The 70962-nt window shown below is 46.0% G+C and overlaps 2 protein-coding genes and 1 pseudogene across 12 annotated transcripts; 2 read left to right on the forward strand and 1 right to left on the reverse strand.

The window, feature by feature from the left end:
- Positions 1-14448: 14448 nt before the first annotated feature.
- INCENP (inner centromere protein) lies at positions 14449-37818 on the reverse strand. Of its 11 annotated transcripts, none has more exons than XM_038564301.1 (20): positions 37578-37817; positions 36386-36550; positions 34225-34371; positions 33734-33847; positions 31990-32789; positions 28114-28165; positions 27286-27340; positions 27085-27202; positions 26228-26279; positions 25669-25786; positions 25447-25581; positions 24847-24858; positions 20371-20480; positions 20174-20294; positions 19812-19946; positions 18790-18968; positions 18484-18574; positions 18179-18286; positions 16446-16596; positions 14449-14967 (listed from the first exon to the last, which is right to left on the reverse strand). In XM_038564301.1, exons 3-20 carry the CDS (start codon positions 34362-34364, stop codon positions 14753-14755), a joined length of 2706 nt encoding a protein of 901 aa, XP_038420229.1. In that variant the 5' UTR covers positions 34365-34371; positions 36386-36550; positions 37578-37817; the 3' UTR covers positions 14449-14752. The 11 variants fall into 11 exon arrangements, with proteins under 11 accessions (XP_038420229.1, XP_038420226.1, XP_038420227.1 ...); XM_038564298.1 differs by having other exon boundaries at positions 36386-36588; XM_038564299.1 differs by lacking the exon at positions 37578-37817 and adding an exon at positions 37176-37425 and having other exon boundaries at positions 36386-36588.
- A 121-nt stretch (positions 37819-37939) lies between these two features.
- On the forward strand, positions 37940-52609 carry LOC119864283. The gene is made up of 3 exons (XM_038564309.1): positions 37940-38195; positions 47835-48000; positions 52494-52609. Exons 1-3 carry the CDS (start codon positions 38041-38043, stop codon positions 52497-52499), a joined length of 327 nt encoding a protein of 108 aa, XP_038420237.1. The 5' UTR covers positions 37940-38040; the 3' UTR covers positions 52500-52609.
- Positions 52610-65162: 12553 nt separating this feature from the next.
- LOC119864343 lies at positions 65163-65257 on the forward strand (annotated as a pseudogene).
- Positions 65258-70962: the final 5705 nt, after the last annotated feature.

A 70962-nucleotide genomic window follows, 5' to 3' on the forward strand; every position in this document is an offset into this window, starting at 1 on the left:
ACTATTTAGCTGAGGCTCCTAATTTCTTATATTTTAATCTTAAATTCAGTCTCAGTTTTTTATATGATAAGAGGTAGAAGTCATGTTTTCTTTCCTCTAGATGGTTATTAGCAGTGTCTGCTCAAAAGATAGCTTAACTGGTTAATACAGTTGTTTATTTTCTATAACTAGTTCTCTATACACGTGAGCCTATGTTTTGTACATTGATCAAACTATAATTTCAGTATGTTGACATTCTGTCTACATTTCTGCTTGTACTTGACAAAATATACAAAGTTCACTAAGAAAAATAAACAAATGAAAAATACCATGACATTTTCCAAAAAGGAGAATGAATGAGGTAAAAGTAGCCTTATCTAGTATAAAAACTACTAATGAAGCTGCACTCATTGGAGCAGCTTAAAAATAGAGAAGTAACAGTTTGTAAGAGAATGTCCCCCAATTCTCCAGGTCAGAGATAATGGTGACATTCAAATCACAGGGCAAAGAGAGCTTCTTAACTAAGTGATATTGGGAATATGTGGATCCATTTTTGAGGTCTCTATTATATTCTACATTATGGTTGTCTATTTCTGAGCCAACACTAATCTGGATCAATGTGAATTCTTCTTCAGTAAGTTGCAGTATCTGTTACAGCAAATCACCACTCAGTGTTCTTCCTAATCTTCTTGGCCATTTTCAGATGCATATTCTTCCATTTGAATTTCAAAATGATTTTATCTAGTTTCTGCCAAAGCTCCAATGGGATCCAGATTTAAATTATAATACTTTTATACATCAATTTTGGAAAGATTAGCATTTTTATAACCTTGCCTAAAGACATGGTATACATTTTACTTATTAGATTTGTTCTTAGGGGGACCCCTGGGTGGCTCAGAGGTTGAGCGTCTGCCTTCCGCTCAGGTCGTGAACCTTGGGTCCTGGGATCATGTCTCACATCAGGCTCCCCACAGGCTGCTTCTCCCTCTGCCTACGTCTCTGCCTCTCTCTGTGTCTCTCATGAATAAATAAATAAAATCTTTAAGAAGAAAAGAAAAGAAAATCAGGGAAACAAAAATGTCTGATGTATTCATTATTAGTCAACATTGGTTTGTAAGTCCTAAATATCACATTAAAATAAAAAGATGAAATGATAATAAATATTTTCAAAGATGAGATAAAACACTTTCATTTTCAGACATTGCAATTCTCTTATCAGGAGACATGAAACATATTCACCAAGTACCGCTGGAAGTATTAAAATAATAAGATGAGATACTTTGTAAGTGGCCGGATTCTTGCTCAATGTATAAAAATACAACAGCTTATATGCTGTATGAGAGAGCCAATGAATATTGTATATGAAAAAGATACCTCATTTGCAAAGATAATAAAATCGTAAAATACCTAAAACCAAATCTTAGGTGCCCCGTTTCCCTGATTTTCATGGAAGTGTTTTCAGCACTCATTATTTTGGAATCTTGTCCCCTGTTCACTTTGAAAATGGATTTTTTTTATTCTAAGTAATTTTTTTCTATTCTTTCTTTACTTAGAATTTTTACTAAAAGCTATCACCAAATTTTATCAAATAACTTTATTCATATATAACTATGAGGTTTTCTCTATTCTATTTGCTGAGGTAATAATAATAATAATAATAATAATAATAATAATAATGCTAAATAACATTTCTGGTGTTCTTTCTGGAATTCCCCTACATGTGTTTAACCTTTGAAGTTAAGAGTCCTCTCTGGCTTTCATCTTTTGGGTATGCAGAGGAGAAATTTTGTTATATATACACATACATTTACATAATACAGAGGTTCCAGGGACTGTTGAGGGGACCCCCAAGACTCTCCTAGGAGTACTGGGAGGAAAAACTATTTTAATAATAATATTAAGATTTCTTTTCCCAGATTACTCTCATTCTGTCACAAAAGTACAAAAACTTTTTCAGAAGCTACATGACATGTGAAGCTGCAACATTTAAGACTGAAACAAATATGGAAAGCCAGCTGTCTTCCATTGAGCCAGAAGCTGAGACTTGGAAAACTAAATAATTTCTACTCTTCTCTCTGGGAAAGAGATATTTGAGTAGATACCACAAAAGTAAGAGAAACTGAAGAGAGGGGAAAACTGGATTTAAGAATTGCTATACATTGCATGTTCTTTGTGTTAAAAATGCAATTAAAAGTAATTATTTGAAAACGTGATTCAGTTGTTGAACTGTGTAGTTTTGGAAAATACACTGCTCAGAGATAGGGCCAAGTGGCAACCTATTCCATTTGGTTCTAGAAGTCATTTCTGATTCTCTGATCTTCCTTTATCTCCAAAATACATATATATCTTCAATTTTCTTTTTCATATATATCTTTATTTTTCATCATCTCAGTGGATTAAAATATAATGGCTTATTATTAGTATATCTCAGTGCAGTGCAGTTGGCCAGGATGGGGGAGATGCTCCTTGATGTGCTGGAGGTAGAGAGTGGTATGGGGGAATATTCCCATGGGCAATGAATGGGTGCCTGTATGTGGAGAATTTAAAAATGACCATAAATGGAATAAAAGTCAACTGCTTTGAACAATGATCATGAGCTAGTTTTCCTAGACAACATCATGGATAACATGCCCCTCCTTGCTGGACATTTTAAGTAATTGTGACACTGACCCAGAGTGGAGTGCTCCCAGTGGCCTGTCCATGACACATCCTGACCATATCCAGTCATTCAAGGAGCCCAGGTTACTTCTATTGAGAGGCTCTGGCGTCTCAAATGGACTCAGGGCTGTACTGGATCTCTGCATTCAGTGGCAGACATTCTGGGAAAAGTCAAAACAATGGGGACATATAAAGAGCAGTGGTTAGGGCACCTGAATGGCTCAGTCGCAGAGTGTGCTTGTCCCTCTCCCTCTGCTCCTCCACCTGCTCTCTCTCAAATAATAAATAAATAAAACCTTTAAAAAAAATAGCAGTGGTTGTCAGGGGTTGGAGAGAAGAAGCGAATGAATAGACAGAGCTCAGATGATTTTAATACAATGAAACTCTCCAGTACCCTTATAGTAGAGGATGCACATCACATAGATTTCGTTAAGAGGTGTAGACTGTAAAACACCAAGAATGAATCCTAATGTAAACTACAGACTTTGGGTGATAAGGATGGATCTGTCTGTAGATGTTCACCAGGTGTAACCAATGTACCATCTAGTGGAGAATGTTCATAGTGGGGGAGGCTGGGCATAAGTGTGAGTAGGGGATATGTAGGAAGTCTCTGCACTTTTGCTAATTTTTGCTGTGAACCTAAAACTACTCTAAAAATAAACTCTGTCAGAGACAGAAGAGGAGGGAAACATCCATATAAGAAAAAGGAATCAATGAATAGATCCCTATTTATCGATAGTTGATCAACTGTCAGGAAAATCTAAGAAAAGCTCCTGAACAAAACTGGTAGAATTGGTAAGAATTCGTGATGTTAACTGAATATATGGTCAGCTATAAAAAAAAATCTACTCCTTTCCTACAACCCAGATATTACCATTCCATGACATTATGGGAAAAAAATGATGCCATAGGCAACAGGAATAATAGCAGCAATATAATATGGACATGTACCTATTGGAAATACGCAAGCTCTTTTAAGGATAAAATCAGACTTAATTCACAGGTATAAAACGTAATCTTAAAAAGCAGAAGCACATGGTATCCAAAAGGAAATATTTTAAAATGTAAAGATGTCAGGGTAACTGGTGGTTCAGTCCGTTATGTGTCTGCCTTTGGCTCAGGTCATGATCCCAGGGTCCTAAGATTGAGCCCCACATCCCCTGCTCCATGCAGAGCCTGCTTCTCCCTCTCCCTCTGCCTGCTGCTCCCCTGTGCTTATGCTCCCTCTGTCAAATAAATAAATAAATAAATAAATAAATAAATAAATAAATAAAATCTTTTTTTTTAATTTAAAGATGTCAAAAAAATTTAAAGATGTCAACTATTTTCAAATCATTTAAAAAATTCAATGCAGTCTCAGCCAAGATCATATAGATGCTCTGTTTATGCTCTGTTTTGAATCTAAACTACTATTTGGATCTTTTAAAATCAGAATGTCTTAATTTATTGAGTCATGGGGAGGAGCTCAACTTTCAGCTCAGTTTACCTGGGTTCAAGCTCAGCTCTGGCATTTTCTACTTGTGGGAACATTAGCAAGGTGATCTGTGTTAGGATAAACAAATCAAAACAGGAAAAATGCTCAGCAGTGTCTGGCAGTAAATGTCAGCTATGCTTGTGTAAAGAAAGGGGAAAATATAAGTAGAATATCAAACAAAATAAATCACTTCATTCCCCAAATCAAATATGAAACTGAATCTAACTGATTCTGCCCACAAGAAATGTTTATCTATTCTAAATGGTAATAGACTGTGCTTCAGAATAAGACTCCAGTTCAACCAGAGTGTCTCTCATTTAGGATCATTACTTTTCAATTACTTAATTCATTGTTTTATGGTCGTGTCTATGTGACTGATATTTTGATTTTAAAATCCTAAATGGTGACTATTGGAACTAAGGGTACTGGAGGTTGGTGGTTGGGGTTAGATATTAGTTATTCCCAAACCCCACAAAGTCCCTGGTCTCCTGTCCTCAGCAGGATGCACTGGTCACACATGTCCCTTCTGACCCAGGTTAAAATCTCAGGGATTCTCTCAGACTTTGGTCTTCAACTGGCAAACACATACCAGGGGGATGAGACTTGTAAGGGGTCACTTCTAGATCATAACATCCATATATACTATTACCATACACATACATATGGTCACCCAGATCATCCTTCCCACATCCACTTACACAATCCCTCCTGTTCCAGTTACCAAAGACAGAAGACATATCTTCATCCATCAGAATGTTCATACAAAAGCCTGGACTGTGCATGTACAAATTGGCAGACTTTAAAAAACCCTAACAACTTATTTTGTGGACACAAAAATTTTTATATATGCAGCAGTTTCTAATTTCCTGTTTTTATAAAATTAAACCTAATTTAGCTGGGACTGAAAAATTATTAAAAATAATTTAAGTCATACATTGTAAGGCATGTTTAATTCAAAACATTCATAGGAATTCAAAGGATAGAGTGCCATCCTACCACAAACTCATCCTTTTCATATCTGTGAAGTGATGAGTATTTTCAGAATTTACATTTATAAACATGAAAAACATGAATAAAATTGCCTCATTTTTACAATAAATGATATTATCTATAGATATATAATACCAAAGTAGGGTTTTTTCTGCTCATTAAGAGAAGAATTTAGCAATAATATTTTACACCATATATTTAAAAGAGGAATAAAAAATTTATGTTGGGTCTTTATCCAAAGATGTAAACATCTCATGGGCAGCCCAAGGGGCTCAGCGGTTTAGCGCTGCCTTCAGTCCAGGTTGTGATCCTGGAGACCCAGGATCAAGTCCCACGTCAGGCTCCCTGTGTGGAACCTGCTTCTCCCTCTGCCTGTCTCTGCCTTTCTCTCTCTCTCTCTGTGTGTGTGTGTGTCTTGTGAATAAATAAATAAAATCTTTAAAAAAATATGTAAACATCTCTACTGGCACACAATGTACTCTGTTTATAAACTCCTTAAAGCCACGTTGTTAGTTCTCTCACCATTGTGGACAGTGGAGCCTGTAAGATTCATAGGTTCATCAAGGAAATGTGTGATTTGATGTACCACTACTTACTACTTACTGCAGACCATGTACCTGTAATACATGCTTAGATTTCCTGCTACAAGCTGTGACCTGCAAAGGGAGGCCCATGCCATGGGAAAGGCCATCGACCTCACCTCTTGCAGTGGTTGTAGAAGCAGTCTCCCATAGTATCTACAACAGCCCGGCAACAGCAGTGTCTGCAGTGGTGGCTGTCATGTATGGACTCCTGGGTTCTTATTTAGGCAGCTTGGTACCAACAAAAACAGCCTACACTTCACCTGCAGTCATGGGGTCTGGGTAACACCATTTTTTTTTTCTTTCAATTCTAAGGGTTTAAGTGTCTTGCTGCAACTATCAATCAATAGATACTCTTTGTATTCCCTACTCTCTTTTCTAAAATGTTTAAATTAAATTTTTAATTTTAATCCAAGTGTAGTTAATATACAGTACATATTAGTTTTCAAGTGTACGATATAGTGATTTAGCAATTCTATACATTACTCAGGGCTCATTGTGATAAGTGTAATCTTAATCTCCTTCACCTATTTCACCCCTCCTCCCAGCCACCTCCCCTCTGACAACCAACAGTTTGTTTTCAGTAGTTAAGAGTCTGTTTTTCATTTCTCTCTCTCACTCTTCCTTTGCTTATTTATTTCTTAAATTCCACACATGAAAATGAGTGAAATCATATAGGGTTTGTCTTTCTTTGACTGACTTATTTTGCTTAGTATTATACTCTCTAGTTTCAGCCATGTTGTTGCAAATGGCAAGATTTCATTCTTTTTTTGGCTGAGTATTATCGTATACCTATACCATATTTTCTTTGGACATTCATCTATCGATGGACACTTGAACTGCTTGCATAATTTGGCTATTGTAAATAATGCTGCAATAAGCATAAGGGTGCATTTCTCCCTATGATTTAGTGTTTTGTTGTTTTTTTGGGTGATGACCCTGCTTACTAGCCCCTCAAACACCTTTATTACCAATTCCTGCATGAAATTCTCCCTATCCAATATACCTGGAATGCTTTCTACTTCCTTTATTGGACATTGGTAAACACTAGAAAAGTCTATTTATAGCTAAGTGATTATATGTGTGAAAATGTGTACTTACAAGATTACAAAAGGAAGAGAGAAGCCCCACCATGGACAGGATTACGGGTCATACTGAGAACAAATTAAAGTGTCAATAAACTCTAAAGCCCCAGTGTTCTACATTCTTTTCACAAATACTCTCAACATCTTCAAAAGCATGTGATTAATACCATTACCAGAGGCCAGAAATTCTGCTAATTCATGGCTCATTGGATATTGATCCTATATAATATTTTGTGATGTTATATCACTTCAGCCTCCTCAGTTGCCCTTGTAATTAATGTACCTCAAGAAAATTTTTACCTAAAGAAAGCCGTATAACTTTTTACTTCTGTCATCTATGGTGAAACACCACATGCTGGGCAAAGACAGAAAGAATAGGGTTGAGATCATTGACCCATCCTGGTTATATGTTTTTATTCTCATCCTTTTTTACTGTCAACTTTAATAATTATTCAAATCCTACTCTGTCTCAATTCCTCTCTTGTACAAAAAAGTACCTCACTCTACAGGAGTTTTCTCCATCATGTGCTTGGACTTCATTTTCCACTAAATTCATTTCTCTGTAGATTTCATCCTATCTGCTCTATTGACCAGGAAATCTTAAACACTTGTAATCAAATGTTGTCACTTCCCTTACCTACGCTGTTGAGTTTACTGCTTTGTTCTTTTGTTGTTGTTGTTTTAATATCATTTTTGTTATTTAGGGGGATTTTAAAGGATAGGCAATGTTTAAATTCATGCTTAGTGTGTGTGCTTGATCCAATCTCAGGTGATATATTTGATATCCATTGTGGATGGGGCTTTGGCCGACAGATGGATTTGGATGATCATAGGCTGTGGTGACAGAGTTGCTTTTTTTTTTTAAGCCAGTATAACACCTTGACATCTGACATTTGTTTCTGTATTGAGAAATCCTAATTTCCTATATCTGATTGTAATGACAAAGATAATCCCAGGAAAGAGAGTTGTAGTAGGGAAATAGTTTGGTATCATTAAAGGGAGAAAACTGGTTCATCATTCCAGTTTTGAATCTGTCTACCTGTGGCACATCCCAAGCTGGGTGTCCTGATGTCTTCCCAATACCAACAGGGGAGAGGCATGGAGACTGGTGAGTAGCAAGGATTTGAAGCATGGATCTACTTCTCCAGCTCTGGGGTTTACGGACTATGTCATCTTGGGACAGTCGTTTAATCTTTCTAAATTTCAGTATGTGGAGACCACTCTTCCTTTAAAAGAAAACTATGAAATTAAATAGCATGCATGTAAAGCATGAAGTATAGTGCTCTATACCAATCACCCCTTTAACAGCAACCATAAATCCCAGATAGTGTTATTCCTCTCCAAAACAGGCACTTTGAGTCATCTTCACCTGCTCCCTAGCTTTATCCCCTAAATCTCCCACTCTTTTCCTAACACACACCACCAACATGATTATTTATCTATTATCTCTACCTTCAATAGTCAACTCTCAACTTAGGATCTACTCTATTTGGAGCTCATAATTTCATCAGCTTATGTTGCCCTCAATTTCTCATGTCCTGTTCTGTGGGTGTGAAATGTGAAGAAACAGTCACTAAATACACCTGACATGACTGTGTGGAGCCCTCTTTTATAAAAGAAGAAAGAAGAAAGAAGAAAAAAGAAAGAAGAAAGAAGAAAGGAGGAGGAGGAGGAGGAGGAGGAGGAGTTGTTGGTCAGTTGTCATGAACTAGCACAAATCTCAGTGAAACTCATTTTTTAGTCACTTGGACCACTGCATCCAGGAATCACACATAACAGCTCCTCCTGGTGGCCAACAATATTCTGCAAATGTTCAGGAGATGCTAGATTGGACATGAAATGGCACCACATGGAGTTTCAAACCTTAGAGTTGTGTTCGGTTTAAAAATATCTCACTGAACATTTCCTATTATATGGGAGTCCCATGGGTTGACTTGATTGCGCCACTCCTTGCTCTGTGATCAATTAAAAGGTTAAACATATGAATGTTTACAACCCACAAGGGAAATGAGTGAAAATAATGAGATAATATTTGAAGTGATAATCTGTGAGAAACTTCCAAAATTATAAAAAGAAGAAAAGTCCAACAAACTTTCACTCCTGCCTATAATGGCATAGCTTTTAGAGACCAACACTTCTTCCAAAAACAGTAGGAAATACAGATAAAATACAGAAATCAGATATTTGAAGGAGTTGGTAAACAACCAAAGGAGTATGACCAAGGGTCAAGATTCTAGAAAAAGGGGGGAGCTAGAGAGAAATAGCCTAGCATTCTGCACCAGCTTTCTCCTTCAAGCTCTTGACAGTTTCCAAAAAGACGTGGTATAGGATGATAAAAAGCCAAGCAACACCACCATGCAAGGAAAACCACTTTGAAGGCAAAGGTGCATTGGCAATTCTCACTGAGCAGATTTACAGACTCAGACTTGTGTGGTGAATTAAAAAATTTAGAGAGATGGGGATCCCTGGGTGGCTCAGCGGTTTGGCACCTGCCTTTGGCCCAGGGCGCGATCCTGGAGTCCCGGGATCGAGTCCTACATTGGGCTCCCGGCATGGAGCCTGCTTCTCCCTCTGCCTGTATCTCTGCCTCTCTCTCTCTTTATGTCTATCATAAATAAATAAATAAAATCTTTTTTTAAAAATGTCAAATACACCTCAATAAAAAAATGAAATACTTTCCGTGACATGGATGAGCCTGGAAAACATGCTATGTGAAAGAAAATGGACATAAAAGACCACATAGTGTACGATTCTGCTTATATGATATACCCAGAATAGAATTCATAGAGACAGGAAGTAAATTCGTGGTTGCCAGAGCTTGAGACTGATCCGAGTATGGGGCTCCTTTTTAGGGCAATGAAAATGTTCTGAAACCAGAGATAGGTGATGGTGGCATGGCATTTTGAGTGTACTAAAAGCCTCTGAATTGTACAACTTAAATGGCTGAATTGTGGGGACACCTGGCTGGCTCAGTAAGCAGAGCATGGGGCCCTTGATCTCAGAATCATGAGTTCTAGCCCCACATTGGGCATAGAGCTTGCTTTTTAAAAAAATGAGTGAATTGTGTGGTGTGGGATTTGTATTCCCCAAAAGGTGTTTAGAAAGAAAGAGGGAAATCATAAAACAGGAGATTTACTATGCGCCAGAACAAGGGAGGCTGGGCAGAGCCAGAATCTAGCCATGGGGTGGTCTTGGGGTGTGCCCCTGGTGATGGCATCATCAAAAGCTCATGGCCACCTCCATTCATGGGCACTGGATTTTCATGCTCACCATGGCTGCCATGAATAATCATGATCATTCTGGAATGTTGTCATTCCCTCAAAATTGAAAGTCTTGAACAATAGCATGCCATTGGCAAAGCTGGGTCACCTGCCTCATATCTAATTAAGCACTCTATGCCAGAGAGCAGAAACAGGAAATATAACTGTCACCTCTCAGCTTCCACAAGGGGGTGGGGGTGGGGCTTGTTACCCACCTGTCTTCAGATTCTATCAAATAAGAAGGGTCCAGATGCTGAGCAGCCAAAAAGTAACAATTGTTGACTGCACATGGATGGCCTTTCCAAGAATCTGGAAGTCCCCCCAACCCAGAAAGCAGGAACCCCCCCTCCCACTCCTCAGATTCCAGATCCATAAACACTGAATGAGCAAATTCCTCAGCAAATGCTCAGCTCTGTATGAAGCATGGTGATGGTATTTCACTTAATTCTCGCCGTGAGAGCTCTATTCTTACACCCATCATACAGATAAGGCCCACATAGGTTGCTTGAGGGGTTAGGAACCACTCCTATATCCTTCACCAAATTTGCTGTGGTCAGAACCCTCATGTGTACACATGCTGCTCCCCACCCTATTAATCACATAGTTTTCCTCCTGTATTAATATGGCAAATTACACTAGTTGAATTTCAAAAGTTAAATTTACTTTGCTTTCTTGGGATAAACCCTATTTGGTTAAAATGCATTATCCTCTTCATGTAACTTGTTGGATTTAATTTGCTATCATTTTGTTAAGACTTTTTGTATTGAGGTTTATGAGGGATAGGGGTCTAATTTTCCCTTCTTGCAGTGTCTCTGTTTGGTTTTGGGATCAGGGCAATGTTGGCCTCATTGATGAAGGGGGAAAGTATTCTTTCCTCTTTAATTTCCTGAGAGAGGTAATATAGAATTGGTATTGTCGGGCAGCCCGGGGGGGCTCAGCGGTTTAGTGCCGCCTTCAGCCCAGAGTGTGATCCTGGAGACCCAGGATCGAGTCCCATGTTGGGCTCCCTGCAAGGAGCCTGCTTCTCCCTGTGCCTGTGTCTCTGCCTCTCTCTCTCTCTCTCTCTGTCTCTCATGAGTAGATAAAATCGTTAAAAAAAAAAAAAAAAAAAAAAAAAGAATTGGTATTCTCTTTCTTGAATATGGGGTTTCATTTACCACTAAAGTGATCTAGGCCTAGAGTATTCTTGGTGAGGTTTTTTTTTTTTCTTTTTATTTTATTTTTGATAGTCACACAGAGAGAGAGAGAGAGGCAGAGACATAGGCAGAGGGAGAAGCAGGCTCCATGCACCGGGAGCCCGACGTGGGATTCGATCCCGGGTCTCCAGGATCGCGCCCTGGGCCAAAGGCAGGCACTAAACTGCTGTGCCACCCAGGGATCCCCTCTTTGTGAGCTTTTAAACTACAAATTCAATTTCTTTCATAAGTAGAGCTATTTTCCTTTTTTTGTTTTTAAGATTTATTTATTCATGAGAGACGGAAAGAGAGGCAGAAACATAGGCGAGGGCGGGGCGGGGGGGTCGGGGGGCGGTGGCAGGAAGCAGGTTTCCTGCGGGGAGCCTGATGCAGGACTCCATCCCAGGGCTCCAGGATCACGCCCTGAGCTGAAGGCAGACTCTTGACTGCTGAGCCACCCAGGTATCCCAAGTTTTTTATTTCTTCTTGACTGAACTAAAATAATTTGGATCTTCCAAGGACTTTGTGGTCATCTAAATTGTCCAATTTATTATCATAAGTTGTTCATAATATTCTTTCTGCTGTTCTAGATATCTATAGAAACTATAGTGGTTGTACCTCTTTCATTCCTGACACTGGCCATTTGTTTCTTTTTCTCCAGATCAATCTAATTAGAGGTTTATGAATTTTTTTATTTTTATTTTTCAGCTTTTCAAAGAATCAGCTTTTGGTTCAGTTAAATTTTCTCTATTATTTTTCTATCTCCAGTGCTATAGATTTCTATTTCACCTTTGTTATTTCCCTTCTTCTGCTTATACTTTTATTTGCTCTTCTTTTTCTCATTTCTTAAAGTGGAAGCTGAAGTCACTGATCCAACACTCCTATATCCTTCACCAAAATATAGGTTTATCTAACATATAGTTTAGTGCTATAAATTTCCCTCTACATACTGCTTTAGTTGCATCACAAGATACAAGGTCAAAACACAAAAATCAATTGTATTTCTGTAGACCAGCAAGGAACAACTGGGAAGCAAAATTAGAAAAACAATACCACTTACAATCGTTCCAAGAAAATAAATACTTAGCTATAAATCCAACAAAATTTGTCTAAGATCTGTATACTTAAGACTATGAAATGCTGATGACAGAAGCCATAGATGTAAATAAATGGAGAGACAAGTCACATTAAGGGTTTAGAAGACTCACTATCATATGTGATTCTCCTCAAACTTTATAGATTTAATGGAATTCCAATCAAAATCCCAACAACACTTTTGTATATATTAGCTCGTTCTAAATCTTATATGGAGAGGCAAAATTGATAGAAAAGTTAAAATAATTTTGAAAAGGAAGAATAAAGTTAGAGGAATCACACTAATAGATTTTTAAGATGGATACAAGCTACAGTAACTTTGACGATGTGGTATTGGTAAAGGGAGAGACTCACAGATCAATGGAAGAGAATAGAAACTCCAGACATTGACCCATACAAATATGGCTGATTGATTCTTGACAAAGATATAAAAAGAAATTCAGTGGAAAACAAAGTCTTTTCAACAAATGGTCCTGGAACAATTGGACATATAATCATATGCCCCCAAAACCAAATAAACCAAAGACATAAACCTCACACTTAAAAAATTAACTCAAAGTAGATCATAAACCTAAATGTATTATTTGTAAAACTATAAAACATTTAGAATAGAAAAGCTTTGAGAACTAGGGCTAGACAGAAAATTCTTAGACATGACACTAAAAAGTACAGTCCATAAAAGAAAAAAAAATTTTGATAAATTCTAGGTAAAGACACACTTGCCAATGGACTCAACACAAATTTCTAGTTCAAGAACACATGAAGTTCGTTTGAACTCTGCACCGTTATGTGAATGAACCATCAAATGCTTGGTTTTAATGGATGGATTCCTCTAAACTTACCTATTGTGTATGTTCACTACTTCATTTTGAAGCACTCTTGGACTTTAGCCTTTATTTTGTCCTAAAGCAGGGGTCAGCAAACTTTCTGTAAAGGGTCACAGTATTTTCAACTTTGTGGGCCAAAGAACCTCTGTTCCAACTACTTAACTCTGCCTTCAGCAGCCGGAGGCAACAGACACCTGTTTCTGTTGGGTAGGTTCCAATAAAACTTTACAAAAACTGACTGAGGTTTGATTTGGCCCATAAGGCCATATAGTTCACCAACCCCTATTCTAGGGACTAGAGGAGATGGTAAGGAGCTGGCCGTCGCATATTAGAACACAGCAGGCAGCTATGGGGCAGGACGAGGGCCAGCTTCCACGGACACTAAGCATTTAATGAGCAGCTGCATGGTTTTGCTGGAGAAACATCTCAACTGCTTGCAAGCACTGGCTCAAGGTAGTTTCAGGAGATACCTTTCTAACCAGGACTCCTGCTTTAGCAGCATGCGTACCTTGTCAAGTAGTTTGCCCATCTATGCGGCATGAAGCCTGTGGGGCCCAGAGACTGTGTCAAGAGCCCAGTCCTGGGGATCCCTGGGTGGCGCAGCGGTTTGGCACCTGCCTTTGGCCCAGGGCGCAATCCTGGAGACCCGGGATCGAATCCCACGTCGGGCTCCCGGTGCATGGAGCCTGCTTCTCCCTCTGCCTGTGTCTCTGCCTCTCTCTCTCTCTCTGTGTGACTATCATAAAAAAAAAAAAAAAAAAGAGCCCAGTCCTCCTGACCTCAACCTCATGTCTTTCCCATTGAACAAGCCCCCCTCTACAGATAGCTCCCCAGAAAATCAGAAAGTCCCCAGAAAATCAAAAGCTTCACTTGCCGCACCATGCAAGTAACTGATTTGTCTCAGCATTGCCCGGGGACAGGATCAGAACCACCTACTGCATCAGCATCTTTTTCTTTAATTTTTTTTTTAAATTTTTATTTATTTATGATAGTCACAGAGAGAGAGAGAGAGAGAGAGAGAGAGGCAGAGACATAGGCAGAGGGAGAAGCAGGCTCCATGCACCGGGAGCCTGATGTGGGATTCTATCCCGGGTCTCCAGGATCGCGCCCTGGGCCAAAGGCAGGCGCCAAACCGCTGCGCCACCCAGGGATCCCTGCATCAGCATCTTGACGTGGAACCCAGGTGACCTGGAAGCACACTCCAGGAAAAGGAATAGGGCCTCAGTCCCCCAGCCCATCAGTGGCCCAAGACACGCACACCTGCGGGGCCAGGGGCCAGGGCACTCTGCCAAGGCGCCCCATCTCCACAATACCCACAGCAGGCTTAAAGGAACAGACTTTATTAATCTAGCTCTTGAACACTAGAAGCTAAAATTCAGCTGCATTATAACAATCTATTTACAGAGTGCTGTCTGCAGGTCAGGTGGGGCTGGGATGGTTCTCCCCCAACCACCCACCAAATGCAGCCTCCAAACAGGTCTGGGCCACGTTCTACCTGCAGCACACGGAGAACATTTCTATACACGTGGCCAAAACCCCAGACAGAACACCAGGCAGGATGGCGCCAGACCAACAGAGGGGCGGGCAGACATGCATAGGGGCTGAGACTGACAAGAGGGCCAGGGGCCTCAGTACTTCTTGAGGCTGTAGGCCAGACTGCTGGGGAGCCTGGAACCCAGCAGGGGCGGTGAGTTCCAGACGGCAGAGCTGGTGCGCTTGTGGTAGCGGGGCTTGCTCTTCTTGAAGATGTCCTCCAAGTCCAGGGGGAGAATGGTTCCAAAGAGCTCAAGTAGGTTCGGGGGGTGGTAGTACTGGTGGATGATGGCCTGGCTTAGCTGAGTGCCTGTAGGGGCCACGGAGGGTCAGGTCACTGCCTGGGGGCTCCTCATGAGCCTCCCCATCCCCTGGTCCCTGTCACCCTCTCCGCCCCAGCAGGCCCCCAGTCCTGCCACAGTGGCTTCTCTCACAGAGCCCCCTTCCCTGCAAATCCTCTTATGGCCTGTGCATCCTGCCATCCTCTGGCAGCTTAGCCTGAACACAGGTCCTCAGGCACTTACATGGGCCAGGCCATGCCTGGGGCCCTCACTGCATGACCTCATTATCCCCACAAGGCAGCTCCTTTCTTCTCCCCATATTATAATGGTGAGACTTGTCCAAAGGTACACAGCTAGTGACTAGGGGAGCTGGGGCCTAGCTCCAGAACGTAAGCATACACTGCCATCCTCAGCTGCTGTGGTCAGCGCTTCTCTCACCAGCCTGCAGGTCCCGTGGCACAAGGTGCTTGCTGAGGGGCCCCTGGGCCAAGGCTGTGGGTGACACACAGCCCTGCCAACAAGGCTTTAGGAGGCCCCACAGGGGTCAGGAGGTGGAACGTGTGCCCAGCACTTACAAACACTAACTCACTTCATCCTAACTAACCCTTCTCAGCTGGTATCACCCCTATTTCACAGATGAGAAAACTGAGCCAGTTTAAGTAAGCTGGTGAAGGTCAACTACCATGAGGGGGCTCTTCCAACCATCCAGCTCCTCAGCCACGCTGACTGCTGCCTGCGCCACCTCCCAGATGGCCTGATGCCAGAAGTTAAGGAGACTAAGTCAGATTCTGGCTCACATGGAGTTCAGATGAGGTACACCAAAGCAAGCTGTCTTCTGTAAAGAGTTGACCCTCTCTGAGGTTCTGAGCCCTGCTCTCTGGGGAGTGAGACTGCATCTTACCCTGACCCCCAGCTCAGCACACTCTATAAAGTGCCCATCATTTGCACGGGGCCCACCCCTTTCCCAGTAGGCCTTGCACCCCGGTCGTGGTGGCGGTGGCCTGGTCACCCTCACTCACACTCCTGTTTAAACACTGGGGCCTGTAAACTCTGGGGTCAAATCCTCAAGTGCCTCCACCTCAGCCTTCCCCAGCTCCAGCTCTTGATGCCCTACCTAAAACCTGCTACCACTCTTGGTGCTATTCCTACCCTAAGCTGCTTATTTGAGTCTCAGCTGGCCCATTGCGTGGGGCTCCAAAGAGGGGCACAGAGCCTGAGCTGAAACACCCAGCATCAGCAGCCAGTCATAATTTAACATGTTTGTTGAGAACAGAGGTGCCCAATACTGTAGATCTGGTCCTCAGATGAGCCCACTGGCCGTAGAGTACCCACCCTTCCCTGGGCACATCCCAAGGCCCAACGCAGGCTTGTTGGGCCAACACTTCAAGCTGCCAGCCCATGGGTACAACAGCCTCCTGACGCCCACAGCTGCCGACCCACTACATCCAGGGTCCTCGATGTCAAAGTGAGGACCCAGGTCTCCTGGGGAACTCTGGGCACTGCTTACCTCTGGCCCAGGTGGGGATGGGCTTCCGGGGATGGGCCTCGTCATCAGTGGAGTCATCACTATTCAGATCCATCCCATAGTTATCTGGGTTGATCTTGGGGGGAGCTCTGTGGCCCTGGGGAGTCATCTGATATGAGGTACAAGCTGGAGACTGGAGAAGACAAACATGGCTGTCAACTCCCTGTCCCTGTATTCAGGCATCTCTCACCACTGAGGAGTGCTGGGGCTCTGGTCACCACCCCTCATTTCATGGGGAATAAAAAGGGTTCAGAGGTTCACTTTTTAATTTAAAAAAATTACCACATACATGACTATATCTTCCTTTTTCAAGTTTTAAGTATATTGCACACATTCTTCCTGGTCAGTGTGTCTCCTTTCTGACAGCCCTGGATGCTCCACTAGAAGACCCACGACTGGAAATTTTTTAACTATCTGTTATAGATAAACATTCGGCACATTTCCAAATTTTTGTTATCAGGAACTATATGGCAATGAAAACCTTTCCACATACATTTTGCTGATAACAGCGTTAAGCTGGAAATTGCCTAAGTGTTAATCAACAAAGGCTTGTTAAAGAAATTTTGGTATAAGGAGTGGCTTGTACAAGGGTGGCTCACTGGGTTGAGCACCCCACCATTGGTTCTGGGTCAGGTCATGATCTCAGGGTCCTGAAACAGGGCCTTGCATCAGGTTCCATGCTCATCACAGAATCTGCTTAAGATGCTCTCTCTCCTCTGCCCCTCCCACTGCTCACATGCTCCCCAAATAAATAAATAAATAAATAAACAAACAAATAAATAAATAAAATCTTAGAAAAAGAAAATTCTAGCACAAGTAACTGGTATGCAGCCATCAAATATGAGATATGGAAGTACTGAAACACACAGATGTCTACAACATACTAAATGGAAGGAGAAAATATCAAGCTGCCAAATGGTGTATGTTATAGACTAAATGTTGTTTGTGCCCCTGCGCCCCCCAAATTCTTCTGTGAAATCTTAACCCCTGATATGATGGTACTGGGAAGTGGGGCCTTTGGAGGTGATGAGGTCATGAGAGTGGAGGCCTCATGAGTGAGATTAGTGCCCCAAGCACAGAGGCCCCAGAGAGCCCCCTCTCCCTTTCTGCCACATGAGGATACAGGGAGAAGATGACCATCTGTGAGCCAGGAAGAAGAACCTCAGCAGACACTGAATGGGCTGGTGCCCTGACCCGCGACTTCCAGCCTCCAGAACTGTTGTTTAAGCCACCCAGAGTGGCAGTTTGTGACAGCAGCCTGAGCCAACCGACACAGTATGTAAGGACAGTGCCCATTGAAGACTCTGTGTGTGGGAGACTGGTCTGTGTATGTATATGAGTCTGAGTGTATGAGTGTGACAGTGTGTGTGAACACGTGAGAGTGTAGGAGTGTGTGAGTGTGACCAGAGGAGTATGTGAGTGTGGGTGTGAGAGTGTGAGTGTATGTGCACAGAGGTTTATATGTGCAAATTATAGAAAGATAAATACCAGACTTAGAGTTTTCCTCTAAGAGAAACCTAGCTGCTGCTTTTTTTTCTTTACAACAAATTCTACTTCCAGAGTAAGAAAACATACTTACCAAAAATAGTAAAAACAATTGGGCCACTTGTGTCCTTCCTCTCTCTTACACTCCTAATACACAGTCTGTGCCTCCAGCTACTGGGAGGTGAAGAACTAGAGCCGGGGGGCCCTCTCCTCTGGGTGCCTGGCCTCACCTGCACATCCACAGTCACATTCAGGCCTTTGCCGGTCACCGCCACCTCCTTGGCTTTCCTCTGCTGCTCCTCAGCCAGCCGCTCCTCCCGCAGCCTCTCCTGCTCCTCCTGGGGCCCAGAGGACACCAGGTGTTAGAGACCCTGCCTGTGAGCACAACCCCTGTCTGTGCCCCCCTCCCTGCCCCATGTCAACCCCATGGGCAGGACAGGCAGGGCAGGCGAGGCAGCTCCTAACCCAGGAGCTCTCAAGGTGGCCCAGAGCTCGGCACAGACCCATGGGAGTCCTAGGCCTGCTTCCCCTTTACCTTTTTCTTCTTCTCCTCCAGTTCCCTCTGCAGCCGCTCCTTCTGTAACTGCAGGGCCTTCTCCCGCTCCCGCTCCCGCTCCTGCTGCTCCCTGGGGACCAAGCAAGAGCTGGTCAGGACACGAAGCAGAGTCCTGGGCCCCCCTCCCACCCCCAGCAAAAGAGCCTGTCCTTTTGCAGACCCCCAAGTAAAGAGGGGAGCTGCCTCCTGCTGCTGGCTGCACGTCTCTCTTCCACACCCTCACAGGGGAGCAGGTGGCATGACGGCATGATGCCACCTTGGGCGGCTAGGGCGCAGGCCCCTCACCTCTCGGCCTGGAGCCGCTCCTGCTCCTTCCTGCGCTCCTGTTCCCGCTGCTCCGCCAGCTGCCGCTCCTGCTCCCGCTGCTCCGCCAGCCTCTTGGCCTCGGCCACCTTGCGCAGCCGCTCCTGCTCCTCCTCCTTCTTCTTCTGCAACAGCTCCTGGTGCCTGCGCTCCTCCTCGTCCTGTGATTGGACCACAAGGTGAGGGCCCTGGTGCCAGCCCAGGGGCCAGAGAAGTGAGAGAGAGGTCAGGGGGAGCAGCCAGGGGAGCCTGGCCAGAGAGCCTGCTCCTTCCCAACAGGGACACCCTGAGCAAAGTTCCTCAAGAATTGCCATTCTGAAAACCGCTTTTGGTGCAGCAAGAGAGTCATTAGTTAAAGGTGGAGACTGGAGCCAGACTCACGAGCTGTGTGACCCCAAGCAAGTGGCTTGAGCTCTCTGGCCTCGGTTTCCTCACTGATCAAACAGGAACAACAGTAATACCTACCACCTCATCAAGTTGCTGAGTTCATACACCAAACATACTTAGGACAGTGTCTGGCACATAGCAAATACTAAATAACTTGTAGTTATTACTATTATAACCCCCTATTGACAGATTTGTGTTCCCTATTGTCCCAGGACTGACAATTCCCCCAGGGAAGTAAACCCCTACTCTTTAAGGCAAAATGTGCAATCCTCACACCAATCCTCTCAAGCAGACACCACTGTAACCTCTAGGAATTGAAGCCCAGCAAGGTCAAGTAACTTGCCCAGGGTCACACAGCTACTAAGTGGCATAGCTGAGACTGAACGCCTGGCTCCGGAGTCCATATATATTTAACCTTCGAACTGTCATCTCTACGGAAAACTGTCATCTCTACGGATACAAGTCACTGTCACCATCCATCTGCCAGATATGTGTTGAGCCTCCTCCAGGCTTAAAGCAACAAGAGCCACCAAGACCAACCCCACAAGGGGGTGTGCTCGGTGGTGCTCGGGGGCTGAGGCACCTCCCCACCTTCTGCACTAAGCCCCTCTGCCCACCTGTCCTTGTACCTGTTGGAGCCGCCTGAGCCGCCGCACCTCCTCCTCCTGCTTGCGGCGTGCCTCCACCTCCTCCATCTTCTTGGCTGCGGCCTTTTTCTTGGCTTTCTCCTCAGCCAGCCGCTCTTCCTTGGCCTGTAGAGCCCATCCATATGTGCCCATTAGAGCATACTCCTCCTCACTCAGCCCTGCAGCATGGGCCCAGAACTCTGCACCCACTGCCCCTGCAACCCCAGTTGTTCCCCATTGCCCAGGGGAGGGTGGCACCCGGAAGCCACAGACCACCAAGTCTGATGTGCTTGGGGCCCGCCAGGGTACAGCCCAGCCCGGAGTGTGGCTGCCCACCAGCCCAAGGCTCGTACCTTCTCGGTCTTCTCGTCAATCTGAGCAAACTTCTGCTCAATCTGCTTCTTCTTCTCCTCCTTCATCTGCTCCACACGCTCCCGGGCCTGCAGCACCTTACGAAGACGCTCTTCACGCTTCCTGCGGGCACAGGGCAGTCACAGGGAGCCCACAGAGGCCGGGGTAGGCCGGGGTAGGCCAGAGCCAGGCCACTTACAGCTTCACCTCCTCCAGCCGCCGCCGCTTATCCTCCTCCACTTTCTGCCGACGGAGCAGCTCAGCCTCCTCCTTCCGTCGCAGGTTCTCCAGGCGCTGCCGCTCCTTCTCCTGGGGCAGGGTGGGGCGGAGTGGGAGGGGTGAACAAGGCCCTGATGTGGGGACAACCCCCTACCACTTCCCCGCAGACCCCCAGGTCCCCACCAGATGGCTTGAGGGGCAGAGGCACCCCCAAACACGCCTCCCTCCCCAACCAGATTGAGGCCTGGGCTTCAGTCCTTCTGGGGGCACCGGAAGGCCTTCCAAGTGCCCTTGACTGCACCCTGCTAAGTCGCAGCAGTGCAAAAATCAGGCTCAAAACTGGATTGACTCTAACTATGTTTAAAGTGCGCTTGTCTTCGAAGAGAAAGGATGAGACCGGGAAGGGACAGACGAGTAGAAAAGTTACAGTTCACGTTCTATCTGGGGTGGGGGGTGGCGGGTATGTGTTTGTCGTTATTACTATGCTTTGTCACTTTTACACTATGTGTACACACACATACAAATACTCTTTTATGTCGCTTAATATTTGAAAAAAATAAAATACGGCCAAATGTTAACACAGATTACTATGGGCTAGTGAGATATATTAAGGATGGCATATTTTCCAAACTCCCTGTGATACACGTACGCAATGATTTTAGCCACAACTTTTTTTAAAGTACTAGCTGGTTGGTTAGCAATTCAATGCTGGGACCTTCCTCCCCTGTGTGCCCAGAAAGCCCCAGGGACACAGTAGTGGGCAACCAGAGGGCATAGGTGGGGGCTTCAAGCACTCCCTGGCCAAGGACAAGACTGATACTTTCTCCCCCTGATGGTTGGGATGTGAGGGTGGGGGCTGGGACCTACCTAGACCAGGGCCCTCACCCCTACCTGGCTCCATCAGACTCTCACCTCTGGGCTTGGCCACCCATAGGCCCCCTCCTTGTATTAGTGACTCTCCATTTCTCCTGGCCTCTGGCCTAGACTGTAGATTTCCCACCTAGAAATCTGGCCCCAAGGTAAGAAAACTCTAAAGACAGAGAGAAGGGCTCCTCTGGTTGTGGGTAGATACACTCCACACTGCCTCTCCCACTGAATGTGGCCGTAAGACCCAACTGCATGGAGCAGCTATATGAGCAGACAGATGGGGAAGATCAGGCTTTGAAGCATCACTGAACCCACAGCAAGTTTACCATGATTTTCCCTCTAGTCTAAACTCAATGAGGTCTGAACCCCCAACGGGATCCAAGGATGCCGACAGACAGAATCTGGGAAAGGCCCTCTCATTCTAACTCAAGAACTGGAAAGGGGACATTGAATGCTCAGAGTATGCAGAGACCCCAGTTTTGGTTTGTCCTTTTCTTCCTCCTCTCATGTCCCAGGCCATAAGCAACCCTGTGGCCTGGGGACAGCAGCAGTTACAAGATCCTGCAGAGTCAAAACTCTGAGGAAGGAGAAGCATCCCCTCCACACTATGGAGCTGTGATCCTGAAAGGTCGTGGAAATGCTGCTCCTCCTTTCTGTCTCCCCACCAGGTGACTCTGGATGAGGTCTTGGAAGCACACAGCACAACAGGGTAACTAAAGCCCCAGTTTCCTCGCTGGAGACAGAGGGGAAGAACCCCAGAGAAGTAACATGTACCAGATGGATAGAGAAAAGGAGACTAGGGTATTTGTGAACTCCAGGGCTCAACCATAAGCTGCAGAGGCATGAAGCTGACCATAACTATTCTATCAAAAACTTCTGAGAATTAAACTCACAGACCACCTGCCAGATCCCATCCTGACCACCGACCAACACACCCAGGACAGATCCAAAGAGCACTGCAGAGGCTTTGCAATCTGAACATTGGAACCATACCCCACAGAAGCCAGGGTGGCACTCATACCCTGAACCAACCAGGTGGGTCACCAGTAGAGCAAAATACCAACATTTTAAGATTTAAACAACATGCATAATATTCAACATATTCTAACATAATATTCAAAATAGCCAGGATATAATCCACAATTCCTCAGCATACTAAGAACCAGGAAAACCTCAGCTCCCTTGTAAAGACCATCAGCAGCCACCAATGCTGAGATGAGAGATGTTAGACTTATCTGACAAAGACGTCTCAGCTGCTCTTATAAAAATGTCTTGACAGGAATCACATTTTTTTTTTTAAGGTTTTATTTATTCATGAGACACACAGAGACAGAGAGGCACAGACACAGGCAGAGGGAGAAGCAGACTCCATGCAGGGAACCTGACCTGGGACTCGATCCTCGGTCTCCAGGATTACACCCTGGGCTGAAGGTGGCGCTAAACTGCGGAGCCACCCAGACTGCCCAGAAAATCACATTCTTAAGACAAGTCACAAAAGAGAAAATCTCAGCAAACAGATCTCAAAAAAAGCAAATTGGAAATTTTAGAACTCAAAATACAGTCACGGGAGATGAAAAATTCAGTATGTAGGTCCAAGAGCAGAATGGAAAAGACAGGCAAGTGTCAGTAAACATGAAAATAAATCAGGAAAGTGTATCTGATCCAAACAAAGAGAAAGCTATTGAAGAGAAACAGATAGAGCCCAAAGTACTGTGAGACAGACGGGAAGGCCCGCCACAGGCATGGGTGCCATCACCACGTGCGACGGAGAGGAAAGAACACGCTGCTAAAACAGAGTTTCTCAGGAACAGTAGCTGCAAACACTCCACGTTTGGAAAAGGTCTAATTATGCAGGTTCAAGGTCACCCACACAGGGTGCCGAGCAGGAAGCTGACTCTTACCCCCTGCTCTCCACTGAGGAAAGCTCCTTGGAGGTGAAAGTCACGAGCCACCCAGAGCACCCACCACCCCCTCTCTCCCTTCCTGCCCTAAGTGCCAACCAGACTCCTGCTTCCCATAGGGCTCAGCAAAACCTGTTTTACTCCTGAAGGCTGAGTGTTAAAATTTCCCAGCAGAGGTCAGGGAGACTATCCTGGGCATTGTGAATTTTATGGAAGAAAGTAAGAGTTGTCTGTGTCAGAACCCACATGCACATCCTCTGCCCCCACCCTCCGAGGTAGGTGGGTGGTCTCTGCTCCCTAGAGGTGAGAAAACCAAAAGCTTGCTGAGCCCCTTCTGCCTCCAGGGGCCTCAGCTGAGCAGTCTCTCTGCCTTTTACTAAAAACTGTGTCACACCAAGCCCTGTGCTGGGTGCTTGGAACACAGGACTCTGGTTCACCCACATCTATGAAATGACTTCAATCTCAATCCGTAGCCAAAGGAAACTCAGCTAAAGGTTAGGAAACTAGTCCAAGGCCCCGAGGTCCCTGTGACCCACTTAGGACCACGTCTCCTGAGAACTGTCCTACCACCTCCAGATGCCCTGCGAGGGACCTGGGCTCCCCAAAGCAGGAAAGGACAGCTCCTGGGACCTCTCGGTCATCCCCACAAGGCCTGCCAGGTTCCAATCAAGTCTGTGTGGGGCATGGAAGTTCTCTGTAGCAAGAGCAAGTCCAAGTCTAGTTCGCTGCTGTGAGCTCAGGAGCCTGGCACACGTCACTGTGTAAGGCCACACAGCCCACTTGCCTGCATGCTGGAAGGCATGCCATCACCTCGTCCAACCAAAGGGGACCAGGCTCCTTGCAGGAGAAGCAAGCTCGGAGGCCTACCTGTCCAGCTGCTGAGAAGCCCCTGGACCCGCCAAACCCCAGGCCCTCAGCTAAGAGGCAGAAGCCGTCCTAGTAGAAGGCCCTTCGAAGCACCAGTGGGTACAAAGGATGTGGCCTTGCAACCTAGGAGACTCCAGGAAGCCAAGACTACAGGCTGGGCAGATCCCAGCTCTCTGGGGCTCCTTCCTCAGGGCTGTGGCCTGGCTCAGCTCCGAGGTATCTGAGAAGAGAACAGCTTCTGTGGCCTTCTCTCCAGAGGCTGCTGTGGACAATTCCAGCACTCCCCCATAAGACCCAGCCTTCAGCCATGGTTTCCTGCACTGCTCTGCCCCTCGAGACAGGAGTCAGGTCTGTGACCCAATAAATCTCAGCAGCTCTGAGGACGAGAGGCAACTTATCTGTTCTCTTCTCAGTGCCTGACCCTGAGGGGGAGTCCGGTGCTGGGAGTGGGGAGGGAGGTGCCGTGGGGAAATTCAAGCTATGGCCCCAGTAATCAGCCTGCAGGCTGCACCCCCTCTGCCTCCTCTGGCTTCAAGGAGGCCCTGAGATCAACATTTGTCTTCCTGGGAGCAGAGACGAAGGCGGAGAGGACAGGCCCTGTGGAGGGAGGACACCAAGGGTCTCCAGGCAGTCACCCAATGCCTCAAGGCTCCCCTGCCCCCTTTGCTGCTCCCTCTTCACCTCCCGCTCCACCTCCTACTCCACCTCCCACTCTACCTCCCACTCCACCTCCCCTACCTCCCACTCCTGTGTTAGTGCTGCTACAGACTGATGGGTTTAGGGGGAACTAGGTTACCAGGACAGGAAAAAGCTTTACTTACAACAAAGCTGCACTGTGGGCAAGAGGAGACAAGAAAAAGCCAGGAGTTAATGCCAGGCTGGGGGACTCCTTGAAAGCAGGCCATCTTCTTGGCTATGCCAGCATCACTTGGGGCCTGCACCTTCTCATCACTTGGGGCCTGCACCCTCTCATCAGCAGCAGCCCCACCCTCTGGCTTCCTCCTGTCTCACCAGTACCCATCCTCACCTGTCTCACCTCATCCCCAGTGTATGTCCCTCACCTTAACAACTCAAGCCACCAGAGAGGTGTAGGGAATATGGGGACAGATGGTCATGGTGGTCATGGCAATGACCAGCTATGCCATTTCTACTACTTCCCAGCTCGGGGCCAAAACCAGGGAGTCACACAGAGCCGGCTAAGGCTCTGAGCTGTAGTGCAGAGCCCAGGAAGCCAGAACAGTGCTAAATACTGAGGCAGCCCATGGCCGTAGAGGATGGAGCTAGCCCTTGACTGGTGCCAGGCCACAGGTGCCCAGATCCATGCTACTCCCAGCAGCCGAGGAGACAGACTGGAGCCTTCAGCCATACTACCCCACTCTAGCAAAGCTTGGCCAGGGGTCCAGGGGTATGGGCTCCCTCACCTTAGGGTCCACACGCAGGGGAGTGTTGCGCTTGATGAAGGATTTCATGACACTGCCACGGGGGGCCGAGGTTGGGGTCATGAGCATCTGGTTCCTCTGCACAGTGTGCAGGAAGGTCCGGAGGGGCCGTACCACCTGGATAAGGTGAGGACCAGGGTAAGGACTCATGGTGGAGGAGGGGGAGGGGTGGATGTCAAGCAGGGAGGGCAGATGCCCACTCACTTTGCTGGCTGGACAGGGTGGGGAAGGCGTCTTGCTCCTGGGGGCTTGCAGCTCCTCATCCTCCAGCTGCTGCTCGTCGTCCAGCTCACTCACTGCCTGCTTGTAGCTGCGCTTCCTCCTGCCATAGCACAACGGAAGCCATATCATAGGGCTGACCCTAGCACCTTCCCCAGAGCCCCAGCCATACCCCATAAAAGGTCACCCTATGAACAAAACTGGGCCTGGCTCATGGAGCTCCAGACTAAAAAGCACTGCTGAGGTGGGTGGGGTCTCCCTGACTAGTCCTCTGCTGCCAAGAGGAAGGAAAGTGACCTGTCCTAGGTCACACAGCCAGGAAGATGAAGAGCTCAGGGCCTAGGATCTGGTTACCCACTCCCGCCCAGGTTTGTCTCACAGCAGGGAGCCAGCTCCTTCATTAAACCAGAGTACTAGCCCCACCCCTGTAAGGAGGAAACAGGCCCCCGACCACATGCCCACCCTCCCCGAGTAGGGAGTCAAAGTTCATGCCGCTTTGGGACCCTCAGAATAGTGGCCTGCACACCACTGCCCAGATGCAAACCTGACACTCTGGGGTGGCTCCTTGGGGCTATCTCCTTGGTCAGTCTTGGGTTCTGTGAAGAGAGCAATTTTGTGAGGCTGCAGGGACAGCTTGGAGGGGTCAGGGGAAGAAGCCTGCCCAGCAGAAGCCATGGCAGGGGAAAGGCTCTCTTCCTGGCAGACCCCAGGGTGACCAGTGGCAGAAGTCATCAGCCTCAGCACCAACTGGCCTTGAGAAATGTGTGGACATCTGGAGCCCAGCCTGCTATGCCCAGCCCACGGACCCCTCACTCTCCATGCTGGGCCCCTGAGACAAGAATGGCAGGACAATCCTATTGAGGTGGCCCCAATTGTGTCTGTCTACCTCGAACAGTGAGATCTGGGGGGAGGGTTGCGAGGGGTGGGCAAGAGGTAGCTTTCAGGAACAGAAGCCCATGGAAACTGCAAACTCTCACAGACCTTTGTCCTCTTCACACAGGGCACCCACAAAGGTGAGAAGTAGGCCAGCAACAGAGACACAACAAGGCCAGGTGTTCACACCCCAGCACAGAGTTCCTCCTGCTACCCCCGGGAGAGGCGCCCAAGTCTCTTAGCCTGGCATATTCACAGTCAGTGCCTCACCTGAGGCCCCCAACCCTTTCCCAGCTTCATACACCAACCACCCATGGCCACTCCCATGGCACTCAGCAGCAGCTGCAGCCAAAAGGTGGGAAATGAAACCTGCAGACCCAAAGGAGATCTACACACGCTGGGGTCCCATTTACCTTTGGCCAATAGCCCAGAATATGGGCCTCCCTCTCCCCAGATAAAAAGTCAGGCCAAGGACACCAGCGCCACTTCGGCCCTGGTTTCTGCACACGGCAGGTCAGAAAGACTCACCTTGCTGCCCTTCAGAGGGTGTTTCCTGGCCACCAGCCAAAGGCCTCGAGCCAGGTGTGCTAATGGCGATCTTGGTGGCACTACGGGAGCACAAGGTACTCCTGTCATCCTTGGAGACCTAGGGGAGGAACCAAGACTCTGGGGTCTCACCTGAGACTCACAGGCCCATGAGCCCTCTGCTCCTTGGCTTGCTTGCCTTACCTCTGGCTCAGCTGCCTCTACTGGCTCAGCCTCCTCGCTGGGCTTCTGCTCACGGCTGAAAGTAGAGCAAGAGGCATGTGGGACCCACCCACCTAGCCTGAGTCCTCACAGGATCCCTCCCTAAACCATCAGATGCCCTGGCCTGGGTCACAAACCCACAGTGCCAGGCAGGCCAGGACAGCAGCCAGAGCCGGGGGCTCCCTGGATGCCTGCCACCTAGGCAGGCAAGGGCAGTTGGCTTCTGGATTTGGTTGCACTCACCCCATCAGGGCCTGATTCAGGAGGTCAGCTCTTCCCTAGCTCCACCCCAAACCACTGTGCCCCGCTGAGCCGCCACCATCCCTTGTTTCTTGTGAGGCCTGCCCTCGATTCACCATAGGGCCAGCAAAGCCAGGAGGTCTGCCCAGTCACCCTATTTCCCCAGCCCAAAGCAGGGGCAGGAGGGTCCTAGTTTTAGTGATGGCAAGGTGGGGCCTCAAGGAAAAGCAGTGCTGGGGTGTAATCCTGGAGCAGGGAGCCCTCTCAGCCCCCACACCATCCCCACCTTCCCCCATCGCGATAGGAATGTAGCTCCTCACACCTGCACTACCTCATTCCCAGGCCTTTGCATTTGACAACTCATGGAGTCCACACCCCAGGGTAAAGGCCCGGGCTGACACCTGTATTATCTGCTGCAGGGTTAGAATGGGGTGGGGCTGCAGCAGTAGGCAGTCCCCACAAGGAAGGCAGGCTTGGGCACAGGAAACGTTTGTACCCCTGAGGTTTCCCTGCAAAGGTATCCACGTGCCCTGCCCTAGAAAGGTTCCCAGGCCCTAGAACTGAACTCACCCAACTTTTTGGGGCACCTCAACATTCAAGAGCCTCTCCAGGTAACTGTGACCTGAGGGGAAAACAAATGAACAAATGATGCCTCAGAAAGTGCCACTGCAAAAGATCCAGAGAGCCAGGTGTTGGTTGGGGCTTGGCCACTCTTCATCTGCAGCCAGACCTCTCCACCTCAGAGACCTCCCTTCACTAGACTCAGGCCCCCTCCACCTTAGACACCACTCCCTTCACCGGGTGAGAGGCCCTGAGCACATTCTCTCTACTCCTAGCATCCTCAGTAGAGCTGTTGGCTTTATGTCTCCTACTACTCCCTAGCTGGCAAGCTTCCCATCTGAGGGCACCTCTTGACTCCTTCACCGGGCTAGAAAGATCTTGAGAAGAGGGACAATGTCTGACTCCAGGCCCCCAACATCCAGCATGGGGCCCAACACAAAGAAGCTTATTCATTCAACAATTACTCTTTGAGGGCCTAATATGGATCAGGCCCTGAGCCAAGCCCCAGGGACCCAATGGTGAGCAAAACAGCCAGAGCCACTATCTGGTCTACGTAACCATCAAATAATGATGAAATGGTGAAAGACATATGCTATGTGTGAAGACAGAAAAGAGGTGAGGATTCTGAAAGACCATAGTGGGGACCTGAGCTGGTCTAGATGCTGAGATATGAAGGAAAAGACAGGCACAAACCAAGAGGTAGGGTTGGCAGGGAGCAGAAGGATGTCTAGGCCAGAGGCTCCCAAAGCATATTCTCTAACTCCTGGAAGTCAAGTGCCTGAGACCCTTTCGGGGGGGGATCTGTGAAGTCCTAGCTGTTTTCATCATAACACAAAAACATAAATTTGCTTTTTCACTGTGCTGGGATTTAGCCTGAAAGTGCAAAAGCAATGCTAGGTGAGACAGACCAAAGTGGAATCAATGATAGCTTCTGATTCCACACTGCAAGGAGCCTCTAAGAAGCCGCCACTTGTTGAATATGAACAAATTATCTGAAAAGACTTTTAAAGTACTCCTCTCTTTTCCAACTATGGATCTGCATGAGGCCAACTTTTCTTCATACGTTTTAACCCAAACAACACTAGGCAACAGATGTGAGTATAGAATCCAGCTGCCTTCTTTTAAGCCACACATTCCAAAGAGCTGCAGGATGTAGAAGAGTACCAGTCTCCTCATTACAGTTTTGTTGTGGAAAAGAGTTAATTATTTTATTCATTAAAAAAAATCTAACATTGGGACGCCTGGGTGGCTCAGCGGTTGAGCATCTGCTTTAGGCTCAGGTCGTGATCCTGGAGTCCCAGGATGAAGTCCCACGTCAGGCTCCCTGCATGGAGCCTGCTTCTCCCCGTGCCTGTGTCTCTGCCTCTCTCTCTCTCTCTTTCTCTGTGTCTCTCATGAATAAATAAATAAAATCTTAAAAAAAAAAAAAAAAAAAAAAGACTGAGCTGGTACCATACCGAGCACTAAAATGGAGTCTCTACCCACATTCAAGGCAGGTGTTATCACCATTTAACAGATAAGAAAACCGAGGTCCAGGGATCCCTGGGTGGCTCAGTGGTTTAGTGCCTGCCTTCGGCCCAGGGCATGATCCTGGAGACCCGGGATCGAGTCTCACATCAGGCTCCCTGCATGGGGCCTGCTTCTCCCTGTGCCTGCGTCTCTGCCTCTCTCTCTGTATGTACGTTTCATGAATAAATAAAATCTTTAAAAAGTAAAAGGAAAACCGAGGTCCTGGGAAGGGTGTGCTCAAGGTCACCGAGGCCCCGTGTGACTCCCGAGCTTAACTACCACCTTTTATAGTCTCCCTCCTTTCCCTCTTCCCTCCACCTCAAGGTGGATGAGCCATGGGCTTAGAGTGAGCAGACTGGTCTAGAGTCTCTACCCCACCTTCCCTCTGGAGCTCCAGGCTCACTTGCTCTACTAGACCCCTTCCAAGGATCAGACTTGGGCCTGAGGTAACCACCATGGCAAGTCAAATATCTCAGCCATTCTGAGGATCCAAAAACGGACGTCAAACACCTGGACTGCACGTCCTAAGGCTCCAGGCCCTGGAGCAAGCCTTACCTCTGATAGGGCAGAGACCTAGCAGGTGAGGTGCCCTTACCTCCTGACCTAAACTACACTCCAGGGCTCTCCACAAAGCCTCCTTAGCAACCAGCTCACCATCCCGGAAAGGCTAAAATGTGGAGCTCAAGCCCGTTTCCCAATTTTATAGATGGCCACCATAAGCTTCAGGTTCCTCCTCTGTAAAGTGAGGGGATTCTAACAGACTAAGAATGGGGCTGCAAGGGCCAAACAAGAACCTAGTGTTTCCTACATCTGGAAGTGCCAGGCAGACCAAATGACCCCAATTTTAATTCACATTCACTTAAAACCTGGCCCTTCTGCTCCATCAGCCTTGCCTTCCTCTGGGTGGACCCTGGTGGCGGCCTCTTCCCCGGTCTCCCTGCCTCCTTTGCTCCCTTCCTTCTGGCCATTTTTCACACATACAGTGCCAGGGACCTTTCAACAACCAACAAGGGGCTCCATCCTCTGGGCCAGTGGGGTCAAGCCCAAGCCCCCTGTGTAGCACATGAGCCCAAGATAGCCTATCACTTGCCATATTATTCCTGGGGATCTTTGTACAGGCTGTTTCCTCTGCCAGGGATCCCTTCCCCACATTTTTCCCCACCTGCCAACAGCATAGGCATCCTTCAAAACCCTCTCAGCTCAGACCCCACCTCCTCCATGCAGCCAGCCCGGACTCTTACAGCTGCCTATCCTCCTCTGTGGCTCATAATATCTGCTCCCACCAGAACAACAGCCCCCTGAGCTGGGACCAGATGATGATAGAAATGGCTAATGTTAGGGGCACCTGGGTGGCTCAGCAGGTTAAGGTTAAGCATCTGGCTCTTGCTTTCGGCTCGGATCATGACCTCAAGATTGTCGGATCGAGCCCCACATCAGGCTCCACACTCAGTGCAGTCTGCTTAAGACTCCCTCTCCCAGGGATCCCTGGGTGGTTCAGCGGTTCAGCACCTGCCTTAGGCCCAGGACGTGATCCTGGAGTCCCGGGATCGAGTCCTGTGTCGGGCTCCTGGCATGGAGCCTGCTTCTCCCTCTGCCTGTGTCTCTGCCCCTCTCTCTCTCTCTCTATGTCTATCATGAAAAAATAACATCTTAAAAAAAAAAAAAAAAAAAAAAGACTCCCTCTCCCTCTGCTCTTCCCCCTGCTTGTGCTCTCTCTGCCTCTCTCAAATAAATAAATAAATCTTAAAAAAAAAAAAAGAGGCTAACATTAACAGCTGAGGCCCACAAAGAAACTTCTGTAACCAGCTCAAGGTTGCAGGACAGGTAAACGGCTGAGCTAGCACTAAATCCAGTTCTCTGTCTGGCCAGAATGAGCCTGCTGTGATGAGAATCCACAGTATCTCCAGAGCAGCAGTTTGGCTAACAGGAGGCGGCCTACAAATGTGGTCAATCTAAGTGAGCCTCTATGGGAAGAAAGCGGCCTTGGGTAAAAGGCCTAAGTTTGAGCCTCAACATGGCCATTAACCACAGGAACACTGTGGCCAACCTCCCTGGACCTCGGTTTCCTCATTTGTAAAGTCAGAAGGTTGTATTAGATTTGCGCTGTCCCATATACATGGTAGCCATCAGTTTAAATCTAAATGAAGTAAAATGTAATAGAACTAGAAATTCAGTTCCTCAATCATACTAGCCACTTTCTGACAGCTCAACAGCCACATCTGGTGAGCAGTGGCTATGTAGGGAACAGCACAGACATGGAACACTTTAGAAAGTTCTAGGGACAGCTCCCTGCCAGATAGTTCCCCAGAGCACCTCTGGCTGAGCCAGGCACCAAGGACCATCCACCTCCCGCTGAGCCCCACCCCCTCGACTCACAGATGATGCGGGCAGAGGCAGCTGGCTCTTCAGTGGCCTTCTTGCCAATCCTCCTGCTTGACCTGCGGACAGGTTTCTCCTGTTTGGCCACCAGGGAACACTCCTGGGCCAGGGAGACCTGGCAGCCAGGGGAGGACGGGGCAATCAGGCTGTGCCACACTGACTGCTGGTCCACATGGGTGCCCGTGGGCGTGGAGCAGTTATCCGGCAGGATGGAAGTCAGCACCCGCCCTGGCCATGGGGAGGCCAGAGAGCCCGGCAAGTCCTGCGGGCCTGGGGAGGCCTGCACCATCCTGAGCTTGGAGGCAGACCGGCTTGTTCCAACCCCTCGACCCTTGGGGTCCTGGGGTGTAGCCATCAGGGAACTCACAGTGATGGTTTCTGGTCTCCCAGCCTCTGGCTTCTTGGGTGTTGAATCCTCCTCTGACAGCAAGATGCTGTGGGAGGCGGGAGTGGTGGCCGGAGGGGATGGAGCCAGAGGAGTCTGGACAGACTTGAGCTGGCCAAGGTGCTGCTCGGCACTCTTGCGCTCTGGGACGCCGATCTCTACCACGGGCACCAGCTGGCCCTGGGCCAGGCTGTTTTTAGGCTTCTTGGTCAGCGCAGGGGAAGACTCAGGGCTGGGCGAAGGGGTAGCTAACACGGCAGTAGCTGCTGCCGCCGCTGCAGCTGCAGCACGAGTCACCCGCCGCAGGACAGAGCCGTTCTCTCCCACCACTGTGGCCAGCTTCTCCACCTTGCCCTTGCTGCGGAGGTGCCGGGAGCTCAGCTGGCTGCTCCGGGACAGCCTGCGGGACAGCCTGAAGGAGGCAGCAGAGCAGAAACTAAGACAATTCAATGGGGCAAGGGACACCCTGAAAGTGGAGCAGGGGGCACCAATCTCCCCACAAGCCACTAGCTTACATGGGTTATGAATCAGAGGGCTTGGAGCTAGAAAACCAAAGCTCTAGTCCTGGCTCTGACAATCCCCAGACCCTTGTCTGTTCCTTTCTGAGCCTCAGCCTGACTACCTACAAATTGGGATAATGCCAGACCTCACATAATGCCAGACTTCACAGAACTGCTGGGAAGATTATACAAATTTCCCACTGACTGAGGTCACACAGCACCACACATCTTGCTGGAGGCTCTACTCTTTTTGTCACTTAATCCACAAAATGGGCCTGAGAGGTAGGGACCATCCTCACCTTAGAGATGAGCAAACTGAAGCTCAAAGGTAGAAAATTAACCCAAGGACACTTAGCCTTGAAGGGCAGAGCTAGGGTGTGTGCTCTGGACCACATGACCCCAAGAGCCAGCCTCTTTCCCCCAGCACTCTGCAGCCAACAGTCATTTCCATGAGCATTATCAAGTGCAGCAACAGGAGGAACCCCTAACCCACACCTCTGGCTGCTTTCACTCAAGCAGAAGGTTGGATTCTCTTTCTTCTCCCACCTCTGGAAATTCTTCCCATCCCCCAAGGCCCAGAACATACACATTCTCTCTCTCTCTCTCTCTCTCTCTCTCTCACACACACACACACGCACACACACACACACACACACACACACACACACACACCCTGGAGTCCCTGGTCTAAGGTCATGCTTTGTTTCCCTGGGACATCTGACCCCTCAGCATGGCCCACGTGGTATCCACCACTATTCCTGCCAGCCACTGCTCCCAGTTAACACCTGCAAATCAAAGTCTCCTGGCAGGCAGCAAGCCACCAGGCCCCACCTACCCAGCTGACCCTCCTTCCCACCTTTTCCGGATGGGGTTTCTGTTTTCATCCTGAACATAAGAAATCCGCCTCTTCTTCTGTCGGTTTTTCTGAGAAGGTGTTTTGGGCATCAGCTCAGGCTCCTTGCTGAATTCTCTGTTTGGTATAAGCATAATGATAGTTGAAGCTGCCCCAGAACCCAACCCAGACTGGCCCCACCCATTTCCTGGCAGTGACAAGTCAAGCTGGGATGACCAGCACCAACTTCTTATAGGCCATGTGCAAGTCCCCTGCCAGGTATCTGGGGCTTCCTCCTGGAGACACATGGGGTGCAAGGCTACCAGGCAACTCTCTGCAGCCCCATCCTCTGAGGGCCAACCCAGCAGCTCCTCCTCCTCTTCCGTTCTATTAGGGTAGCTCCCTGCACCCTGGGCACTCTGGAGGGACCCTTGGCAGCCTATCACATGGGTCAAGTGAGGATGTAGGCTCCTGTGCCCCCAAGGTACCTCCCACCAACACACCCCTGCCTTTACCTGGTGAACATGCGCTCGGCTTCCTCCTCAATCTCTTCGAGCCACACTAAGTCCTTATTATCCACATTGCAGATAAACTCCATGAGCTTCTGGTCACACAGCTCCAGCAGGTGAATGGGCCCTGGGGCTGTCGACCCCATGGTGGCTCTATCTCGTGAAAGCAGATAAGAGGTGCAAGGGCTCAGGGCTGGGGCTGGAACCCCATCTTCAAGGGGAAGAGCCTGGCAGGGCGCAGGACCCATTCCAAATCCCAACCACCTAGTACCTGGATTGGAGCCCCTTCCTGCTTACAGCCACTCCCGCAGGTGTAGAATTCCAAATGCCAATCTACGAGCCTCATTTTTGCAAAAAGAAGGGCCCACCCTTCTTGCTCTTCAAATGCCTTCCTAAACCGATCCACCCACCCACAGCACACTGTCCCTTTAAGTCCACCCTTCCCAGCCAATTCTAGTAGCAACAGTCCTTACAAATGGCCTGGGGTGGGGGGGGTGCTTAAAATGACAAGACATAGCCAACCGCTTTCCTGGGTCAGGGAGAAACCGCAGCCAGTGGACCCCTCTCTACCTGCCCAAACATAGGCCTGTAGGTTCTCCTCTTACTACCTGTGGGTGAGCAAGGGCTAGACACCCTGGCTACACATGAGTTGACCCCTGGCATCAGGCCAAAGAACATCAGGTTCAACTGTTTCTTCAAGAGGCTGGTGAACAGAGGGTTCTGCATTCCAAAGGAGTTGGTAAGAAGGCAGGGATTCAGAGACATGCTCCTCTTCAAAGAGCCCTCCACCACCCGCTCCCTTAAACTGAAATGCCCTAGAAATGGATGAGAGCATGAGGGCAGTAGATAAGCAGTGTCTCTTATTTTTAAGAAAATACAAAACCAGTGTTCTCTTAATTTCTAAAAAAATCCAGCAATTCAGGTATCCTCCTTAAGGCTCAGTTATAAGATCCTGATCAAAGCCCCAGGCTGGACTCTTCATTACAGTCACAGCAGGGGCTCAGTAAATATCCCTACTGGGCTATGAATGAGTGATGGACATCAGCCATCATAAGGCTACATGTCTCATGCCTCAGCAGTGACCCACCACCCTGATCTATACCCCCACCTAAGATGGAAGCTCCTGGTTGGCGTGCCTGGGGGGCGCAGTCAGTTAAGTGGTCAACTCTTGGTTTCAGCTGGGGTCGTTATCTCAGGGTCATGGGATCAAGCCCTGTGTCTGGCTCCACGCTCAACTGGGAGTCTGCTTGAGTTTCTCTCTCCCTCTCCCTCTGCCCTTCCACCCTGTCCCTGTACTCTTGCTCTCTCTATTCTCTCTAAAATAAATAAGTAAATCTTAAAAAAAAAAAAAAAAAAAGGAAACTTCTGGATGGAGGGTCTCAGTCACTGATCCCTCGACAACTTAGAGAGCTTAACACCAGGTCCTGTTGCAGCTTCACAAGACTTCCTGAAGCCTGATTTCCAGGGTACACTAGCCTTTGTTCCTCAAACAAGATCTCTCTCTATCTGGAAACTTCTATCTCCTGTTTGTACGTGGATCTCAGCAACTCAGGGAGGGCCTGACCACAACCATGATCCCATCCGACAATTTCAATTCTCTGCACGGCACTTGGGTAACTGTATTATCTGTTTACTTACTACCTGTCTCTGCCCACTAAACATTTGCTCCCTGAGGGCAAGCCCTTGTCTGTCTTGTAGATGAAAGCCTGGAACCTGGCACAGCGCCTGGCATAAAAGGAATACTTGTTGAATACATTAATTCACCTGTCCACCCTACACCTAGAAATAAACATCCCACAGGTACTTCTCCCCCAGGCACATACACGCACACAGGGACACCATTCTACACAGGTTAGGGCATGCCATACCCAGGTTAGGCCCCTGCTCCTAGATGCCAGAGGTGGCACTCATCAGGGCAGGGCCAGTCGGGCAGGATGGCAGAAGCTTTGTGTAGAGACAGCTCTGAAGCCAGCAACTCTTGGGCATGGCCTCTCTGCTGCCATTCCTCCCCCCAGGACTCTCTGTCCCCAAACTCGTCCCTGGCAAAATGTTGAGACCCCCAGTTCCAGGCCAAGAAAGAGAAAACCGTTTAAGGAAGCCAAACCAAAACTTAAGGTTTATGAAGAGCTACAGCAAGCAACACCTTTCTATCTTTTTTTTTTTTTACCTCTTTAGTATCTGTTCAAAATAGCAAAGTTGTTGAGAGCTTCTTTCACAAAGCGCAAAAAGACTGTTTTGGCTTCTTCCATGGGAAAGTCCTTTTGTTTTTGTCTTTTAAAGACCTCAGCTTGGCTAGTTAGAAAGGGTCACTGGAAGTCAGGTCAGAGGTGACCTGAGAAAGAAAGGATCAGTGTGCCAAGGAGGAGGATCCTGGAAAGAACAGCAAAAAAAAAAAAAAAAAAAAAAAAAAAAAAAATCTCTTCTGCCGGTGTAAGAACCTGCGCGCACAAACCCAGAGAATCCGACATCCCAGAAGGGAGAAGGGACCTCACCTTCCTGTCCCAACACCTGCCTCACGCCTCGCCTAGATCAGAGGCCCCACCCGCCTCCTTAGCGATGCCTGTTTTTTGAGGTGCAGGAAGTGGGGCACTTAACCCTCTAACACACCCCAGGGGAGGACAGTCGCGATCATAAATAACTGCTCCCATTTAGAGTCCGGCCTCGATGCTCAGGTGGAGCATCCTCCCATTTAATTATCACGACACGACCTCACGGATACCGCCCCCCCCCGCCCCCCCGTGTGCGAGTGAGAAAACGGAGGCAAAGAGAAGCCCGAGTCACCCAGTAGTAAGTCAGGAGCGCGGCCTGGATTTAAACAAGCTACACCGCCCGTTCGGTTTAAGTCTCTGGAAGGCGGGAGCCCAGGGTTGCTCGGGGGGAGGGGGAGGGGGAAGGGAGGTGGGGGAGGGGAGGGGGGACCCCCCAGCGGAGGCCGCGGCGGCGGGATGAAACCGAACCGCTGACAGCGGACGTCCTGGCGGAGGGACAAAGCGAGGGACGGCACTGGCCTCCGACAACGGCCAGTCTGGAGCGCTGCTCAGCTGGCGGGGGCCCTGCTGAGCGAGGGGGTAACTTCAGAAATGCCACCTGGCGTCATCCCGGAGGTCAGCGAAGGGAAGGGCCTCCCGGCACAAAACAGGGTGCCAGGCCCCGAGGGGGAGGGAGATGATTACTCTTCCGGGATCTGGTGCCCCGGGTGGAGGATAAAGGGTCATCTCAGGCCGCAGGGCCAGGCGGGGTGGGGGTGGGGGTGGGGGTGGGGGTGGGGGGGGAGGGGGTCACGCCCCGGTCGGGGGTTGGCGCGGAGGTAGAGACTCGCCAGCCCCCCGCTAGCCCCGCGGGCCGCCCCGCGCACTCACTCGACTGCGCCGCGTCTCCTGAGCGCTGCTCCGACCCAGGCCCCGCGGCCTCCCCAGCAGAGCCCCCCGGCAGGCCCGGATGCTCGGCTCCGGGGCTCCGGGGCTCACGGCGTCCGCGGAGCAGCGCGGCGAAGCCTCCGATTTTCAAAACTGAGCACTCGCCCAATCCCCGGCAAGTTGGCCCGGCCGCTGCGAGACGCTCGGCCAATCAGGCGGGAGAGGGCGCCGGCCCGGCGGGCGGTCTGCGCGACCGGGAGGCGGGGAGAGGAAGCGAGGGCTGAACCTCCAGCGAGCTCAGCTTCCGGGACGGGCGGCCGGCGGGCGGCGGAAGTGGCGCTCGGCGGGGAAGGCGCGCGCACGGCCTCTCGCTCGGGAACTGCAAGCCCCAGCGTGCACTGCGAGCCCCAGCGTGCACTGCGAGGCCCAGCGTGCACTGCGAGGACCCGCGGAGCCTGGGAGGAGGATGCTCGTGGTGCGGCGGTCTGCGGGCCAGTGTCTGGGACCGGACTTCAGACCCGCACTTATCGCTGGAGCCTCCGGCTTTGCGTTCTCCTCCTCCACACTGAGCGACGTCCGTCTGCCCGCTGCCATGTTTGAGAAAGAAAAGGAAAGTGCTCTGTAAGTCGCGGCGGGCTTTGTTTCTGCAGAGCCCTCTGTCCTCCCTCGGGTGCCAGCAGCCCGGGTCCCACCCCTCCTGGGCCCCAGTACTGCGCCGCCACAGTGTTCTCAACCCCAGCACCTTTGCCTCACCCCCGTTGGGCCATGTATGAAGATGCTTTCTTTCTTTGGAGAAGGTGTCGTGGTGCCACCTGGCATCTGCTGGGTGGAGGCTTAGCCGTGCTGCTAACTACCCTGTGCTGCATAGGACAGGTCCCCCACCAGCTCCTCACACACACACACACACAAATATCCGTCCGAAATGGCAATATCGCCGCCCGCCGTGGAGAAACTAGGCAGTCGCTTTACCCTGTGAGCCAGGGCTGCCATTACCTGTACAAGAAGGTTGAATCTAGAAGAGGTGTTCATACACAAATGCTCATTGCAACATGAATGGTAGCAGGCAAGCGATGGGACCAGCCTAGATGTCCATCAGTCGATGGTTGGATAAAGAAAATGTGGTAAGCCAAACCGTGGGAGAGCCATCCAACCTTGAAGAAGAAAAGCGCTGTCGTCTGCCAAGACACAGGTGAACCCTTAAGGACATTATGCCAAGTGAAATGAGCCAGTCGCAGGAAGACCAACGCTCAGTGATTTTGCTTATGAGACGTATCTAAAGCAGTCAAACTCTTAAGACGCAGAACGTGCAGGGGTGGTTGCCAGGGGCTGAGGACAGGAGGGGAAAAAGGAGATTACGCTCCATATAGTTTCCATTTTGCAAGATGGAAAAGCTGTAGGAGCGATCCTGGAGACCCGGGATCGAGTCCCACGTCGGGCTCCCGGTGCATGGAGCCTGCTTCTCCCTCTGCCTGTGTCTCTGCCTCTCTCTCTCTCTCTGTGACTATCATAAATGAATAAAAATTTAAATAAATAAATAAAATAAAATCCACCGTGATCCATTTTTCTGTGTATCTTTTTTTCTGTACTGAAGGACAATTGAGATATAAAAATGTACATTTAAAAATGCTTGGGCAGCCCAGGTACCTCAGCGGTTTAGCGCCACCTTCGGCCCAGGGTGTGATCCTGGAGACCCAGGATCGAGTCCCACGTCGGGCTCCCTGCATGGAGCCTGCTTCTCCCTCTGCCTGTGTCTCTGCTTCTCTCTCTGTATCTCTCATGAATAAATAAATAAAATCTTTATAAAAAAAAATGCTTAAGATCGGGCATCTGGATGGCTCAGACAGTCAAGCATCTATCTGCCTTCGGCTCGGGTCATGATCCCGGGATCCTAGGATTGAGCCCGTGTCAGGCTCCCTGCTCAGCGGAGCCGGCTTCTCCCTCTGCCTCTAACCCTTCCCCTGGTCGTTTTCTCTTTCTCTTTCTCTAATAAAATCTTTTTTAAAAAATGGTTAGGGTGGGAATCTCTGGGTGGCTCAGTGGTTTGGCACCTGCCTTTGGCCCAGGGCGTGATCCTGGAGTCCCGGGATCGAGTCCCACGTCAGGCTCCCTGCATGGAGCCTGCTTCTCCCCCTGCCTGTGTCTCTGCCTCTCTCTGTGTGTCTTTCATGAATAAATAAATAAAATCTTCTTAAAAAATGGTTAGGATGATAACTTTTATATTTTGGCCAAGACTGAAAGAAAAGTTAAACTTTTCTTCCACTTCCTATGTTTCTGTAGCACTGCTTTCCTCTGACCCTCCTCCTACCCAGTCTAGTTTCACTGCCTTCTTTCACAGGGGAATAACAACTACCCTCAACCCCCAATGCTTTGTTGGCCCCCAAGTGTCTCTTACTTGGCCCCCCTTCAGATGTTCCTCACTGCCCCAGTTTCAACACCCCTCCCCCTCCCAGTCACATTAAAGCAAACTGAGAGGCAGGAATGTGGAAGTGTGTGAACAGAGAAGACTTATTCTACTCCACCCAACCCTAGAGGCCTGTATCTCTGCTGGAACACTGCCCTATGGAGTTAAACATTGGGAGGAACAGCTACCGAATCTCACCTCCAAGCTACCATTTCCTGAATGCAGCATTTGTTCTGGGCACTTTTCCAGCCTTTATCTCCTCACCACAAGCTACAGAGTTTATCTCTGTTTTAACTGATGAAAAAAGAGGATAAGTAACCTGTCGAAATACCGTAGCTAAAGAACTGGAACCAAACCTCGCATCTCTTGTCTCCACTTTAGAAAGAATTATTTAAGGGCAGATGTGAGAAAAGTGATTTATTTAAATGCCTTCAAATCAGATAAAGACTACCCTGCCAACAATGAATTAGACTTACTCTTGAGTTTTACCTGAATTATCAGCCCATATCTACAATGCACAGCCAAAAATAACTTCCAGAGGGCTCCTGGCTGGTTCAGTCAACAGAACATGCAAGTCTTGATTTGGGGATCCTGAGTTTGAACCCCACGTTAGATGTAGTAGAGATTACTTAAACTTTTTTAAAGAAAGATTTTATCTATTTATTCATGAGAGAGAGAGACACACACACACACAGGCAGAGGGAGAAGCAGGCTCCATGCAGGGAGCCCGACGTGGGACTGGATCCCGGGTTCCCAGGACCATGCTCTGGGCTGAAGGCAGTGCTAAACCACTGAGCCACCGGGGCTGCCCTTAAATAAATAAACTTTTAAAAATTCCCCTACAAAATCAGCTGCTTCTCTTAATTCAATATAATAACTTTTTGTGTGGCCGCAAAAAGTGTTCCAGACACTGTGCTAAGGACACAGCAATGAGCCTAGGCAGATGTGACCCTGCTCTCACTAAGTTTACTGCATGGTGGACTATATTTATATCGTTAAAATGTTCGGGCATTAGAGTTGGATTTCTGACAGTGAAATAAAGTAGAAGTCACAGGTAGAGATTAGCATGAAGAAACCTGTGATGGAATGTTCTGGAAAGCAATGAGGAAGCCTCCTCTCAGATGAGTGCTGCAGCCCCCCTCCCCCCCCCCCCCCCCACTGCAAGATCCTTTGGAGACAAAGGCAGTGCCTGAAATGTGGATTTCCTGTGAGATTAGGAAACTTAATATCTGCCCCACAGAGGAAACCAGTAGTTCCAGGTCTCTAGAGCAAAAATGGGAAGTCCAGAGGTCTGCAACAATACTCTTCAAATAGTTTTGTTCTAGCATCCATTAAGACAATTTTAAAATCTACACACACATTTTTAAAATTGACCTTCAAATTATTTTCCTCATTTAAATGGTTGTAAAAGATGTAATTTCCTAAAACTCCTGGATCGCTCTTTCAAATGTATCTAATGACATCAAAATGCCATAGCAATTTAAAATCCACCAGGATCTGGGATGCCTGGGTGGTGCAGCGGTTTGGCGCCTGCCTTTGGCCCAGGGCGTGATCCTGGTGACCCGGGATCGAGTCCCACATTGGGCCCCCGGTGCATGGGGCCTGCTTCTCCCTCTGCCTGTGTCTCTGCCTCTCTCTCTCTATGACTATCATAAATGAATAAAAATTAAAAAAAAAAAAAAATCCACCATGATCCATTTTTCTGTGTATCTTTTTTCTGTACTGAAGGACAATTGCGAAATAAAAATTATATATATTTCAGGTGTACATGACATTTGATATTTACACACTGAGATAATCACAACCAATCAAATTAACATATGCCACGCCTCAGTTACTTTTTCTTTTGTTATTTATTTTTTCTTCTTTCTTTTTTTAAAGTGATAAAGATACTTAAATCTACCCTCTTAGCAAATTTCAAGTACATAATACAGTATCGCTATCTATATTCCTATAACTATACATTAGATCTCTAGTACTTAACCATCTTGCATAACTGAAACTTTGTTGAACAACACCTCACCCTTTCTTTTTCCACAGCCTCTAGAAACCACCATTCTACTCTCTACTTCTATGTGTTTGCCTATTTTAGATTCTATATATAGGTAGATCATGCAGAATTTGTCCTTCTGTGTCTTATTTCATTTAGTGTAATGTCCTCCGGGCTTCATTCAAGTAGTTAGAAATGCCTAAATTTCCTTCCTTTTTTATTTTTTTAATATTTTTATATTTTAATTTATTTATGAACTTACTTATTCATGAGAGAGACACAGAGAGGGGCAGAGACATAGGCAGAGGAACAGGCAGGCTCAATCCCAGCACCCCAGGATCATGACCTGAACCAAAGGCAGACACTTCACCACTGAGCCACCCAGGCGTCCCCATTATTGCCATTTTAAAAGAACAAACTATGCATAAATTAGTGCAAGAATTTGACATTTTTAAGAGAAAGCAGCCTGTTTTAGTAGCAGTATAGCCCTGTGATCCTAATTTAAAACATATAATTAAATACCTTAGATTCATATTTTTAAGCTGAAATCCCACTAAATCTACATACCAGAATTGGATTATTTAAGAGAACTTAAGATTCACCATCAACCAAGATGGCCTTAAACATTCCCCTTCAGCTTGATTAAACTTTAGGCTGCTTCTTGGCTGTAGATCCTGTTCTCTCCTTCCTTAGAACAGTTTCTTTAGAAAACTTGGAATGGTAAATTCTTTTTCTGCCCCTTTGAAATATATGTAAATCTCTTTAAAAAGCGTCTTGCCAGTTTTACAACCTAGGAATGTCTTCCTCAAGGATTTAGGAACCATCCCTTCCAAAATATAACAGACCTGAGCCATCCAGGCACCCCATGACCTCATGCATTCCCAACCCATCAGCAAGACTTTCTCTGTAATAAGTTGGAAGCTCAATGCCATTAGGCCGTGATTCATTCATCTCCCATACTGATTCCATGAGTAGGATAACCTTAGGATTACATGTGGCTTCTATCGTGCTTCAGAGAAAGATTACATACGATTACATCCAGGCGAATTCTGGTTGCGCAAGACAGTGGTTCCTCATTACTAAACCCTCACTGAGAGAGCATCTGGTTATTTCACTCTGTGCCTTGCTTATCGGAGAGGCTGCACAGATAGCATAAAAGGATTTTAGTCTGGTGAGGTTTATTCTTCAGTATAAGTGAATAGACAGACTCTCTTTTATTCACCTTTCTTTGCATGCTTTTTTACTTAGAATGGATGAGTCTCTCAGCCATCATTATCATAGAGCAACAACAAAAAAGAGTGAGCTTTTTGAGACCTCCACACAGAGGCTCCCCAAATAAAGCACACAGCACAGAGAACTTCTCTACCAGCTGATGTAAAGGAACAGGACAGAATTAGCCCTCCTGGGATGCCTGAGTGGCTCAGGGCATGATCCTGGAGTCCTAGGATCGAGTCCCACATCGGGCATGGAGCCTGCTTCTCCCTCTGCCTATATCTCTGCCTCTGTGTATGTGAGTCTCTCATGAATAAATAATAAAATCTTAAAAAAAAAAAAAGAATTAGCCTTCCTGTCTTAAACAATGGTAGAAATGGACCTCCAAGTATGAGGCATTTCTTTTTAGGCCTTGGACCGCAGGAAGAGCCAGAGTGTAATTGCCAAGGTAAGGAAATACCGGGGGTTGAGCTCCTGGACTGTTTGGTCTCTCTATCCTATGGATGGTGGTGCAGAGAGCTGGAGCCCCGCTAAGCTGAGGATGCAGACTTCAGACCCACGGCAGCTGAGGGGATTGGAATCCTTGAGACAGAGGAGTGCTCAGTGCAGGTATACCAGTTGGATAACAAGATTGCTGGTAGTGTGATGTTTAAAGTTGGGGTTGTAAGTTCAAGCCCCACGCGGAGTGTAGAAATTACTTAAAATCCTCATAAACAAGAACAAAAAAGGGCAAATGCATGAGGTCTGCCATACTCCCTCTATCCATCTCCACCTAAGAGAAAACCTTCCCTGTGGAACAGGGAATACTTGAAATTTGATGACTATCACTCACTCTACCCTGGGAGAGCCCTGCAATAGGGAATGCCAGCATTTGCCTCTCGGACTTTCCTTCTGTTTTGCTTGGGTGGCTTTGCATATCTTTGCTCCAACAAGTATCTTAGAGTTGAGCTCACAACCCTATGTCCTTCATTTCAAGATCCACAAGGAACACATTGCCGTAGCTCCAACTATTGAGGATCTCGAGTGCATTAATTCTTTGTTCCATTCTAAGTCTTCATCTCTTTTACAGAGTATCTTGTCTGGATCTAGACTGTTCTACCTCCTTTGTACCCTGAGGGTACAGCCCTAGCTTCTGCTGGCAGTAGGAGATGCTATATAAGGAATTCCTATTCAGGATGACTAGTTGGACCACATTCCTTCCAACCAATGATTCTGAAATACTAAATTCATAGGTCTTGTTCACATTTTGAAATGGCACAGGTCATTGGCTACTTGGAAGAAAAGGCAAAGTCATTTGGTTCTGCAAAATCAAAGTATATTTAACAACTGGGAGGTGGTTGGCAGAGAAAGCTCTGCGTCAACCCTGTGTCAGTTTGCTGGGGTCCCACAGAGTGGCTTTGATGATCAAAATGTAATGTCTCACCTCTCTGGGGGCCAGAGTGCAAGATCAAGGCATCGGCAGGGCCGGTCTCTCCTGAGGGGGCTGTGAAAGAGAATTCGTGCCATTCTTCTAGCTAGTGGTGGTTTGCCGGCAGTCTTTGGGTTATCTCAGTCTCTGCCTTCAGGTTCTACGGTGTGCTCCCTGTGTGCTTGCCTTCTTAGGTCACAAGGCGGTGTCTGAGACATCTTCCCACAACCGAAGTTCCAGGGGGAGGCCAACTGACGTTGGGTGCTATCTTTCTTTTGCTGCCAACCGTAAATGGCAGTTCCCAGCACTTAGAAGGTCTTTTTTTTTTTTCAAAGATATTATTTATTTATTCATGAGAGACAGAGAGAGAGAGAGAGAGAGAGAGAGGCAGAGACACAGGCAGAGGGAGAAGCAGGCTGCGTGCAGGGAGCCTGATGTGGGGACTAGATGCCCATCCAGGTCTCCAGGATCACGCCCTGGGCCAAAGGTGGCGCTAAACTGCTGAGCCACCCAGGCTGCCCCCAGGATGTCTTCAGAGGTAGGTGGCCTCCAGGTAGCCGAATGAAGCTGCAAGGTCGTGTGGTGGGCAAAAAGCCCAGAGCCCCGCTGCGTGACTTCAGGTGTCACCAGCCCCATCTGCAAAGTGAAGGGAGTGAAACAGGCGGCTTCGTAAGGTCCCTCCAGCTTGTAAGGCTAATTCTTAGAGCACCTGGGGGAATCGGGTTCTCTGAATTTAGAGAGGAACTCCCTGCTGCGTGTCCACTAGGAGGCAGTAAATGTCTGCGTTTGGATGTGCGGCCCTTTGACCACTCCTTGCCTACTTGATATCAGTTCACCTAAAAAGAAAAAAGAAGGTCGGATAAGGAATCTCTTTTTAGTTTTCCCCTCAATACTACTCTGAAATGGTAACTTATAAGTCACGGCCATGCCAGGCAATAAGAAAAACTGCGTGTTTTCTTGCTTTCTGCATCAGTCTGAATTTCCCCAGAATTTATCTGGGTGGCTCAGTCAAGACTCTTGATTTCCACTCAGGTCATGATCTCAGGGTACTGGGATGGAGCCCTGCCTCAGGCAGGAGGGTCCACACTCAGCAGGGATCTGCTTGAGATTCTCCCACTCCCTCTGCCCCCGGCCCCACTCATGCGCTCTCTCTCTCAAATAAATAAGTAAATAAATTTTTTTTTAATCTTAAAAAACAAGCAAACAAACAAAACTGACCTCTCACCCATAAAGAGCCATCTCTTTCTCTTAATGTGATGAGCTTGGAGATCACGGACTTGTCAAGTAACAGATTTTCGGACCTGAAAAGGAAGAGTTCTTTGCAGTTGAAGAACAGATCAGAGCGGTGAGTGGCTAGTTCAAGGTCACGTGGCAAGTAAGTGATGCGGCCAGGACTAGAAACCATCAAAATCAGCTTTCTCTGCTGTTATAAGATGTGATCATCTGACCAGTGATCTCTGCTCCCCATGGTGGTTGAATTTTGCATTGAATTTTGCTTGGTAGGTTGCCTTTTTTTTTTTTTTTTTTTTTGTTAAATAGACTTTATTCTTTTAGAGCATTTTTAGGTGCACAGCAAAATTAAGTAGAAGGTACAGGGATTTTTCCATACACCCTCTGGCGCCATGCATGACTAGTAGCCTTCTGTTGTCACTTCACTGATACCCCTCACTAGAGTGGTACATTTGTGATAACTGCTGAACCTGCATTAGGGTTCACTCTTGCTGTTGTGCAGTCTATGGATTTTTTAAAAAGATTTTATTTATCTATTCATGAGAGACACAGGGTGGGGGGGCAGAGACAGAGGCAGAGGGAAAAGCAGGCTCCATGCAGGGAGCCTGATGTGGGACTCGATTCCGGGACTCCTGGGATCATGCCCTAAGCCAAAGGCAGACACTCAACCGCTGAGCCACCCAGGTGCCCCCAGTCCATGGATTTAGACAAATTTGAGTCTCATACAGAGTAGCAGTTTCATTTGCCCCCAAATCCTTTGTGCTTTGCCTTTTCATCCCTCCTTGTGTTCACCCCTGGCAACCACTGATCCTTTTAGTGTCTGTAAGCTTTTGCCTTTTCCAGATTGTCACAGAGTTGAACTCATCCAGCACCTAGTAATATTAGTGCCTTGATAGCTCATTTCTTTTCTTTTAAAGATTTATTATTTTTTTTTTTACCTTAAAGAGAGAAAGAGAAAGAGAGAGAGAGAATGCTCCTGAGCAGGGGGAGGGGCAGGGAAAGAGGAAGAGGGAGAGAAATAGAGTCCCGCTCAGCTTGGAGCCCATCATGGGGCTCAATCCCATGACCCTGAGATCATGACCTGAGCTGAAATCAAGAGTCAAATGCTGGGCAGCCCAGGTGGCTCAGCGGTTTAGCGCCGCCTCCAGCCCAGGGCCTGATCCTGGAGACCAGGGATCGAGTCCCACATCGGCCTCCCGCCATGGAGCCTGTTTCTCTCTCTGTCTGTGCCTCTCTCTCTCTCTCTCTCTGTCTCTCATGAGTAAATAAAATCTTTAAAAAAAAAAAAAAAAGAGTCAAATGCTTAACTGACTGAGCCACCCAGGCTAACAAGATAGCTTGTTTCTTTTTAGTGTTGAATAGCATTCCATAGTGGAGGTGTATCCATTTATTTATGCATTCACTTGCTGGAGAATATGGCAGTTGCTTCTAGTAGGTTGACTTTTGAATGTGCAGAAATGTATTATTCAAAACCTTTCTGGGGATCCCTGGAAGGCTCTGCGGTTTAGTACCTGCCTTCGGCCCAGGGCGTTGCCCTGGAGTCTTGGGATTGAGTCCCATGTTAGGCTCCCTGCATGGAGCCTGCTTCTCCCTCTGCCTGTGTCTCTGCCGCTCTCTCTCTCTCTCTCTCTCATGAATAAATAAATAAAATCTTTAAAAAACAAAAACAGAAACAAAACCTTCCTCATCAGAAAGAGCTTTAGTCACATCCCATTAAATCCATTATGTCAAATTAAAGCTCTGGTGAAATCCATTAAAACAGTGGTTCTCTGGACTTTTGGGATGCCACAAAGCAGTAAAATTAATAAAAAATGTTTGGTCATCTACAGTGGGTTAATTTTACTGTGCAAATATGCCTGTTTAATTTTAAGTCTCTTATTGTGATCCATTATTATAAAAGAGAAGACATTTTAACTAAAAAAGTAGAGGGTACTCGATCTCCAAATACATCACAATGAGAAAAATACATTCCTGTGTGAAAAACTCTTGCATTGTTCTTATTTGTCTCATTTTGCACAGATCACTAAAATCCTTGTCTCCCACTGAAGCCAGCCTACAGATCAACCTTGGGAACCACCGCCTTAAGGAATCAGCCAATGTTACACAAGTCCCTCTACAAAAGAGCCCTTCTGCCTATGAATGGCTCCCTTCAAGAGCCACGGAGGCTGACCACATTTCCGAGCGGGTAAGAGAAAACAGTGAGGGTGGGAAAGTATGTCTTCTAAAGCTGAATTTAGGAAGAACTTTCTGGGAGAAGATTTGTAAATTCTATTTCTGTATGATAAAACGCTCTTGGGACCTAAAACCATTTCCTTCTGTGGATGCAAACACTCTGGATCAGTAAGATCTGGGTTGCATCCTAGAACAAGGGTGTAGACTGCTGTGTGGACCCCTCACACTCACCTTCGGCAACAAATTGAGAAAGCAAGATTCCTTCTTTTATTTACTCAGTGGCTTTTTGGCAGACTGTCTAATCCCAGTCCACAGTTTTAAAGGATGCCATCAGGTTGCCGACAATAGCCACTTGGATAATGCTAGAACTTCTTTTTAAACAAGGTTCCAGTTTTGCAAACCAATGTTCTTCACAGCAATTTTTCACTCCACCTTCTCTGTCCCTTACATTATATTATCTGAGAAAAGATATACTTAAAAAAAAAAAAGCAAAAACAAAAACAAAAAACCTTTATCCCCTTGTGGGATTTACTAGATACATACAAGTCAAAGTATAATTCCTATCGTCCCTTTTGGTCATAAGACTGTGCCCATGTGCCTTTCTTCTTCTAAGAGGAGTAAAACCAATCTAGAACTCTTCCTGGATGGTAGGGGTGTTTGGGGTGCTCCCTAGGCACTGTGTGTTCCTAAGAAAACTAGGAACTCTGGAGGCTGTCTGCAGGAAAACAGATAACCCTAACTGCTTGGAATGTAGAGAGGTTCTTGCCATGTCATCTCTCCTGGACTTGAAGTTATGCACAAAAATCTCCTTTCCTCAGAAAAGCTGAAAGAAAATATTCTAGGTGTGAAGCTGGGGATGCAAGCCCCTGCAGACCCCACAATTTAGACATTGGACTCCTCGCTGCCTCTGAGCAATCAACTAGCCCTTAATCACTGTTAAAGAAACAAGAAAAATTGCCTCAGGAAATAACCTGAAGTTACCTCCTCAGAAATCCATGGGATGCTGTTCTGCCTGAGATGGCAAACATAATGTGCAGTGTTTGCGAGAAAAAAAAAAAAATAGTGATTTGCAGCTTAGTAACAGTCATAGGATGTAGACTTCTGCATTTGTACTCTCTCTTCGAGATGAGGTCGCAAGTGCAAACCACCCAGAATGTCTTGCAGTTCCCAGTCCCCTAAAGCGGAACAGCCAGGTCTCTAAAGCAGAACAGCCCCCTCACTATAAGTACACTGAAACCTTGTGCCAGGCACAAGGTGATCAAGAAAGGAAAACCTACAGCTGACTCAATCCCTAATCAATCAGCATGATCCAAAATGCTTACCCTGAAATTTCACCCTTTAAGAACCCCTGTTTGGGATCCCTGGGTGGCGCAGCGGTTTGGCGCCTGCCTTTGGCCCGGGTCGCGATCCTGGAGACCTAGGATCGAATCCCACGTTGGGTTCCCGGTGCATGGAGCCTGCTTCTCCCTCTGCCTGTGTCTCTGCCTCTCTGTCTCTCTCTGTGTGACTATCATGAATAAATAAATAAAATCTTTAAAAAAAATAAATAAATAAAAATTAAAAAAAAAAAAAAAACCCTGTTTGAAAGCCACTGGGGCATTTGAGACTTTTAACCATGAGTTCCCCATTCTCCTGGGTGGTGCCCCAGCAATAAATAGCCTATCTTTCCTCACTGCAAAATCTTGGTGTCAGTTTTTATTGACTTGCTGCACATCGAGGGGACACACTCTCCTTTGGTTTGGCTACAGGTAGGCTGAAGGGGAAGAAGGTGAAATAATGTAGAAAAATACTGCAGGATTCTAAAGTCTCTACTATTATATTAAGCTCTGGTGGGTTCATGTGGTTTTCTCCAAAAGTAAGTATAGATTACTGGCAAAGCCTTTTTCACTAGGGAAAGCTCTGAGGCTCTTTGGAATGTTCTAGAGTCCTCTAGGAGAATGTTATGGATAGTTCCACTGATCCTGCAATTTATCCTTTCATCACCGTAAGAGTTGTGATGTTTCCCCTCTAGATGTTTACATAATTAAAAGAGTCTTCAAAATAAAGTAGGAGCTGCTGGCTGGCTCAGTCAGAGGAGTGTGTGACTCCTGATCTTAGAGTCATGAGCTTCAGCCCCACATTGGGTGTAGAGATTACTAAAAATAAATAAATAAACTTCAAAATAAAACAGAATGTAAAAGAAAATGTCAAAATAATATATCCTCATTAGAGAAACCTTGAAAATAGAGAACTAGAGGGTAATCACCAGACTCTCACCACCTAATGGCACCGTGGCTATATTTCTTCCTATGACTCTGTGTATGTCTTTCAAACACAGCTGTAACCAGGGTGTGCTAACAACCTTGTGTTCTTTTGGTACTTTTATGCATATGTGTTTTAGCTTGCTACCATTTCATGAGTCTCAGTTTTCTGGGCTATGAAATCCCTTCTTGTGGGTGGCACATTTTAGCTAACTACTCCCTTTAATGAGTTTGAGGACAATGTGATTTTTATTTTGTTGTTACCAACTGGAAATCTATGAAAGTATCCATTTTGCCAAGCGGTGCCTATGTTAGCCATTGTTATATTTCAAAATCTTTTTTTTTTATTTTTTATTTGTTTATGATAGTCACAGAGAGAGAGAGAGGCAGAGACACAGGCAGAGGGAGAAGCAGGCTCCATGCACCGGGAGCCCGACGTGGGATTCGATCCCGGGTCTCCAGGATCGCGCTCTGGGCCAAAGGCAGGCGCCAAACTGCTGCGCCACCCAGGGATCCCTCAAAATCTTTCTTAATTGAATAGATACAAATAGCAGCTCATCTTTATATCTATTTCTTTTGTTTACAGTGAAATTAAACAGTTTTGCCCAGTCTTTCACTCTACCTTCTATTTTGGTGACATCCTGGTTAAGTCCTTTGGGCAGAACCAATTAGAATGATGTTTCCTACTGATGACCATTTAGAGATGACCAGTAAATGTTCAAAGGGGGAGTGTTCTGCAGAGCAGAGAGCTAAAATAGTCCATTGTGATGATTGAATACTCTATTGTAGTTATAAGTAGGTGAAATGTCATGTAAAAATGAAAGACTAGAACTTCCCTCTTCGTTCTCAGGATAGTTGTAATTTGGTTCAGCACACATATTTGACACTCAGCACCTGTGATCTACCTGTGACTCGAGCTGTTGTTTCTGTCTAACTCCTCCTACAGTCAGTGAAGACCAGAAAGCAATTGCATAGAACGCTATTGATCTAGGGCTCCTTAGAATAAAGGATTCACACATCACATTCAAAGACTCCAAATATGTGAGCTTAGATCCTTTCCTACCACTGCTGAAATATCCTGCCTCTTGTTTAAAGACTGTCTGACTGGTTTTACCACTTTGCTGCTTTCTTTGCACCCTGTCAGTCACAGCACCATAAATTCTTTTGTGGATCATTTACATTTGTTTTATGCCACTAACACCTGTTACATATATTATGGGCATTACTCATTGAATGTTGGTGTTGTAATAGGGTGTTATAAGCACTCTATTTGGTAGTTACTATTATGCCCATTTTACAAATGGGGCATTGAGTCCCAAAGACAAAAGCCAGCTTGCTCTGGCCTGAGAAGAGGCACCAGGGGGGAGCAGCATGGACGTGAAATCACATCCCTCTGATTCCAGAGCCACCACAGTAAGTTACCACAAACCTGCAGTTTAGCCCTAGAGGCTATGAATAAAAGCACTCTGCTCTTAAATCTCAGGCAATATGGCCTAACATTTGTACATAGTAGATGTTTATTAGAAACCCCACTGACCAAAAAGGGGGTTACCCACGTAAAAGATTCTATGTCTCCAAATTAGGCCATTCCTCTGCCTCTCTACAAATTCTAAGCTCGCTTACCTGAACATTATTGGGGGTGCAGTGGATTAGAGCATTTAAAAAATCTTTGTAATGACCTGAATGACGTCAGAATTGTTGATCTGAAGGCCCTTTATTACTGAAAAGCCAATAAGCTGTGGATAAACTATGTAGTGAGAAATCTCCATCTTCTGGTCTCAGAACCGGTTCCCTGTCTGAAACTGACACCTCTGGCTCTTGTCTGTGGGTGTCATGGCCTCCCACTACATTTTTATACACTTGGCAAAGGAACCACCTTTTCATGCGTGGGCCTTAAAATATCTGTTGATCTTACTCACAAAAGGCCTCCAAGGTAGGGACACGTGTCTCTTCTCTAAGAAAGTACAAATTATAATGTTGGTCTTCTCCCAAACACTAGCAGCACCTCAGCATCCTAGAAACACCTAGAACTACTTGGAACCACTTCATTTATCTCTTCAGTCAAATTTTAAAAACTTACTGTAAACTCTGATCATTTTATTAGGTTAATTTCACCTGAAATAAACTCATAACCTAATTACTGATTTTGTTGATGGCCTTAGTATTACATTTTGCCGGGGTTTTATAATGTTGGTTTAGGGACTAGGTTCAGAGTTTATTGTATGTTTGTTTCTTCTCATTTCTCTCACTCTGTGCTCACTTCTAGTCTTAAACGGTTTTTCACTTGCCTCACTTCCAACCTCAATGGCTCCCGTCTGGAACAGACTGTAATTATGACAGTTGGGCATGGCTGCCCCATGAATGACTAATGATGATGCAGGTCCAGGCATGGAGCCAGTGGATGAACCCTGGTCCTACCACTTCTCTGGACTTGCAGCTTATACACCTTAGCCCAGTGTTCAGCAGCAATGAAGTTCAGCTCCTGGCCTGCCTTGGCCCAGACCACGACTTCAAGCAAGGATCCCGCTGTGTCTAATTAGAGACCTTTAGTTCCCATGACCACCCAGGAATGAAAATGGGGGCTTCCATGGACTCTCTGGGCCTGGAGCTCTGAAACCCACTTACCCCAGTGCATTTCCATTCTGCTTCTCATCATGGTTCTGAGGCCACCTGGGGTCGGCATAATAAGAGCCCCCTGAGATGGACATCCATGTTCTAGTTACCTTACATAGCAACAGGGAGTTTGCAATGGGATGGGTTCAGGATTTTGAGATGGGGAGATACTCTTGGATTCTCTGGGTGGGCTGATGTGACCACAGGGGCCCTTATAAAGGAAAGAGGGAGACAAGAGAGTCACAGGAGGAGATGTGACCTTGGAGACATTAGAGGCAGGGGCACCTGGGTGGCTCAGTGGTTGAGCATCTGCCTTTGGCTCAGGTCGTGATCTCAGAGTCCTGGGATCAAGTTCTGCATCAGGCTCCATGCATGGAGCCTGCTGCTCCCTCTGCCTGTATCTGCCTCTTTCTCTGAGTATCTCATGAGTAAATAAATAAAATCTTTTTTAAAAATAAAGAAAGAAACAGCAGAGACAGAAGTCTGATGCTGCTGCACTGCTGGCTTTGAAGGCATAGAGAGGGGCCATGAGCCAAGGCAGGCAGGCAGCCTCTAGATGTTGCAAGGAAACAGTCTCCCCTAAAGGCTTTAGAATGGATGCGGGCCTGATAACACCTGGAGTTTTAACTTAGTAAGACCTAGTATGGACTTCTGACCTCCAGAACTGCAAGATAATAAACTTATGTTGCTCTGAGCCATGAAGTTTTCAGTAATTTTTTTAAATTTTTATTTATTTATGATAGTCACACAGAGAGAGAGAGAGAGATAGAGGCAGAGACACAAGCAGGCAGAGGGAGAAGCAGACTCCATGCACTGAGGGATCCCAGTTTTCAGTAATTTGTTACAGCAGCCATAGGAAACCATCTTTGGGGTCGTTTTGTTGTTGTTTTGTTTTTTCTTTTATTTTAACCCCCCGCCCCCCTTTTCTGCATTTGGAGCTGAGGAGGCCTACCAAACAGGAATTTGCCCACAAGTGGACTCTTTCTCCAGTAATCAGTCTTGATTGTTTATTAAAGTGGGAAACAGGGTAGCCCGGGTGGCTCAGCGGTTTAGCACCGCCTTCGGCCCAGGGTGTGATCCTGGAGACCCGGGATCGAGTCCCACGTCGGGCTCCCTGCATGGAGCCTGCTTCTCTCTCTGCCTGTGTCTCTGCCTCTCTCTCTCTCTGTGTCTCTCATGAATAAATAAAATCTTAAAAAAAAAATAAAGTGGGAAACACAGACTGACAATGATAGGAGTGCATAGAATATGCTCACAGGTGTATTGTTCAGGGCTTTAAAATGTTGCAAGCTTTTTTCTAAATCACATATATGCTCTGTATGTAGCACCTAAACCCTAATACTCTAAAGCCATACACGAATTGCCAGACTGCCTTTGAAATAGTTATAACCTACCTAATAGTGCGAGTGTTGGACACAAAGTGTTGAAAACTGGGACGTCTTTTTCTCTGTGATTCAATCCCCATCATACCTAAAGAAATAAATCATTTTCTCTAAGACTTTCATTTTACTCTCTGTCTCTTTCAGCGTTTGTAGGAATAATAAACATATTTTAAAGCTTTTAAGTAATTAGAATTGTTTTCTTGTTACATCTATATGTAAGGTGCATCTTCCATATATACATCTATATGAAAGCCATCGTATTAATTGTCTCTTGCCACATTGCAAAGTACACCAGAGCTTAAAAAAATAACATTTATTATCTTATGTAATTTCTGTAGGTCAGGGATGGGCAAGCCGCTTAGCTGGGTAGACCCGCCCCCAAGTCTCTCGTGGAGCTGTGGTCAGATGTGGGCCACACGTGCAGTCGATCTGAAGTCTGGTTAGAGCTGGGGATCTGCTCCCCAGGTGGCTTGTGCAGGTTAGTGCTGACTGATGCTGGTGGCAGGAATTTTCACTGCTCAACACAAGGACCTCCCACTAGGACTGCTTCAGTGTCCTTACAGCTGCAGCTGGCACAGAGCAATCAGTTCAAGAGGCAGCAAGCAGAAGCTTTGATGCTCTTTATGATCTAGATTCAGAAGTCACATACATCTTGTCCATGACATCCAACTGGACACACAGGCCAGCCCTATTCAGTGTAGAGCAGATGACACACAGGGGTGAGTGTCAGAGGACAAGATCCACTGGGGACCATCTTGGAGGCTGTGGACCATCACTAGGGAGAAGATTTTGTTTTGTTTTCAGCCACAAAGCCTTCCTTATCTCATAAATCCCTAAAGATACAGAATGGGAAAGAAATTCCAAGATCACTTAGTCTACACATCTAGGTCACATGAATCACTTTCTAAGAATAGTATCACTTAAAAATCTCTACTGATAATTTTTTTTTTTTAAGTAAGCTCCATGCCCAGCATGGAGCCCAATGTAGGGCTTGAACTCACAACCCTGAGATCAAGACCTGAATTGAGATCAAGAGTCGGTGCCTTATCCAACTAGGCCACCCAGGCATCCCTCTACTGATAATTAAAAGTGAGTTGTGTAAACCTTGTCTCATTTACATCAGAGTCTCAATATCTCCAAAGAGCAGGACATGCCTCTTACTTCTGAAACCCTTAGAACCTGCTGCCTGCTCCCTGGCCCATAGTTAGGGATACATACATTTTTGTAAACTTGACAAATTCCTGGTTGTCAATTGGCATTTGAAGATTAACTCATTGGTCAATATCCAGCCTCCCCTAGTTCGGTGTTCCCAGGTGTTTTGAAAGCCTTGGCTCTGGGGAGTGACTGACTCCAGAATTTAGGGAGAGGTCAGTTGTATGGTGACCCTCTCTCTTCAAGCTGAGGCTGAATTTAGAGTCTGAATAGAAGGAGCACCTGGGTGGCTCAGTAGTTGAGCATCCGCCTTCGCCTGAGGTTGTGATCCTGGGGTCCTGCAGTCAAGTCCTGCATCAGACTCCCTGCAGGGAGCCTGCTTCTCCCTCTGCCTATGTCTCTGCCTCTGTGTGTGTGTCTCATGAATAAATAAATAAAAGCTTATAAAAAAAAAAGAGTCTGAATAAGACCCAGATGAAGGGATACAGAACCAAAAATACCACTGGGGGGTTCCTAGTCTGGTGATGCTAGTGAGCAAAGCATATTCTACAGGAGTGATATCTGTGATTTGAGGGGAAGGATGGCAGAAACAGTGGAGAATATTCGAGCAGTCTATATGAGTTTAGACAAATCCAGTCACCTAAATTCTCTGCATGTTGGTTTCCATATCACTTAACTGGGATAATAGCACCTATGTGCTTTCAAAGATGTAAAGTACCTGCAACTCTCCTACTGGAAGGACCCCAAATAGTTACAGTCACTTTACAGATCATTGGCAATATCCATTATAACTAATGATATAACATGAACCCCAGCAATTCTACTCTCAGACCTCAGAGCAGAGGTTCTCAGCCCTGATTGCCTGTTGGAACCACCTGGGGGAGCAGGTGTTTTTAAAATCCTGATGCCTAGGGGCACCTGGGTGGCTCAGTAGTTGGGCGTTGGCCTTCAGGCCTTCAGCTCAAGGCATGGTCCCAGGGTTCTAGGATCAAGTCCTGCATCGGGCTCCCTGCATGGAGCCTTCCTCTCCCTCTGCCTGTGTCTCTGCCTCTCTTTCTCTGTGTCTCTCATGAATGGATAAATAAAATCTTTAAAAATAAATAAATAAATAAAGCAAAATCCTGATGCCTCAATACCACTCCTAAAGATGAAGACTTCATCAGTTTGGGATGAGGCCCAGAAACCGTTTTTGTTAAAAAGCTCCCAAGACTACTCTACTGTGTTCCCTGCTAGAAATTCACACATCCAAAGAGACATCCACATTGTACCAATTACATAAAGAAAACCAAAGGGAATGAAGCATCTAAATATAAAAAAAGCAAGTCTTTAAAATTATTTAAAAACAGAAAACTACCTGCTAACCTTGGGAGACAGAAGGATTTCAAAAGAGTCAAATGGATAAACCATAAACAAACAGATTGATACACTTGGCTTTGAAATGTAAAAGTCTTGTATTTGTAAAGGCACCATTCATGAAAAGATAAGCCACAAATTGAAAGAAATAATCTGCTAATCATATCACCAAAGGATTAGTGTTCAGAATATAAAAAGAATTCAAACGTGTTAATCAGGAAAAAATGAATGATTTACTTACCACGATTTCGTTATAAGGAGAATTGATAAATAAAATGAGCATAGTTACACAAGGAAGTTTTCAGTAGTAAAAACTGGATCAACTATATATTAACATATATACGTATATGTATGTTGAGACATGTGTATACATTGACATGAATAATTCTTTTTTTTTTTTTTTTAAAGATTTTATTTATTTACTCATAGACACAGAGAGAGAGAGGCAGAGACACAGGCAGAGGGAGAAGCAGGCTCCATGCAGGGAGCCTGATGTGGGACTCGATCCCGGGTCTCCAGGATCACGCCCCAGGCTGCAGGCGGCGCCAAACCGGCGCCACCAGGGCTGCCCCGACATGAATAATTCTTAAACACAATATTGATCAATAACAGCAAGATCTTCAGAATGATACAATAAGATACCAATTTCTTGAAAAATTCAAAACACACAAATCAATACTATTTGTGTTTCTGGATACCTATACAAGTTGTACAAGTATAAATACACACGTGAATCTGCAAGTTATTATCCTGGGTTTCATTTTACCTCCAAGAAGAAAGGAAGATTGAATTGGGGCTACAAATGAATCTGTACTATTTTGAGTGTTCAGCAGATAACTGAGTATATCTGCTGAAAACTCAACACATGAATGTTGTATCATTATACTTTTTTGGTATGCTTCAAAATATAAAAATTATTGAAATATCAACTAGTTCTAGCATCTTTTGGGGACTAGTCCTCTAGAGCCACCGTAGACTCCTCTGTGTGAAACTTTGATCTGTGTATCCAGTTTTGGTGAGCTGTCACTTTAAAGAGAGAGCAAATGAACTTGGCAGAGAAACCAAGGCAGAAAGTCTTTAGTTCCTTCAAAGTAAATGTAGTTTAAAACTACATTAAGAAAATAAGAACCCATTATTTCCAGTGAGCTACTGAAAAGACATTTTTAAAGAAAAAGTACTGATTATCTTTCAAACGAGAGTTTATTAACTGGAAATTTCCCTAAGTACTTTCATCACCACGGAAAGAACAATAGGCTTCTTTGTCCTGTTGCCTTAATAGCAACACTCCCCCTGGGTCAGTTCGGTTTCCCGAGGTATGTACATGCAGGTGAATGATGGGAGGAAGGGGGAAAAAATGTCACCAGCTGCTGACATTTACTATAAATCCTTAGCACTGCATCTAACTGGTATGGTAAGAATGTAAACGCCAGCTACGAGCTGTTGTCAGGAAGGCACCAACAAAGAGCCTCCTCTGCGCGGACCAGAAGAATTGAAAGAAAAATTGCCATTGAGTACATATAATATCAGTTCAGGAATAAATTATGTTGATATCGTCAATCTGGATCAAAGAAATAAACTGGCAATATGTAAAATAATTGGTCAAGTAACTTCCTTATATGTGTCACTATGATATAGAGATATTAAGAGAATGTTGGTTTGCCATATAGCATAGAAATCCACTTGTACTGTAGTTTACTGAGCATTTTAAATTGCTGCTACATACTGTGTTTTTTAATACATAAGCGATATTCTTATTAGGCACTCCAACAATCAGCGTCTCTTTTCTCCTTTGTTTACAATTCAATCAGATCAGTTTTAGCTGGATTATATGCAAATATATACAGAATCACCTGTATAGGTAGCAGACACTGGGAAGTCATGTAGTAATATGACAAAATGACATTTAGGGATAGGATTAGACAAAGTGGCTATTGTTGATGTAATTATTTACTTTTTAATAGATTTTATTTATTCATGAGAGACACAGAGATATAGGCAGAGGGAGAAGGAGGCTCCCAGAGGGAAGCCGGATGTGGGACTCAATCCCATGACCCCAGGACTAAGCCCTGAGCCAAAGGCAGTCCCTCAACCGCTGAGCCACCCAGGCTCCCTGCAGTTTTAACCTCTTATATGCAATTAACCCTAAGTACCCATTCGGGGGCGCCAGAGGACAGCACAGGCAAGCTGAGCCCTGGTTGTCCTTGGGGAACTGACCAGTAGACTCGCCGGCTCCACGCTGGTTAATGAGTAATCAAACCACTAATGGGTTCTTGCCCCCTTGGGTGACTTGTGATGACAGTAGCACAAGTTGTCTTTACTGCCTTTGGCTTGATATAATAAAGGTTTGTGGAGCCCCTGAAATGCGATCTATTTTTCCATCTGAATGCTTAGAGCTTTGAGAACTGAGTCCTGGGTATAATGGTTCTCCCCTAGCCTGGAGTTATGGAAAACTAATCTGGTGGGTCTTTTATTCTTTCTAACACCTCCAGATCCTCATTAGCATGAAATGAGGCTGCTTGATAAACGTGCTTTTTTCTCAATTTGTCATATATTCAAAAAATAATTTGAAAGGGAAAAAAAAAGTGATGATCAAAGTTCTCAACCAATTATTATAAAAGCCCTTTATCTGATATGTCATTTGCAAATATCTTCTCCCATTCTGTAGGTTGTCTTTTAGTTTTATTGACTGTTTCTTTTGCTGTACAGAAGCTTTTTATCTGAAGTCCCAATAGTTCATTTTTGCTTTGGTTTCCCTTGCCTTCGTAGATGTATCTTGCAAGAAGTTGCTGCGGCCAAGTTCAAAAAGGGTGTTGCCTGTGTTCTCCTCTAGGATTTTGATGGAATCTTGTCTCACATTTAGATCTTTCATCCATTTTGACTTTATCTTTGTGTATGGTGTAAGAGAGTGGTCTAGTTTCATTCTTCTGCATGTGGGTGTCCAATTTTCCCAGCACCATTTATTGAAGAGACTGGCCTTTTTCCAGTGGATAGTCTTTCCTGCTTTGTCCAATATTAGTTGACCATAGTGCTGAGGGCCCATTTCTGGGTTCTCTATTCTGTTCCATTGATCTATGTGTCTGTTTTTGTGCCAGTTCCACACTGTCTTGATGACCACAGCTTTGTAGTGCAACCTGAAATCTGGCATGTGATTCCCCTGGCTCTGGTTTTCTTTTTCTTTTTCTTTTTCTTTTTTTTAATTTTAATTTTTTTTTATTTTATTTATTCATGATAGGCACACAGTGAGAGAGAGAGAGAGAGAGAGGCAGAGACACAGGCTCCATGCACCAGGAGCCCGACGTGGGACTCGATCCCGGGTTTCCGGGATCGCGCCCTGGGCCAAAGGCAGGCGCTAAACTGCTGCGCCACCCAGGGATCCCCTGGTTTTCTTTTTCAATATTCCCCTGGCTATTCGGGGTCTTTTCTGATAACAGACAAATCTTAAGGGATGATTTGTTCCAACTCTCTGAAGAAAGTCTATGGTATTTTGATAGGGATTGCACTGAATGTGTAAATTGCCCTGGGTACCATTGACATTTTCACAATATTAATTGTTCCAATCCATGAGCATTTGAATATTTTTCCATCTCTTTGTGTCTTCCTCCACTTTCCATCTCTTTGTGTCTTCCTCCACTTTCCTTCCACTTTCTTTCAGAAGTGTTCTATAACTTTTAGGGTATAGATCCTTTACTTCTTTGGTTGGGTTTAGTCCTACGTCTCATGCTTTTGGGTGCAATTGTAAATGGGATTGACTCCTTAATTTCTCTTTCCTCAGTCTCATTGTTAGTGTACAGAAATGCCACTGATTTCTGGACATTGATTTTGTATCCTGCCACACTGCCGAATTGCTGTATGAGTTCTAGCAATCTTGGGGTGGAGTCTTTTGGGTTTTCTATGTACAGTATCATGTCATTGGTGAAGAGGAAGAGTTTGACTTCTTCTTTGCCAATTTGAATGCCTTTTATTTCTTTTTGTTGTCTGATTGCTGAGGCTAGGACTTCCAGTACTATGTTGAATAGCAGTGGTGAGAGTGGACATCCCTGTCATTTCCTGATCTTTGGGAAAGGCTTCCAGTGTTTCCCCATTGAGAATGATATTTGCTGTGGGCTTTTCGTAGATGGCTTTTAAGATGCTGAGGAATGTTCCCTCTATCCCTCCACTCTGAAGAGTTTTGATGCTGTTATTTTGGATGCTGTTATTTCGTCAAATGCTTTCTCTGCATCTATTGAGAGAATCATATGGTTCTTGTTTTTTCTCTAGTATCCAAGATCTGTAAAGAACTTATTAAACTCAACAGCAAAGAAACAAACCATCTAATCATGAAATGGGCAAAAGACATGAACAGAAATCTCACAGAGGAAGACATAGACATGGCCAACAAGCACATGAGAAAATGCTCCACATCACTGGCCATAGGGGAAATACAAATCAAAACCACAATGAGATACCACCTCACCCCAGTGAGAATGGGGAAAATTAACAAGACAGGAAACAACAGATGTTGGAGAGGATGTAGAGAAAGGGGAACCCTCTTGCTCTGTTGGTGGGAATGTGAACTGGTGCAGCCACTCTGGAAAACTGTGTGGAGGTTCCTCAAAGAGTCAAAAATATATTTTTTAAATTTTTATTTATTTATGATAGTCACAGAGAGAGAGAGAGAGGCAGAGACACAGGCAGAGGGAGAAGCAGGCTCCATGCACCAGGAGCCCGATGTGGGATTCAATCCCGGGTCTCCAGGATCACGCCATGGGCCAAAGGCAGGCGCCAAACCGCTGTGCCACCCAGGGATCCCCTCAAAGAGTCAAAAATAGGCCTGCCCTACGACCCAGTAATTGCACTGCTGGGGATTTACCCCAAAGATACAGATGCAGTGAAACGCCGGGACACCTGCACCCGGATGTTTCTAGCAGCAATGGCCACAATAGCCAAACTATGGAAGGAGCCTCGGTGTCCATCGAAAGATGAATGGATAAAGAAGATGTGGTCTATATGTACACAATGGAATATTCCTCAGCCATTAGAAATGACAAATACCCACCATTTGCTTCGACGTGGATGGAACTGGAGGGTATTATGCTGAGTGAAGTAAGTCAATCGGAGAAGGACAAACATTATATAGTCTCATTCATTTGGGGAATATAAAAAATAGCGAAAGGGATCCCTGGGTGGCGCAGCGGTTTGGCGCCTGCCTTTGGCCCAGGGCGCGATCCTGGAGACCCAGGATCGAATCCCACATCGGGCTCCTGGTGCATGGAGCCTGCTTCTCCCTCTGCCTGTGTCTCTGCCTCTCTCCCTCTCTCTCTCTCTCTGTGACTATCATAAAAAAAAAAAAAATAGCGAAAGGGAACATATATATGTATTTATGTATGAAGTGTGTATGAACGTGTGTTCAATTAAGTTTGTCAAATTATATTCTTGGCTAAAGTCTGTTCCAGGCATAACGCTTATAGAAATCAAAACAATTAATTAAAAATTAGAATTGTTTTGATTATTGTTGGGCCAGGGACCAAGGTAGATGGGGAGGCACCAACAAAACCGCGGCTGACCCCCCACCTTGCTGCCCCCACCTCAGAGCTCTCCCATCACCCACACAGCCAGGACAGGTCATCAGGGGGAGACTGGGCCTATGCAGGAAACCTGAACCACACTTAACCCAGACCCCATTTAAGGGCATGGGCAGTTACTGCCCCAGGCCAATTTCCCCAGTAATAGGCCTAATACCTTTCACCCCTGCAGACACACAACCCCTTCCCCTCCCCCCTTAAAAGGCCGGCTTGCCCTCCCCTGCGCGCGACTTCCCGCTCCCTCACTCCCTCCCCGAGAGCGCGTCCCATGAAAAGCCTGTTTCGACCAACTTTTGCCTGGCCTCTCTATTTCATTTCACTACCGATCGGATCAAACCTGACAATTATTACATTAGAAGGGAAATGTTAAAACCCACAGTGGCTGGAGGTGTTTTGAAGGAGCATGCATGCACATCTGAAACACTACTCCCGGGCTTTTAGGGAACGAAGTTGATACAGTGTTTTTGAATGATTGTGTTGGGATTTCGGGATTTATTTTTATCCTCGGCATAGAGTTCAGTTATTTCAGAGGGACAGAAGCCCTGAGGTGGAGTAGTCATTCCTTATAAGGAAGGACTCCATCTGGCATGGGGATAATCTAATTTACTCAAAAGGTTTGGATGCCAGGTCCACGGGAAAGGAGCTTGGGGGATGTGCAGCTTCCAAATTGGGCCCCAGAGCAGTGTTTCAGTTGTGCGTGGACCTGGAGAGAAAGATTTTAGCAAGGAAACACTTTAACAATCCACAGAGACAACTGGGCTGTTGTTTTCAGGTGTTCTTATTGTATGATCTGTTATATGAGCAGAACATGTGCTTCCTGAGAACCTGGCTGTTTGGTATTTATTTATCAGGGGACAATCCTCAGACAAGTCTGAAACATCCCACCTCTCCAGTCCCATAGTTGGTCATTTCCCTTAGTGACCCTGAGTCACTAGCCACATTGAAAAATTTGTGATCCCCCAAACCAAACCATCATGTGCTCTTGTGTTGCTTCCTCCTTTGCTCAGCTGGTCAAATCCCACCAGCAATTCCTTGTGAGCTCTAGTATCATCTTCTGCATGATGGCTTCTCTGCCGCAGAGGGAGGGAGATGTCCTTCCACTGGGTGCTAACCGCCTCTCTTCATTCCTCTCACATGGATTGTGATTTGGGGTTATTGTCTGTTCTGTTGCTGGACTGGGCACTGCAGGCTGGGAGGGAGGGACTAGGCCGGGTTCATGGTTGTATCCTCATTCTGGTCCAGGCTCAATAAACGTTTGTGCAAGTGAAGAAAAAAAAAAAGAATATATTGCTTTGGGCCATACCTTCTCAATTTACATTTCATCTCATGAACTGTCAGGGTAGGAAGTGCAATTGGGTTTCATATCAGATTGGAACACAAATATGATACTGTGAGACTACCTCTGTAACTGTATTTAAAATTTTTTGTCTCAAGCGAATGTGTATGGAATTCTGTTGTTTGTAATCAAAAGTGCCTTTTGCTCCATCACATAAGACTTATTTCCCAGGGACGTCTGTGTGGCTCAGCGGTTGAGCATCTGCCTTTGGCTCAGGGAGTGATCCTGGAGTCCTGGGATCGGGTCCTACATCGGGCTCCCTGCATGGAGCCTGCTTCTCCCTCTGCCTTTGTCTCTGCCTCTTTCTCTGTGTCTCTCATGAATAAATAAATAAAATCTTAAAAGAAAAAAAAAACAAATATTATAAAAGCGAATTAGGGGTGGATGAGTTGATGCCTGATGAAAATATGGGTCAGTGGTTTTGCAAACGCAGGAAAGACTTCTCTAAAAGAAAGATCTCCTGAGAGGGCTTGAGAAATCTCCCTGTGGGCATGCCAAGGGCTACAGCTTCTAATGTCCCCCCCTCTCCCGCTATTGTCTTTGTGGTTTACCTTTCTAATTATTGTGGGAGACCAGAGGATACACAATACATGAGGTCAATCTGAGTTCACTTCTCAAAGCAGAACTATCTTCTTTTTTGCACAAGTCTTTACCAGAACATGGAGGGTGTGCAGGATACACTGGCCCAACAAATGAATGACAGCCCTCAGGCCTGCTCTCGTGTGCAGTGGGAGCCTGGCCACACTCACTTTTATAAGTGATTTGAAACACAGACCAAATCCTGAATTTCTGTAATCAGTGGCCATTACGAACATGGTATATATTCTGCTTCACTTGAAGGGCTTGAGCGAGTTTCCTCATCTGTAGAATAGAGCTGATATTCCCTACCCATTTTAGAGATGATGAAGGGTGGGGAGTGGATTGAAAACAGCCTATAACCCAGGAAGCATTAGGCTTTATTGGTTTGGGGGATTTTCAGAGATACTTAAAATAGGTGTCCTTTTTATTTTACCAATCTTTTCTTCTGCTTAGGGAACAAAGGAGCAATACAACAGACAAAACCTGAGTGCCAGTAAGCTTGTAGACAGGCACAGTGCTGGGTTTATGGTAAAATACACAGAAGTTCCCAGTTTGGTGCAATTAAAAACACTCTTCTTATTTCTGCCTCAATTTATTTTTTGTGATTGCAAATAATGCTGCAATAAACATAGGGATACATATATCTTTGCAAACTAATGTTGTTTTATTTGCGTAAATACCCAATAGTGATCACTGGATCATGTGGTGGTTCTATTTTTAACTTTTTGAGGAACCTCCATACTGTCTTCCACAGGGGCTGCACCCTTTTGCATTCACACCAACAGCGCACAAGGGGTTCCTTTTTCTCCACATCCTTACCAACACTTGTTGGTCCTTGTGTTTTTTATTTTAGCCATTCTGATGGGTGTGAGATGATATCTTATTGTGGTTTTGATTTGCATTTTCCTGCTGATGAGTGATGCTGAGCACCTTTTCATGTGTCTATTGGCCATCTGGATGTCTTCTTTGGAAAAATGTCTGTTCAGTACACAGAAGATTAGCATGGCCCCTGTGCAAGGATGACGTGCAAATCTGTGAAGCACTCCTTATTTTTTGTTAGTTTAAAAACTAACAAAAAGGGGAGGGGGTAGGGAAGGCGGGAGGGGCAGGGGGAGAGAGAGAGAGAGAGAGAGGGAGAATCTTAAGCAGGCTCCATACCCACTGCAGAGCCCAACGCTTGATCTCAGGGCCCTGAGACCCTGACTTGAGCCAAAATCAAGAGTCAGAGGCTTCACCGACTGAAATTTAATATTTTTTTTTAAAAGAAGATGGGATCCCTGGGTGGCGCAGCGATTTGGCGCCTGCCTTTGGCCCAGAGCGTGATCCTGGAGGCCTGGGATCGAATCTCACGTCGGGCTCCCGGTGCATGGAGCCTGTTTCTCCCTCTGCCTGTGTCTCTGCCTCTCTCTCTCTGTGTGACTATCATAAATAAATAAAAATTAAAAAATAAATAAATAAAAGAAGAAAAAAAATCTATTCAAATCCTCTGCCTATTTTTTGTTTGGTTTATTTGTTTTTTGTTGTTGAGTTGTATAAGTTCTTTATATATTTTAAATATTGACCCCTTATCAGATATGTCATTTGCAAATATCTTCTCCTATTTCATAGGTCATCTTTTTGTTGTTGTTGTTGATGGTTTCCTTTGCTGTGCAGAAGGTTTTTATTTTGGTGTAGTCCAATAGTTCAATTTTCCTTTTGTTTCCCTTGCCTGAGGAGATACATCTAGATGAATGTTTCTATGGCTGATGTCAAAGAAATTACCACCTATGTTTTCTTCTAGGAACTTTATGGTTTCAGGTCTCCTATTTAGCTCTTTAATCTGTTTTGAGTTTCTTTTTGTGTGTGGTACTATGGTCCAGTTTCATTCTTTTGCAAGTAGTTGTCCCGTTTTCCCAACACCACTTGTTGAAGAGACTGTCATTTCCCCATTGTATATTCTTGCCTCTTTTGTCATAGATTAATTGACCTATAAATGTGGGTTTATTTCTGTGTTCTCAATTCTATTCCATTGATCTTACTTTTGTGCCAGTACCTTGCTGTTTTGATTATTATAGCTTTGTAGTATATCTTATAATCTGGGATGGTGGTATGTCCAGCTTTGTTCTTTCTCAAGGTTGCTTTGGCTATTAACGGTCATGTATGGTTTCATACAAATTTTAGAATTATTTGATCTACTTCTGTGGAAAATGTTGTTAGTGTTTTTGAGAGGAATTGCATTAAATCTGTAGATTGTTTTGGGTAGTATGGACATTTTAACAATATTGGTTCTTCCAACTCATGAGCATGGACTACCTTTCCGTTTGTTTGTGTCATCTTCAATTCCTTCCATTAATGTTTTATAGTTTTTGGAGTACAGATATCTTACCTCCTTTGTTAAGTTTATTCCTATGTATCTTATTACTTTTGGTACAATTGTAAATGGGATTATTTTCTTAATTTCTTTTCCTGCTATCTCATTACTAGTATATAGATTTCTCCATATTAATTTCATGTCCTGTGATTCCACTGAATTCTTATTTCTTCCTATTTCTGCTCTTCTGATAGGGATTATGGCAAAATTGTTCCTCCACCCCTAATGATGTTTATGTCCCCATCTCTGGAACCTGGGTGTATATTGCCTTACATGGCAAAGGAGAATTAAGGCTGCATATGGAATTGAGGTTGTTCATCAGCTGACCTTAAAACAGAAAGATTGTCCCGAATTATCCAGCTGGCCCACAGTAATCATGTGAGTTATCAAATTTGGAAGAGGGAGGGCAGCCCGGGGGGGGGCTCAGCGGTTTAGTGCCACCTTTGGTCCAGGGCATGATCCTGGAGACCTGGGGTCGAGTCCCACATCGGGCTCCCTGCATGGAGCTGCTTCTCCCTCTGCCTGTGTCTCTGCTTCTCTCTCTCTATGTCTGTCATGAATAAATAAATAAATAAATAAATAAATAAATAAAATTTTTTTAAAAATTGGAAGAGGGAGGCAGAAGAGGAGGTCAGAGTTCCAGGACTCAATCCACCATTGTTGGCTTTGAACATCATGAACCAAGGGATGTAGGCAGCTTCTGGAAACTGGAAAAGACAAGGAAATAGATTATTTCCTGTAGTGTCCAGAAAGGAACACAGCCTTGGTGATACCCACATTTAGCCCAATGACACTTCTGACCTCCAGAACGGTGAGGTAATAATTTTTCACCACCAAGTATATGGAAATTCGTTACAGCAACCAAGGAAAACTGATACAGAAATTAAATCATGTAAGTTCCTTGGAGCAGTAGGATGGTAAAATTGGTTGACTTTCCCCTATGCCAGTCTCTTAACTAGTTTGCCAACTTACCTATATGATTGCTCCTCTCCAGGAGTATCTATAGGATACACACTAAGCTTCTTTCCAGAGGGTTATAAAAATGCACCCATTTAGAAAATAAGAGATCTGCACTGTCTTAATCCTGAGTTCAACTCTAGAGGAAATTGTTACTGCTTCACACGCATAACTCTATCGAACTCCATTCTGAGGATGGGAATGGGTGGGAGGGGTACAGTCTTTTACCACATTCCCAAGTGAGAGTTCTCCATAGGTGGTCTTTGCTTTCTTCTTCTTCTTCTTCTTCTTCTTTTTTAAAAATTTTTTTAATTTTAATTTTATTTTTTATTTATTTTTGATTGGAGTTCAATTTGCCAACATATAGCATAACACCCAGCGCTCATCCCATCAAGTGCCCCCCTCAGTGCCCGTCACCCAGTCACCCCCACCCCCCACCCACCTCCCTTTCTACCACCCCTTGTTCGTTTCCCAGAGTTAGGAGTCTCTCATGTTCTGTCTCCCTCTCTGATATTTCCTACTCATTTTTTCTCCTTTCGCCTTTATTCCCTTTCACTATTTTTTATATTCCCCAAATGAATGAGACCATATAATGTTTGTCCTTCTCCGATTGACTTATTTCACTCAGCATAATACCCTCCAGTTCCATCCACATCAAAGCAAATGGTGGGTATTTGTCGTTTCTAATGGCTGAGGAATATTCCATTGTATACATAGACCACATCTTGATCCATTCATCTTCCGATGGACACCGAGGCTCCTTCCACAGTTTGGCTATTGTGGACATTGCTGCTAGAAACATCGGGGTGCAGGTGTCCCGGCGTTTCACTGCATCTGTATCTTTGGGGTAAATCCCCAGCAGTGCAATTGCTGGGTCATAGGGCAGATCTATTTTTAACTCTTTGAGGATCCTCCACACAGTTTTCCAGAGTGGCTGCACCAGGTCACATTCCCACCAACAATGAAAGAGGGTTCCCCTTTCCCCACATCCTCTCCAACATTTGTGGTTTCCTGCCTTGTTAATCTTCCCCATTCTCACTGGTGTGAGGTGGTATCTCATTGTGGGTTTGATTTGTATTTCCCCTATGGCCAGTGATGTGGAGCATTTTCTCATGTGCATGTTGGCCATGTCTATGTCTTCCTCTGTGAGATTTCTGTTCATGTCATTTGCCCATTTCATGATTGGATTGCTTCTTTGTTGTTGAGTTTAATAAGTTCTTTATAGATCTTGGAAACTAGCCCTTTATCTGATACGTCTTTTGCAAATACGTGTTTTGTAGGCTGTCTTTTTGTTTTGTTGACTGTTTCTTTTGCTGTGCAAAAGCTTATCCTGATGAAGTCCCAATAGTTCATTTTTGCTTTGGTTTCCCTTGCCTTCATAGATCTTGCAAGAAGTTGCTGTGGCCAAGTTCAAAAAGGGTGTTGCCTCTGTTCTCCTCTAGGATTTTGATGGAATCTTGTCTCACATTTAGATCTTTCATCCATTTTGAGTTTATCTTTGTGTCTGGTGTAAGAGAGTGGTCTAGTTTCATTCTTCTGCACGTGGATGTCCAGTTTTCCCAGCACCATTTATTGAAGAGACTGTCTTTCTTCCAGTGGATAGTCTTTCCTCCTTTGTCGAATATTAGTTGACCATAGAGCTGAGGGTCCACTTCTGGATTCTCTATTCTGTTCCATTGATCTATGTGTCTGTTTTGTGCCAGTTCCACACTGTCTTGATGACCACAGCTTTGTAGTACAACCTGAAATCTGGCATTGTGATGCCCCCAGCTCTGGTTTTCTTTGCTTTTTTAATGATTAGAGACTTCTCTAAAGCCAGTCTTAGAAGCTAAGGTGACTTTGCAAACCAAACCCTTGGCTCCCCACTCCTCCCTCCCTCTCTGCAGGGCTCCACAGTCCTGTTTTCTCACCTCTATAGTTTCAGTGGGAGACACCTGCCTTCTTTGTCCTTCAGCCCACCTTTCTGTGACCGATTCCCCACTGTAGACAGGAGACAGCAGAACTTTGGGTTCATGTCAAAAAGACTTTCTGAGGGGGGCACTTGATGGGATGAGCACTGGGTATTATACTATATGTTGGTAAATCAAACTCCAATAAAAAATATTCAGAAACAAATGTCAAAAGGACTTTAACCAGTGCTCCGCTCAGACCCCTCCTGTGCACATGTGCCTGGGAGGCAGGAAGGATAGAGTCCTAGGGCTTAGGTCCTTATCCAAGTGAGGAGAAACTTACTACTCAGCACCATGCCCAGGAATGTTTCTCGGATTTGCTGAGGCAAAATCAAGAGAAAAATAAAACATAACATCACGTTCCTGGTGCCCAAGAGCCCACTGGAAATAATCAGAGGAAATATCAGAGATGGGTCTTTGTGTGCAGTAGAACCAGCTGCCAAGAAACTCTACTGCTCTCTGCTTTCCACAGAATCTGATGAGTACCTGGATTGTTCAGTCCACAAAATAAACCCAAGAAAATTCTGGAAGTTTAATGGTGATGGTTGCACAACATCGTGGATGTACTCAATGCCACTAACTGTACACTTAAAAATGGGCTAAGTGGTAACTTTTATGTTATGTGCATTTCACTACAATTAAGGGGGAAAAGACACTCAATAGCTTGCTTCTAAAACCAAAGATGCATTCTTCATTCCCTTCTTTCCTCACTCCATATGACCAATCTGTAGGAAGTCTGATCAACTGTACCTCTAGGAGGCTTCTGGAATATTCCCCTTCACCTCCACAACCATGCCCTCCACAACTACTGGTGCTCTGCTTCAACTGCCACAGTAGGAACCTCCTAACTTATAACCTGCCTCTTCCATAGACCTTTACCCTTTAGTGGCCCACTTCCCCCAGCAGCCAGATCCTAAGTTAGCTCATGGTGTTCCTCTGCTGGAAACCTGTGGGATTCCCCTCATTCTTAGAATAAAAACCAAGTGTCTTACCTGGACTCCAGGCCCCCGTGATCTGACTCAATCGCCTCCCCAGCCCCATCTCCTGCCACTTGCTTTCTTGCTCATTGGGTTTCAGCCACAGTAGCCATCTTTCTGCTCCTTGAATATGCTAAGCCCATGCGCACCTGTTTTCGCCATTTCTCTGCCAAGTCTTTGCATCCTGGCTCCTTCCAGGCACCCAGACTTCAGCTTCACATACCTCTATAAAAAGACTGTCCCCAGGGAACCCTGGGTGGCGCAGTGGTTTAGCCCAGGGCGCGATCCTGGAGACCAGGGATCGAATCCCACGCCGGGCTCCCGGTGCATGGAGCCTGCTTCTCCCTCTGCCTGTGTCTCTGCCTCTCTCTCTCTCTCTCTCTCTGTGTGTGACTATCATAAAAAAAAAAAAAAAGACTGTCCCCTCTGACTCTAGAGTAGCCACCCTGTCACTCCATCACATGTCCTTGTTACATTCTCCATAAAGCCCTCACCATTCCCTAACATTTCTTGTTTATTTGTCTAA

This window comes from Canis lupus, chromosome 18, assembly GCF_011100685.1.
Source record: "Canis lupus familiaris isolate Mischka breed German Shepherd chromosome 18, alternate assembly UU_Cfam_GSD_1.0, whole genome shotgun sequence".
Classification (NCBI taxonomy): domain Eukaryota; kingdom Metazoa; phylum Chordata; class Mammalia; order Carnivora; family Canidae; genus Canis; species Canis lupus.

Bases quoted from the DNA above. Each gene is read 5' to 3' on its own strand.
- INCENP (XM_038564303.1), bottom strand. From the start codon at position 34,364: ATGGGGTCGACAGCCCCAGGGCCCATTCACCTGCTGGAGCTGTGTGAC. The intron at 26,280-27,084 runs GTGAGTCTTTCT...CTCTCTTCACAG, and splicing joins ACCCTCTGAAGGGCAGCAAG to AACCCAAGACTGACCAAGGA. The intron at 18,969-19,811 runs GTGGGCAGAGGG...GTCCAATCACAG, and splicing joins TCCAACAGGTACAAGGACAG to GACGAGGAGGAGCGCAGGCA.
- LOC119864283 (XM_038564309.1), top strand. From the start codon at position 38,041: ATGCTCGTGGTGCGGCGGTCTGCGGGCCAGTGTCTGGGACCGGACTTC. The intron at 38,196-47,834 runs GTAAGTCGCGGC...CATTTTGCACAG, and splicing joins AAAGAAAAGGAAAGTGCTCT to ATCACTAAAATCCTTGTCTC.